The sequence below is a fragment of the Gigantopelta aegis genome, chromosome 13, assembly GCF_016097555.1.
Source record: "Gigantopelta aegis isolate Gae_Host chromosome 13, Gae_host_genome, whole genome shotgun sequence".
NCBI classification, from domain to species: Eukaryota; Metazoa; Mollusca; class Gastropoda; order Neomphalida; family Peltospiridae; genus Gigantopelta; species Gigantopelta aegis.
The window spans coordinates 9960321-10021268 of NC_054711.1; the positions used below are offsets into that span (position 1 = coordinate 9960321).

General features: G+C 37.2%; 1 protein-coding gene across 2 annotated transcripts; it reads left to right on the forward strand.

Moving 5' to 3' along the window:
• The first annotated feature begins 1290 nt into the window (after positions 1-1290).
• On the forward strand, positions 1291-60347 carry LOC121387383. Of its 2 annotated transcripts, XM_041518481.1 has the most exons (17): positions 1291-1389; positions 2657-2857; positions 5527-5691; positions 8199-8273; positions 13444-13560; positions 14299-14493; positions 15407-15571; positions 16226-16294; positions 22694-22876; positions 27727-27846; positions 33630-33749; positions 35593-35787; positions 36914-37078; positions 38220-38321; positions 42508-42621; positions 45042-45126; positions 56867-60347. In XM_041518481.1, the coding sequence occupies exons 1-17, from the start codon at positions 1338-1340 to the stop codon at positions 58896-58898; spliced, it is 4155 nt and encodes a 1384-aa protein (XP_041374415.1). In that variant the 5' UTR covers positions 1291-1337; the 3' UTR covers positions 58899-60347. The 2 variants fall into 2 exon arrangements, with proteins under 2 accessions (XP_041374415.1, XP_041374416.1); XM_041518482.1 differs by lacking the exon at positions 22694-22876.
• Positions 60348-60948: the final 601 nt, after the last annotated feature.

The window sequence follows — 60948 nt, forward strand, 5'->3', positions numbered from 1 at the left end:
TAAAAAAATAAAGTTGGTTAGCGTCCCCCCCCGCCCCTACGAAACACACCCGACCCGAAACTTTTTTTCTTCTTTTTTTTGAAAAATATCATTAAAAAACGATCTTTTCACATTCAAATTTGACGCCGTTCTGCAAGACGTATTACGTAAACGTCCTCGGTCCCAGGTAGACTAGAAGTGGGTCACTTAGCAGGATATCTACTATAGGTGAGGCACCTGGGACCAGGTATTAAAGCAATGATTTACTAAATTGAATGCACTGTAAACATCACTCAAACCCTGTTTCATAGTGATTTGGGGAATGTTTGTAAATCTGTGAGAAGAGTGAAGAAATAAAATCATTTTGAGGAGAAAGCAGTCTTTATTTCATCAATAAAACTCAATGGAAAGTATTAAAAAACAAAAAAACCTCCCTCCCCAAACTTTAAAAAAAAAAGGACGCTAACCAACTTTTTGTTTTATGTGGCCTAATGACTATGTTGTACTTGTTTAATAAACACTGCTGCAAGATTCTGTGTTCATTTATTCTTCTCAAGTAGGCGCTAATATGTGTGTGTGTGTGGGGGGGGGGGGGGGACGCACCACCCTTGTTCCCATCGATCGACGCCCATGACTGTCGGTCTAATGTGTGTGTGTGTGTGTGTGTGTGTGTGTGTGTGTGTGTGTTTTATTTTATTAGATTGTTATTTATTTATTTAGTTGGTAGTAGTAGTAGTATTAATCACCGGCTATTCGATGTCAAACGAGAAGAAGCTCAATGGGCCCACTGACGGGGATTGATCCCAGACCGATCGCGCCTAATGCGAGCGATTTACCACTGGGCTACGTTCCGCCCTTGGTGGTAGTAGTAGTAGTAGTAGTAGCCTAGTAGTCAGGCACTGCGGAGTGGGGTCTGGGGGATCTACCCCCCCCCCCCCCCCCCATAATTCTGAATCAAACATATTAATGTATTGGTAGTAAATCTTAAGGTAGAGATTGCATTTGGAAATAGCATTTGAGGACATCTAAAGTTAGTTGTAAAAAAATTACGGGGCAGCATTATGTGACCCCCGAACTCCCTTGAAACTTTGCTTTGCGCGCTCAATCTGTCTCACACACACACACACACACACACACACACACACACACACCGCCCCCCCCCCCCCCAATGTCTACGTGCTACCGCCGTGTAGTAGTAGTAGTAGTAGTAGCAGCAGCAGCAGCAGCAACAATAATAGCCGTCTTGAAAGGACGTACACGGCTCCAGGTTTAATAGCCCTTATTCATTTCCGGTCATGAAAATTCACGTGACGACGTCGTAACGTAGAAACGTCTATAGTCATGACGTACGAAAGGGAATGGCCTTATTTTTCCTTTTCTTTTCCTTTTGGGTGATTCATTGCGTAACAGGTAAGTTCAGTTAGCTTGTTGGTGGTGTTGTATTAAGAAAAATATTATTGATATAACAAAATTAATTTTAAGCTTTCAGATGCGAAATTCTCAGCGATCTACGACTAAGCACTTCTTTCCGCAAATTTGCGCCAGCTTTTGTTCTTGCAACCATGGTAACTGTAAATAAAAGTAATACAAAGTTAATATGTCTTATTATAATTTTCGCCCGATACGAGTATTTGTTCGAGCAATGCACATATATTGAGCAGGGTGGAGTGGGGGTGCTCGAACACTCCTTGCTCCAATTCAATGGGTCTACCGACTGGGATCGATCCTAGACCGACCGAACATCAGGTGAGCGCTTTACCATTAGGCTGCGCCCCCACCTCCAATAACAGTTTGGCCTTCGTGAAATGGAAAGTGTAAACAATTTTGTTTTTTGTTTTTGTTTTGTTGGAGGGGTTTTAAGTGGGTACTTGAATTTTTTAGTGGGATAAGTCCCCACGATGACCCGATTTTGATCCGCCCTTGTTTTTATTCCAATATTGGATCTGCCATTGAAATATAGTTTCTGGATTAGAATGTAGGCTCAATCTGCTTCTGGTGATCCTAAAACGTTTGTTGTTAAACAAAACAAACAAACAAACAACAATATTACTATTATTACTGTTATTATTATTATTATTATTTTTATTATTATTATTATTATTATCACATAATTTATTACTATTAACAAATCCATGTAATAATATTTATTATTAGTGAATCCGTGTAATAATATTTATTAGTTTTAGCGAATCCATGTAATAATATTATTATTAGCGAATCCATATAATAATATTTATTATTATTAGCGAATCCATATAATAATATTATTATTAGCGAATCCATGTAATAATATTTATTATTAGCAAATCCATGTAATAATATTTATTATTATTAGCAAATCTGTGGAATAATATTTATTATTATTAGCGAATATGTAATAATATTTATTTTTATTAGCGAATTGATGTAATAATATTTATTATTATTAGCGAATCCATGTAATAATATTTATTATTATTAGCGAATGTAATAATATTTATTTTTATTAGCGAATTAATGTATTAATATTTATTATTATTAGCGAATATGTAATAATATTTATTAGTAGTAGTGAATCCATGTAATAATATTTATTGTTATTAGTGAATCCATGTAATAATATTTATTATTATTAGCGAATATGTAATAATATTTATTTTTATTAGCGAATTGATGTAATACTATTTATTATTATTAGCGAATCCATGCAATAGCTTCGAGACATTCCACGACACGTGCAGCCGGCTCGTACTCAACGAATGGCGTGAGTCTTTAGAGGTCCCACTTAATGATGCCTACCTTCCCGTCTACAACTATTACGGAACGCCAGGCTACATGCTGGCTAATAGACCTCCGTCTTGGAAACACTGCGGGACACGCTTTCCCATGTGGGTCAAAGGTAAGGGAAAAAAATCACTAATAATTGTTGTGATGTCATTTAAGGTCATAGGTGTATGGGTTCCCATTTTTGTAGAGGGTCAGGATGTTTATTTCCAAAATTAAATGAAAATGTCCGAATGTGGAGAACAACATTTTTCATATCAGCATTACTGTCAAACAGCTATATATATATATATATATATGTGGTTACAAACATGCAACTCATTCAGGCTAGAATGATGAAAATACATGGTAAAAAGTAGGGCCTCCACGAGTCCAAAATATAGTACTTGAGGGTCAAACTCGATCCGGACTCGAGTACCCGACACTTACACTAGATGATGATCAGACTAAGGAATAAAGTAAAATAGCATTATGCATCTTAATTCCAGCTCTGAACATGGATGCCAAATGATGTTATGTTCAGTGTTGTGAAGGACGGATGGCCAGTTTGAAAAGGGAAACTAGCACATGATCATATAATTATTGTGTAACTTATATCACTGATTATCTACTGCTGAAATTATTGTCCTACATTGTCCGTTGTATTATAGTTATGGTAATTATTATATTCCACCTTCAAGGTTCGCACATGCTTGAAAAGGCCCTAAATTTGAAGGGTTGCCCTAAAAGATCCCTATTTTGATGATCTAGCCCTAAAAAGCCCTATATTTTACAGGCAAGTTCACAAAAGACCTTAAATTGGGCCATATAAGCTCTGAAATCGATAAGACATTTTTCTCCTTCCGGAAACATTAAATAAATTGCCAAAAATACATCGTTATCTACATTCATTTGTTGATCTCTGTGCTCACTCGAACGTTGATGTGTAAACAATGCCAAAATGATACCAACGATTCATTCGTAAAACATCGTAAAACATGTTTCTAAAATACTAATCAACAGTCTTAATCTCAATGCAAACTAAAAAAAACCCCAGAATATTCTAAAATTATCTGAACTGAATCAGACATTTATGCCTGTGTGGATTCTATGTATTTATGTTTATGAATGTTTACAACGGCCCGCTCAAACACAGCTCCCATTATTTTGTCGAGTTTGTAGGTCATTGCAAATGGTGGAAAGCATAGTTTTAGTCCCTAAATTTTACTTATATTGACCCTAAAAGTCCCTAAAAAGCCCCTGAATTTAGGTTTGAAATTTCTGTATGAACCATGTTTGTATGATTACTCGAGTCCTATGAACAGACTCGAGTCTTGCAAGACTCGACCCGTGCCCGAGTACTCGTGGAGACCCTAGTAAAAAGGTCTCATGTTAGCATATTTTTCTCGTATATCTGTATAATTTTTGCCAGAATTTGAGATTTTGCTCCAACACTGTTTCATATATTTCTGTTAACGACTAAAATTACAGAGGATTTACTCTGTCTCATACACTTACTATACAGAAATCATTCCCATTGAAAACATGATAAATTATCAAACATCAAGCCCATGCAGGGAACGTTTTGTTTGAACAGTATCACATCATGATTCACTACACAAGTTACAGAGATTGTTACATAATTTTAGAACATGAAACAGTAGTTGCTAAACAATTTTCAACTGAATAGAAATATCGCTAATCAAGATTTTAAAAACAAAATGTTCCTTGGTTTGATCATGTCACCTGTAACCCTCCCTCTGCACTGTTAGTACTTTTACCTTTTTTATACTTTTAATTCCACCTTATTTCTCCAAATCCCAGTCCTCGTCTCTCCAAACACAACAGGTGCTAAATTGTCTCTTGTGGCTATCTGTGCCATACACCTGCCATTTTCCATCAGCTTAATTTAGCTGTGGGCTTAGTCTGACCACTTCGGGGAGTGTTCAGTCTATGGGCCAACATATCGAAACCATCCCCTTCCCCCCCCCCCCCCCCCCCCCCTCCCCTTAGGGATTTTCGTTCACCATGTTTTTCAGTTAGCCAGGACCCTCAGCTTTCATAATCTGCTTGTTTTCCATAAAATTGATGGTGGGGGTAAGCGCCAGGGCTGTTGCCATGGCAACACAGTGATGAAACATTGGAATTTCAGAAAATGACATATCTATGTAACCAAGCAACTTAAAAACACAAAATAAGTGTCTATATATATATAGTTTTGAAGCTGTCTAGTTGATTGCAATCACGACCTAGGTAATTTAAGGTCAAAGTCATTACACACGATCAAGGTCAATATAAATATGTGCTTAAATATCCAATGTTCCTGAATTACCGGTTAAACATCATCGTTGTCGTTGTCATCAAACATATCTTCTTACATCATCACCATCATCAAACATATCACACATGATCAAGGGCAAACTAATTTTATGACTTCCTTCGGAAAAAGTGTCGGGCCGATTGGGCTATTTTTCATTTTAGCCAGTGCTCCACAACTGGTGTAACAAAGGCTGTGGTATGTAATATCCTGTCTGTGGGATGGTGCATATAAAAGATCCCTTGCTACTAATCAAAAAAGGTAACCCATGAAGTGGCAACTGCGGGTTTCCTCTCTCAATATGTGTGTGGTCCTTAACCATATGTCCGATGGCATATAACCATAAATAAAATGTGTTGAGTGTGTCGTTAAATAAAACATTTCCTTATTTCCTGTAAAATGTCCGGTTTTGAAGGAATTCCTGTTTACCGGGGGTCCAGTCTTGAGAGGTTTCACTGTAGTAATTATAATCAATTATTTGTCAACAGATTTGCCAGCAAGCGGAGCTACAGGAACCAGCCAAGTTTTGACCGCGTGTGTTGTCTCCCCTGGGTCTAATTGTTACTATAGCTACAAGGTCCGAGTTATTTTCTGTAGAGATCTCCAAATCTACAAACTGGAGCGTCCAACCATTGATGCAGCTTACTGTCTGAGTATGTATGCAGGCACAATATTGCAAGTAAAACACTCGCCTGTGCGAATAAAAATCAGTTATGGCAATTAAAATCTACAAAAAAATTGTATTTTTGGTGATTAAAGTGTGAACCAAATTAATTGTTAACAGCTATGATAAATTACTCTCCTACCTTTCATCACCGTTAAGATTGTCTCCACTTTTTGTACAAACATAAATCTTGAAAAAACATTTACATTGACATTAACCATCTGCCATTTTTCTTTTTTTTTCTTTGTCAAATACACTTCAAGAGGGGTGGAAGCCTTCTAAGTATGTGACGTAATTAATCAGATGTTATAATGAGTGTGTTATAGCTTCATGCATGTCATGACGTTGTTAGATTACGACATATTGACCCACCTCTCGTAAAGAGTATTCCGTAAACAAGCAACATGGCAGACAGCAAATCTCAGCGAAGTCAATATCAGTGACATCGTTACAGTCTCGCATGTGGAATCTGTGTCACTGTAATGGGTTTTTTCACGATTTCTGTCTGGACAAAATTTGGGGGAAATGTAATGGTTATTAAAGGTAGGAGAGTAATTTATGGTAGTTGTTAATAATTTGGTTCGAACTTGTTTATTTTTTCACACCTAAGTGGCTGTCATTATGACATAAACCTTATTTTACAATTTATCAGTCAGACAAATACAGTAATTGAAAGTCAAAACACAAATTTGAGTGCTCGCTTGAGGTGCTTGCATCACAGGATCAAACCACCTCAGTTGATCTGTTCAACTAATTGGTGGGTTTTTTGTCGTTCCAACCAGGGCACTACAACTGGTCAAAAGCCATGGTATGTGCTTTCCTGTCTGTGGGAAAGTGAATATGAAAAATCCCTTGCTGCATTAGGAAAAATGTAGCATTTTTCCTTTGATGACTATGTGTCAGAATTACAAAATGTTTGACATCCAATTGCAGATGATTAATTAATCAATGTGCTCTAGTGGTGCCGTTAAACAAAGCAAGCTTCAAAACACAAACTTCCACATTTAGGATGGTAAATTAGGGACATATGTATATTAAAGGCATACTGTCACAGATTTAAGGACCTTATTTCTCTAAAAATTAATAATAAATCAAAATTACATTAATGTTTACAGACCAAATCTAGCTATTGCATCACTTTAACTACACCATGATGGAGTGAAATCCATGTCAACCCTCTCAGCAATGTTAGTTTTTGAATTATGGACCATTGCCATAATTCCATGATTTTTACAAAATATCATTAATAAGTGGAGTATGGTGGTTACGTAGATGGTTGAATAAAGTACATTTAGGGACAAATCAAATATATATATTTTTAAGTAATACTTTGTTAGGCCATGTAATAGGTCAGTGGTCTGTGACAATATGCCTTTAAACACTGAACATTTCTTTCCTACTGTTGACTACATCTTCAAAGTCTTAAGTAAAATAAAAAACTACAGATTTTGGTGTTTAAAATTATTTTATTCAGGTATATTTAATAAATAGTTAAATTGTTAATTATACATGTTCTTGTGAGATGTTAATTTATGTTAATTTATGTTAGTTTTGGACTTTTGAATAGAATTAACAGTTCAGTGACCAAGATTATATGAGTTCTAAGACCTTTATGTCTGTAATAAAGTCAGCTCTTGAAATATTCTTCAGATATTTACAAAAGGCATAAGAGCATTTTCTTGGAATTTCACTTAATGACTAGATCCCACTAGGAGAAACCACTGCCATGTACATCTTAAAGGCATGTTCTGAAGAAGAAAAAAAAATTAGTTAAATAAAAAAATGTTTTGACTGCAAAAATAAATAAATAAATAAATAAATAATAATAATAATAATAAATAGAAATTATATTAATACTTGATATGTTGCCTGGTGATTAACAATCCTGAGTTGGCTATATAGTAATTGTTTTCATTTTCTATAGCCAATTGGCGAGTAAATATAACAGTCCTGCTCTGCACCCTGGCATATGAGCTACTCTCAGCAAACTAAATTAAAATTAACATGATTGTAGCTCCCTTCTTTTTTTCTTTTAAAAAATGTGCCAAAATTCCTTCAAGAAATTGTGCACTACTGTCCATTTGACATTTAGCACAAAACTTGTCCCTGCCCACTACTGATTCCGGTAGGCTGCTGGTGCTTCCTTGCACTTATCAACACGGGCGGACCCCTCTTCTACCCACCCCCACCCTTTTCCTGTCCTGGACGGAGAAGCCCATGACAGCGTGCACTACAGCAGCTTGTTCTGAATGTGCACGTAAAACCCTATGACCTGACCTGACCTGCCCTTGAAAAAGTGATTGAATTTGAGTTGATTTAATGAAAAGATCTTGAAATGTGTTTAAAACACTGAGAAAATGCTTCAGTTTTAGAAAATCATCTTGATAAGTGCTTGAAAATTGAACATTTCTGCTGAAAGATTAACAAATTACCTTCATCAAGTATATATTCTTGTTATTTTATATGTTCATATGCGTGTATAACGGAATTTTGCAGATGTTACAAAAAATCAACAAGCCGATTTTTCGTGCACATGCAAGAAACTTGATGGTATAATTACCTGCAAAAACAGTAAGTACAACAACAATCTATAAAAAAACAAAAAAAAACACAATTACCAGAGTACAGAGCAATCACTAACTATTTTTATCATTTTATTTATCTTCTTTTTTTTTCTTCTTTTTTTTCTTTTTTTTTCTTTTCTTTTTTTCTTATTATTATTTTATGTTATTTTTTATTTATTTATTTATTATTTTATGATTTTTTTTTTTTTTTCATTTTTATTAATTTATTATGATTTTTTTATTAGTTTATTTACTTAAAAAAAAAAAAAAAATTATTTATTTATTTATTTATGTGTTTATATTATTACCTGTACTTTAAAAAAAAAAAAATTGTTCATTTTATTTCATTTAAAAAATGTTTTATTATTATTATATTTATTTTTATTTATTTATTTATTTATTTGTTTTTTATTAGTTTATTTACTTTAAATTTATTCTTATTTTATTTATTTATTTATTTATTTATTTATTATTTATATTACCTGTACTTTAAAAAACAAAAAAAAAACAAAAAAAAAATTGTTCATTTTATTTCATTTAAAAAATGTTTTATTATTATTATTATTATTATTATTATTTATTTTTTTAATTTTAAATTATTATTAGGTCTCATTACACAGATGTCATCTGCTATTGAAATTCATGTTAAATTGCCCACCTTCAAATGAGTAGAATTTTCTTTATTAATTATATTATGCATCACAATTTTAAAGGCCCACTATTTAATTTTTGGATGTAAATTTCAGAATTGTCCGCTTAATTTTTTTCTGTCCCGGGACAAGCCCCTGGCTATCCAGAGACAGGTCCTGGGACGGACATGCTCGAAACTCTAGTGGTATATGAGCATGTAAAAATTATACGCACTCGCACTCAAATGAACGGGTACTAGTAATTGCTATCACTTGTATTTGCTTGCACAAAACAATTTTTGCATGCAGTGACCTAGCTGGGGATTTTCAGGTGGTACGCAGACTTTTTCGGCGATGGAATAAAACACAAGTACATAGAGAATACACACATTTACATCATATATTTTAATAAACAAAACAAAATTAATCTCAGGTGGTATGGAGCTGCGTACCTGCCTATATGGAAGCTAGGCCCCTGGCATGGGTGAAAAACTGCTCGCACCCTGATATCACTAATTTAATAATCCCCTTCCAGTCCAAATGGAAGAAGGTTTTATCTCCATCCTTTGTCTGTATGTCTGTCTGTCTGCCCCACATGTAGTTTTCCAGATGTTATTTCCACAATGCATCAAGATTTTGTGTATAGCCTTATCAAGTACTGTTACAGATCATGTTTAAATTTCATGGTGATATCTCTCCATCCTAACTGGCCATGAGCAATTATTTTAGAAATCATTGATTTCAGTTGCCTTATCCTAACCGCATGAATGCGATATGACATATAAATTTCACTCACATTGGCCGGTTAGGATGGAGCTTTAGCATAGTTGTTATGGCCTTTGAACTTAGTATATCAACATTTATTGCACCTGGTAGCAAACATTGATTGCTTTAGTAGTACTTTTGAGAATGCCTGTTATTATTACTGTTGTAGGTTGAACTTTTACTATTATTATTATTATATATTAAAAAAAATCCTTATCACATTATCATTATTCATCTATCTACCCACCAATCCATTCATCCATCTATCCACCAATCCATTCATCCATCTATCCACCAATCCATTCATCCATCTATCCACCAATCCATTAATCCATCTATCCACCAATCCATTCATCCATCTATCCACCAATCCATCCATCCATTTATCCACCAATCCATCCATTTATCTATCCACCAATCCATTCATCCATCTATCCACCAATCCATTCATCCATCTATCCACCAATCCATCCATTTATCTATCCACCAATCTCATGCCCAGTCTGTATGGGATCGATCCCCGTCAGTGGGCCCATTGGACTATTTTTCGTTCCAGCCAGTGCACCACGACTGGTATATCAAAGGCCATGGTATGTACTACCCTGTCTGTGGGGTGGTGCATATAAAAGATCCCTTGCTACTAATTGAAAAGAGTATGTCTGAGATGCCATATAACTGTAAATAAAATGAGTTGAGTGCGTCGTTAAATAAAATATTTCCTTCCTATCCACCAATCCATCTACCCATCAACCCACCAATCCATCTACCCATCAACCCACCAATCCATTCATCTATCTACCCACCATCCACCCATCCACCAATCCACCACCATCCATCCATCCATCCATCCATCCATCCATCCATCCATCCATCCATCCACCCTCTGTCCATCAATTAACCTATCCAATCATATATCTATCCATTCATAGTTCCATCCACTCATCCATCCATCCATCCATCCACTCATCCGTCCATCTGTCCATTCATCAAGATTATGATACAGAATCTGAAAATATCTGTTTTAAATCATGTTTATAATTTTAGACAAATGCTAAGAAAAATCCCCATATTCAATGTATATAATATAATATATATATATATATATATATATATATATATATACAGAAACATATTACACAATTTGCATTTGCATTGCACCCAACCTTTGATAGAGCAGTTAGTACCACAAGTCCTGTTATTGGTGATAAATGTGAGTGTGTTGTAAAAATAAATTAGTTTCATCTGGGCAAAACATGTATGCAATTTTATTTCATCGAGTACCACTGTATCAAGTCGCCTTGTGCTTGAAACATGTATCGGGTACCTGTAAAAACTAAAAAAGTTCTAAAATTTGATGTGAAACTGGGATAATTGTAGACGCTATGCGTTATCTCTGAAAAGAGTATCTTGACCCCCATTTTGTGCTGCCATCCCACATTTGTTTCTGCCCTGCCCCTGATTATCGCCGCCCTTCCCTAAGTGATTGCCAAACAAAAATAATACAATAAAACATCTTGCTTTCCTCTCAAAGCCCCTGCGCGTGCTGTAACCTCACCGTGGTGCAGGGGTGTAACATTCTCTTTGAGAATGGCCAATACAGCACAAATTGAAGTTTAGAGTAAAATTCGGTGTCCGTAAAATTCTGTGATATTTGTATTTGTATTTTTGGCACAGTTCTTTACACTGTTTTTGTTTAAACCTTGAATTTTTATATTGATGTTGATCATCACTTTATTTATGTGCATTACCATAGTTTGACACCCAATAGCCGATGTATTTTTCGTGCTGGGGTGTCGTTAAACATTCATTCATTCATTCATTCATTCCTCTCAAAGCATATACAGTGTTGTCACACGTCTGATTTTCCAACTAAGAAACGTATGACAATATATACATGTATATTATTTGGTCACAGGTGTCCAAGCCGACAACAGTACCATGACATGTTTTCTTATATATATATATCTATTGTTAGTCGATGTGATTACTGACGAGCAGGCAGCCAGTGTTAAAAAGCTTGATTGAGAAGTAATCCACACTGTGTCCCACACAAACCACATAGCAAACACTCAGTTGAAAGTAAATCATCATAATAAACTAGCATCGACAGAATGTCAAATGCGAGATTCATCTTGATAAAAGGAAGGAAGGAGATGTTTTATTTAACGATGCACTCAACACAGTTTATTTACAGTTATATGGCGTCAGAAATATGGTTAAGGACCACACAGGTATAGTGAGAGGAAATCTGCTGTCGCCCCCTCATGGGCTACTCTTTTCGATTAGCAGCAAGGGATCTTTTATATGCACTATCCCACAGACAGGGTTGTACATATCACAGCCTTTGATATACCAGTCATGGTGCATGGTTGAAACGAGAAATAGCCCAATGGGCCCGCCGACAGGGATCGATCCCAGACTTTATCTTTATAATATTGCACAAAGTAAACTAGCAACACTGTTTGTTTGATGCCTGTAGGTATAACTGTTTTAATGAAATCTATCTGGACCTTTAGAACCTTTCATAATAGCCATTTTTAAAGTGTCCGAAATTAAATGCAGTGTGCAACTTGTTGCAAATATAACCATATGCCAAAATTTTTAATTTCTTTGTTCATTTATTTCTTTAATATATATTTTTATGTATTTTATTTTGTAATAATTAATTCTTTTCTTCTTCTTTTTTCATTTGTAGATTTCTTTTAACTGTTTCATTTATATATTTTAATTTACATTTATGGATGGTATTAAATGATATAAATACTACATACAATAGAAAATTAAATTTCCATTACATTCCTTACAATTTAATGTCATCCCATTGGTCCACTGTTCAAGCATGAGTTTGTTCATTTCTCGATAAAAATAACGTTGACAATGAATTTACATCATATCTGATGATGTCATTTTATATGGGCAAGTTGTCTTATTCAGCGTTATTGTTTATCAACCAAAAATAATTCAAAATAAAGTATGAACTTTCAGTGTTATTATTAGCAAGTATGATTCAAATTTAATTATAAGTATTGTCTGTTATTTCTTATACGTATGAACAAAAAAAATACGCAAACCTATCTGAGAATGGCTTTGCCTATTCACACAGTTTGCGGATGTGTTTTTTTTTGTTCACATCCCGATGAACGTAAAAGAAATAACAGACAATCTTTAAGTAAATAATATGATATTTTTAGGTGATCCAACATTTTGAAATATTGTTAATAGTATATAATTATATATTTTGTGCCTTACCTAGTACAGTAATATTGCATATGGCCATGAAAGTACTTTTTCATCAAACAATCAAATTTAAGAATAATAAATTTGGTCTTAGAAATTGATTCTTCCCCTCCTGTGAAAAAAAAGAGTAGTAAATTAAAAAGAAGCATAGATATACCTACATATATGAGTGTCAAAAATCTCCAGCACTTGATTTCAAAAATATGATTTCCGCATTAAAAATGCCCTACAATTAAATTAGGGCCATGCCTTATCAAAATCCTACCTAGAACACTGACTTCGTTATTTGTAACAATGTCACTAGGTTGTGAAATCATGTTTAATAAATTTATAATATAAAGACCACACGTTGTTGTTGTTGTGCTTTCACTATGCATACTATCGAAACTGTCGATAGTTGAGCAAACAATTGCGATACTTACCAATAGTTGAATTAGCTATCAATGTATTGCTATTGAGGCGCTGACTATCGCAACATATTGTTAGTTCGATGTATTGTTATATCACTAATTAACATGTCACGTGGTCTGTGTGTGTGTTTTGTAGGATTTTTTAATTACTGTGCCAACAATGTGTGTCAAAATGGAGCCACGTGTGTCAATGGATACAGCACCTACTCCTGCAAGTGTCCACGTGGATACACCGGAAAGTACTGCCAAAAAGGTGAGACAATCGAATATCTAACGGTCATAGGTTCATATCGGAGCATGTTTGTGCTTCCTGCTTATTAATGGTCTTATAAATTTACATACTCTCTCTCCTCTTTCTCTCTCTGTCTCTTCTTTCTCGGTGTCTCTCTTTCTCCTCTCTCTCTCTCTCTCTCTCTCTCTGTCTCTTCTTTCTCGCTGTCTCTTTCTCTCTCTCTCTCTCTCTCTCTCTCTCTCTCTCTCTCTCTCTCTCTCTCTCTCTCTCTCTCTCTCTCTCTCTCTCTCTCTCTCTCTCTTCTTTCTCGCTGTCTCTCTCTCTCTCTGTCTCTCTCTCTCTCCCCCCCTCCCCCCCTCTCTCTCTCTCTCTCTCTCTCTCTCTCTCTCTTTCTCTCTCTCTCTCTCTCTCTCTCTCTCTGTCTTTTTCTCCTCCCTCTCTCTATCTCTTTTTCTCCTCCCTCTCTCTCTGTCTCTCTGTGTATGTCTCTCTAACTCGCTCCACATCTCTCTCTCTCTCTCTCTCTCTCTCTCTCTCTCTCTCTCTCTCTCTCTCTCTCTCTCTCTCTCTCTCTCTCTCTCTCTCTCTTTTTCTCTCCTCCCTCTCTCTCTCTGTCTGTCTGTCTCTTTCTGTGTGTCTCGCTCTCTATTTCTGTCTGTCTCTGTCTCTATATCTCTCTGTCTCTGTCTCTGTCTCGCTATGTACGGATTATACATCGATTTCATTAATTACTATAATTGTCTTAAACTACAATGCCAGATCCATGTATGGACTATTCATCATTTTCCAACATCTGCAAGCGGCTTGTTCAGAATCAGCTCCGTTCAGTGGCCATCCCTCTTAGCGACTCTATGATCTCCCCCTGGAAGTATTTTGGATCTGCCGGCTACAGACTGACTGGGAAACCACCTGCACTAGGTCACTGTGGAACAAGGCATCCTGTATGGGTCAGAGGTAATGGATGTTCCAGAGTCAATCAAATGGGGGGGATGGAGGTGGGGGTAAGAATCCATTCTGTGTGGGTCAGAGGTAATGGGTGTTTCACAATTAGTCATATTGGGGTGGGGGGCGGGATAATCCATTCTGTGTGGGTCAGAAGTAATGAGTGTTTCAGAATTAGTCATTTTGGGGTGGGTGTTGATCAATCCATTCTGTGTGGGTCAGAGTTAATTGATGTTTCTGAATTAATCATATGGAGATGAAGGATGGGTGTGACTCAATCCATTCTGTGTGGGTCAGAGGTAATTGAAGTTTCTGAATTAACTGTGTGGGTCAGAATTAATTGATGTTTCTGAATTAATCATATGGGGATGGAGGGTGGGTGGGACAATCCATTCTGTGTGGGTCAGAAGTAATGGATGTTTCTGAATTAATCATATAGGGGTGGAGGGTGGGTGGGACAATCCATTCTGTGTGGGTCAGAAGTAATGGATGTTTCTGGATTAATCATATAGGGGTGGAGGGTGGGTGGGACAATCCATTCTGTGTGGGTCAGAGTTAATTGGTGTTTCTGAATTAATCTTATGAGGGATGAGGGGGACAATATATTCTGTACGAGTGAAAGGTAAGAAACCTGAGACCTTTTTACCGTGTATTTTCATCATTCTACTCGGAAAATAGTTATAACCCATGGGGAAATGCGTAGTGATTCATTTGTAACCCTATGTATCTGTTTGGTAGTAATGCTTATATATAAATAAATATTGTTGTCCAGATTCTAGCCTGTGCCTCTCCACACACACACACACACACACACACACACACACACACACCCCGCCCCAAAAAGGGAGCTCATACACCTATGCTTCCCCCATTTCCCCCAATTCTGAATACATTTTTAAAAATATGTTTTTCTGATTGTCTGCAGATTTACCAGCATCAGGCTTCATCGGACAGAGTTCGGATTACGTGGCGTGCGTCGTCATGGGCCAGTACAAATGTTACAGAACACTGAACGTCACGGTTCACTTCTGTCGAGGCATACAGATCTACAAGCTGGATCAGACAGAAGCCTCTTCAGCCTACTGCCTCGGTACATAGGGATTTATTCAGGGGGTTCTGTGGGTCCAAACATAGGCCCCTTCGCAAAAGAAAGTGGCACTGAAAACAAGATTACAAATTCTGCACTAAAAATTACCAATATATATAGAGGTTATTGCCAGAGTGCTTTTCGGTTTCGTCAGTATCATATATTAGGAATAAAAATTGTATTATGCGAGCCTCTGCTGAGCATAATACATTGTTTTTATTCCTAAAATATGATATTGCTGATACCAAAACACACAAGGGTAATAATCTCTTTATCATATATATAATCTCAAGCTTGATACAACATGTTTTTGTAAACTGTATAAGAAACTTTAATTCCAATCAACCATTATGTGATATTCAAATGACTTAAAAATATGTGACATGGTGTCTTTTTGAGTGGAAATGACATCAAACCTGAATGATGTCATGATGGATATCCTTACATAAAAAGTTTAGTTCACCACTGGTCCAACCAGGGCCGACTATTGGTTTTGTTTCCACTTGCATGTCCATCTGTCTGTACCAAATATTGAGCTGAAATTTTGTGTAGAACTTTATTGTGTTGATTTACACATCATGTTGATGTCAATATAGTAAGTGAATAATGTTGATTGTGTATGGGCTGCTGCTTAATAAATGTTTTATTGTTTTACAGATGTTGTGGACAAAGACATTGATTCATGCGTCTGTGTGGAAAAGAGTGATGGAATGCACTGTAGAGATTGTATGTATGTTAACACTTTTAGTGTTAGGTCTCTTCAGTGGCTGAGTGCCATATAAGGACACTTTGTTTGTTAAATGTAGCAAGTCTAACACCAATATAGTGAGTCTAACACCAATATAACAGGTCCAACACCAATCCAGTGATTCCAACACCAATATAGTGAGTCCAACACCAATATAGTGATTCCAACACCAATATAGCAAGTCTAACACCAATATAGCGAGTCCAATACCAATCCAGCAAGTCCAGCAACACCAATATAGCATGTCCAACACCAATATAGCGAGTCCATCACCAATATGACAAGTCCAACACCAATATAATGAATCCATCACCAATCCAGCAAGTCCAACACTAATATAGCGAGTCCAACACCAATATAGCGAGTCTAACACCAATATAGCGAGTCTAACACCAATATAGCGAGTCCAACACCAATATGACAAGTCCAACACCAATATAATGAATCCATCACCAATCCAGCAAGTCCAACACCAATATAGCGAGTCCATCACCAATATGACAAGTCCAACACCAATATAGCAACTCCATCACCAATATGACAAGTCCAACACCAATATAGCGAGTCCATCACCAATATGACAAGTCCAACACCAATATAATGAATCCATCACCAATCCAGCAAGTCCAACACCAATATAGCGAGTCCATCACCAATATGACAAGTCCAACACCATTATAATGAATCCATCACCAATCCAGCAAGTCCAACACTAATATAGCGAGTCTAACACTAATATAGCGAGTCTAACACCAATATAGCGAGTCTAACACCAATCCAGCAAGTCTTAACACCAATATAGCGAGTCCATCACCAATCCAGCAAGTCTTAACACCAATATAGCTAGTCCATCACTAATCCAGCAAGTCTTAACACCAATATAGCTAGTCCATCACCAATCCAGCAAGTCTTAACACCAATATAGCGAGTCCATCACCAATCCAGCAAGTCTTAACACCAATATAGCGAGTCCATCACCAATCCAGCAAGTCTTGACACCAATATAGCGAGTCCATCACCAATCCAGCAAGTCTTGACACCAATATAGCGAGTCCATCACCAATCCAGCAAGTCTTAACATCAATATAGCGAGTCCATCACCAATCCAGCAAGTCTTAACACCAATATAGCGAGTCCATCACCAATCCAGCAAGTCCTGACACCAATATAGCGAGTCTAACACCAATATAGCGAGTCTAACACCAATATAGCGAGTCCAACACCAATATGACAAGTCCAACACCAATATAATGAATCCATCACCAATCCAGCAAGTCCAACACCAATATAGCGAGTCCATCACCAATATGACAAGTCCAACACCAATATAGCGAGTCCATCACCAATATGACAAGTCCAACACCAATATAATGAATCCATCACCAATCCAGCAAGTCCAACACCAATATAGTGATTCCAACACCAATATAGCAAGTCTAACACCAATATAGCGAGTCCAATACCAATCCAGCAAGTCCAGCAACACCAATATAGCATGTCCAACACCAATATAGCGAGTCCATCACCAATATGACAAGTCCAACACCAATATAATGAATCCATCACCAATCCAGCAAGTCCAACACTAATATAGCGAGTCCAACACCAATATAGCGAGTCTAACACCAATATAGCGAGTCTAACACCAATATAGTGAGTCCAACACCAATATGACAAGTCCAACACCAATATAATGAATCCATCACCAATCCAGCAAGTCCAACACCAATATAGCGAGTCCATCACCAATATGACAAGTCCAACACCAATATAGCAACTCCATCACCAATATGACAAGTCCAACACCAATATAGCGAGTCCATCACCAATATGACAAGTCCAACACCAATATAATGAATCCATCACCAATCCAGCAAGTCCAACACCAATATAGCGAGTCCATCACCAATATGACAAGTCCAACACCATTATAATGAATCCATCACCAATCCAGCAAGTCCAACACTAATATAGCGAGTCTAACACTAATATAGCGAGTCTAACACCAATATAGCGAGTCTAACACCAATCCAGCAAGTCTTAACACCAATATAGCGAGTCCATCACCAATCCAGCAAGTCTTAACACCAATATAGCTAGTCCATCACCAATCCAGCAAGTCTTAACACCAATATAGCTAGTCCATCACCAATCCAGCAAGTCTTAACACCAATATAGCGAGTCCATCACCAATCCAGCAAGTCTTAACACCAATATAGCGAGTCCATCACCAATCCAGCAAGTTTTGACACCAATATAGCGAGTCCATCACCAATCCAGCAAGTCTTGACACCAATATAGCGAGTCCATCACCAATCCAGCAAGTCTTAACATCAATATAGCGAGTCCATCACCAATCCAGCAAGTCTTAACACCAATATAGCGAGTCCATCACCAATCCAGCAAGTCCTGACACCAATATAGCGAGTCTAACACCAATATAGCGAGTCTAACACCAATATAGCGAGTCCAACACCAATATGACAAGTCCAACACCAATATAATGAATCCATCACCAATCCAGCAAGTCCAACACCAATATAGCGAGTCCATCACCAATATGACAAGTCCAACACCAATATAGCGAGTCCATCACCAATATGACAAGTCCAACACCAATATAATGAATCCATCACCAATCCAGCAAGTCCAACACTAATATAGCGAGTCTAACACTAATATAGCGAGTCTAACACCAATATAGCGAGTCTAACACCAATATGACAAGTCCAACACCAATATAATGAATCCATCACCAATCCAGCAAGTCCAACACTAATATAGCGAGTCTAACACTAATATAGCGAGTCTAACACCAATATAGCGAGTCCATCACCAATATGACAAGTCCAACACCAATATAATGAATCCATCACCAATCCAGCAAGTCCAACACTAATATAGCGAGTCTAACACTAATATAGCGAGTCTAACACCAATATAGCGAGTCTAACACCAATATACTGAGTCTAACACCAATCCAGCAAGTCCAACACTAATATACTGAGTCTAACACCAATATACTGAGTCTAACCCCAATCCAGCAAGTCTTAACACCAATATAGCGAGTCCAACACCAATCCAGCAAGTCTTAACACCAATATAGCGAGTCCATCACCAATCCAGCAAGTCTTAACACCAATATAGCGAGTCCATCACCAATCCAGCAAGTCTTGACACCAATATAGCGAGTCCATCACCAATCCAGCAAGTCTTGACACCAATATAGCGAGTCCATCACCAATCCAGCAAGTCTTGACACCAATATAGCGAGTCCATCACCAATCCAGCAAGTCTTGACACCAATATAGCGAGTCCAACACCAATCCAGCAAGTCTTAACACCAATATAGCGAGTCCATCACCAATCCAGCAAGTCTTGACACCAATATAGCGAGTCCATCACCAATCCAGCAAGTCCAACACCAATATTGAGTTTAACACCAATATAGTGACTCCTACACCAATCCAGTGATTTCAACACCAATATAGCGAGTCCAGCACCAATATAGCAAGTCTATATTAAACACCAATATAGCAAGTTCAATACCAATCCAGCAAGTCCAGCAACACCAGTATATAGCGAGTCTAAAACCAACATACAGTCTAACACCAATATAGTGAGTCCAACACCAATATAGCGAGTCCAACACTAACACCAACATAGCAAATCCAACACCAATCCAGCTAGTCAATATAGCGAGTTTAACACCAATATAACAGGTCCAACACCAATCCAGTGATTCCAACACCAATATAGCGAGTCTAACACCAATATAGCGAGTCCAATACCAATCTAGCAAGTCCAGCAACACTAATATATAGTGAGTCCAACACCAATATAGCGAGTCCAACACCAATATAGTGAGTCCAACACCAATATAGTGATTCCAACACCAATATAGCAAGTCTAACACCAATATAGCGAGTCCAATACCAATCCAGCAAGTCCAGCAACACCAATATAGCATGTCCAACACCAATATAGCGAGTCCATCACCAATATGACAAGTCCAACACCAATATAATGAATCCATCACCAATCCAGCAAGTCCAACACCAATATAGCGAGTCTAACACCAATATAGCAAGTCCAACACCAATATAGCGAGTCTAACACCAATATAGCAAGTCCAATACCAATATAGCGAGTCTAACACCAATATAGCAAGTCCAACACCAATATAGCGAGTCTAACACCAATATAGCAAGTCCAACACCAATATAGCGAGTCTAACACCAATATAGCAAGTCCAACACCAATCCAGCAAGTCCAACACCAATATAGTGAGGCCCATACCAATATAGCGAGTCCATCACCAATATAGCGAGTCTAACACCAATATAGTGAGGCCAACACCAACATAACGAGTCCAGCAACACCAATATAGCAAGTCCAACACCAGTTTAGCGAGTCCAATACCAATATAGCGAGTCCAACACCAGTATAGCGAGTCTAACACCAATATAGCGAGTGCATCAACAATCCAGCGAGTCGTTCCATATTTTAATTGTACAACATGGAGCTACTAAATTTTCTTTTAAGCAAGATATTTTAAAGTCGAAGACCCTAATTTCATTTTATATAGGGGTGGGATGTAGCCCAGTCATAAAGCGTTTTTTCCTTGTGTACGGTTGGTCTAGGATCGATCCCCGTCTGTGGGCCCACTGGGCTATTTTTCATTTGAGCCTGTGTACCACGACTGGTGTATCAATTAATGTTGCTCCAGTGTAGATTAGACTGGGTATGAGTTGGGGGAGATATTGTTATGGTATAGCATTAGACTGGGTACGAGCTCGAAAATACTGTTACTTAACTTCACCAGCAAATGACAACTTTCATTGTTTAGCGAAAAATAAAAACGCAGGATTTAAAAACAACAACAACATTATATGGTATCACTGTGGGATACTGGGTTCTTGAAGTCTGGTATCCAAAATTAAATTCTGGTATCCCCTGGATATCGGGATACCGTTAATCTCGAACACTGAAAAGCATGCAATTTTTTGCCACCTGCTATTTTATTATTTTATGGAATAATCTTCAAGAGGGATCAAAGCTTACGAAATAATATGTGATATGAAATCGTCATGTCTGGACTTGAGACAATCAGAATTATATGAAAACAAGGATTTTAGGGCAAGATCTGTGTCAGCAGAAAATTTCGCCAAATTATCTACTGAACTTATTTCGCCAAATTAATATAAAATTTGCCATTTGTTTTTGAAATTTGCAATTAGTGAATTTGGCAAGTGGCTGAGCTAGCCCTGGATTTAAATTTGAAGGCACATGCATGCACCTAGAGACCTGGCAAATGTCTAATTTTACTTTTAATAACGACAGGTATTTTAATATCTTTGTTTCTCTATGTACTGCAACTGGTATATATCAAAGGCTGTGGTATGTGCTATCCTGTATATGGGATGGGGTATATAAAAGATCCCTTACTACTAATGGAAACATGTAGCGTGTTTCCTCTCTGACTGTCAAAGTGACCAAATGTTTGACATCCAATAGCCGATGATTAATAAATCTGTGCTCTAGTGGTATCGTTAAACAAAATAAACTGTTTAGTGTCATAATTCACTTTTGCACCTTGTTGGTCCATGTGTTTTTACTGTACATTAATGCATTTTGCCCTGTTTGATCAGTCAAGCATTGTTAATCCTTGGCCATATTCATTTCAGTGATGCCAGAAAATACTAATTATTACTTTCATTTTAACAAAATAACACATTATCAACTACTTAATAATATCACGTTTTTAATGAAATACAATTATTTGGTTTAAATTTTATTACAGGCATTAAATGGTAGTATTTAAATTTTATTACAGGCATTAAATGGTAGTATTTAAATTTTATTACAGGCATTAAATGGTAGTATTTAAATTTTATTACAGGCATTAAATGGTAGTATTTAAATTTTATTACAGGCATTAAATGGTAGTATTTAAATTTTAAAAAGTACATATAAAAATATATGTTTCCACTGAAACCACCTTAAAATTTTAAATTACATAAAAATATTTAAAATATTCGACGTTTCGTTAGTCTAAAAACCAACATCCTCAGGAGAATAAACAAACAAAGTGCTAGGCATATAAACAGAAAGGTATAAAATAGAGAATGTCAGCAATTTTAAATTAAAGTCTTGCAATTAGAACCAAGTTAATTTTATAATTCAGAATTTTTTCGAATCAATATGAAACATGACAAAACGTTATGAAATGTAACGATAAATGTTCACTTTGCCTTTTTTTTACCGAATACCGTACCGATACCAAATTAAATCACCCCCAAAATACTGATACTGATATCAAACATTGAAATTTCAATACTGTCCAGCTCTACTAGTATATTTAAACTAATTTACAGACAACGATGATGAACAAGAAACCACAATGGACTGGGAACCCAAAACCACCAAAAACTGGGAACCCAAAACCACCAGAAACTGGGAACCCAAAACCACCAGAAACTGGGAACCCAAAACTGAAGGAATCTGGCAACAATGGGAACCAGCAACAAAACAAGAGTCAACCACATCCAGAGTGATAGGTGTTGTTTTTTACTTTGTCCATTAATATGGGGCCATTCAATAGATGCTCTTTTCTACTTTGTCTATATGGGGCCATTCCATAGGTGTTGTTATCTACTTTGTCCATCTATATGGGGCCATTCCATAGGTGATGTTATCTACTGTGTCCATCTATATGGGGCCATTCCATAGGTGTTGTTATCTACTTTGTCCATCTATATGGGGCCATTCCATAGGTGTTGTTATCTACTGTGCCATCTATATGGGGCCATTCCATAGGTGTTGTTATCTACTGTGTCCATCTATATGGGGCCATTCCACAGGTGTTGTTATCTACTGTGTCCATCTATATGGGGCCATTCCACAGGTGTTGTTATCTACTGTGTCCATCTATATGGGGCCATTCCATAGGTGTTGTTATCTACTTTGTCCATCTATATGGGGCCATTCCATAGGTGATGTTATCTACTGTGTCCATCTATATGGGGCCATTCCATAGGTGTTGTTATCTACTTTGTCCATCTATATGGGGCCATTCCATAGGTGTTGTTATCTACTGTGTCCATCTATATGGGGCCATTCCATAGGTGTTGTTATCTACTTTGTCCATCTATATGGGGCCATTCCATAGGTGTTGTTATCTACTGTGTCCATCTATATGGGGCCATTCCATAGGTGTTGTTATCTACTGTGTCCATCTATATGGGGCCATTCCATAGGTGTTGTTATCTACTGTGTCCATCTATATGGGGCCATTCCATAGGTGATGTTATCTACTGTGTCCATCTATATGGGGCCATTCCATAGGTGTTGTTATCTACTTTGTCCATCTATATGGGGCCATTCCATAGGTGTTGTTATCTACTGTGCCATCTATATGGGGCCATTCCATAGGTGTTGTTATCTACTGTGTCCATCTATATGGGGCCATTCCACAGGTGTTGTTATCTACTGTGTCCATCTATATGGGGCCATTCCACAGGTGTTGTTATCTACTGTGTCCATCTATATGGGGCCATTCCATAGGTGTTGTTATCTACTTTGTCCATCTATATGGGGCCATTCCATAGGTGATGTTATCTACTGTGTCCATCTATATGGGGCCATTCCATAGGTGTTGTTATCTACTTTGTCCATCTATATGGGGCCATTCCATAGGTGTTGTTATCTACTGTGTCCATCTATATGGGGCCATTCCATAGGTGTTGTTATCTACTTTGTCCATCTATATGGGCCATTCCATAGGTGATGTTATCTACTGTGTCCATCTATATGGGGGCCATTCCATAGGTGTTGTTATCTACTTTGTCCATCTATATGGGGCCATTCCATAGGTGTTGTTATCTACTGTGCCATCTATATGGGGCCATTCCATAGGTGTTGTTATCTACTGTGTCCATCTATATGGGCCATTCCATAGGTGATGTTATCTACTTTGTCAATCTATATGGGGCCATTCCATAGGTGTTGTTATCTACTGTGTCCATCTATATGGGGCCATTCCATAGGTGTTGTTATCTACTGTGTCCATCTATATGGGGCCATTCCATAGGTGTTGTTATCTACTGTGTCCATCTATATGGGCCATTCCATAGGTGTTGTTATCTACTGTGTCCATCTATTATATGGGGCCATTCCATAGGTGTTGTTATCTACTGTGTCCATCTATATGGGGCCATTCCATAGGTGTTGTTATCTACTTTGTCCATCTATATGGTGCCATTCCATAGGTGTTGTTATCTACTGTGTCCATCTATATGGGGCCATTCCATAGGTGTTGTTATCTACTTTGTCAATCTATATGGGGCCATTCCATAGGTGTTGTTATCTACTGTGTCCATCTATATGGGGCCATTCCATAGGTGTTGTTATCTACTGTGTCCATCTATATGGGCCATTCCATAGGTGTTGTTATCTACTGTGTCCATCTATATGGGGCCATTCCATAGGTGTTGTTATCTACTGTGTCCATCTATATGGGGCCATTCCATAGGTGTTGTTATCTACTGTGTCCATCTATATGGGCCATTCCATAGGTGTTGTTATCTACTTTGTCAATTACTGTGTCCATCTATATGGGCCATTCCATAGGTGTTGTTATCTACTGTGTCCATGTATATGGGGCCATTCCATAGGTGTTGTTATCTACTGTGTCCATCTATATGGGGCCATTCTATAGGTGTTGTTATCTACTGTGTCCATCTATATGGGGCCATTCCATAGGTGTTGTTATCTACTGTGTCCATCTATATGGGGCCATTCCATAGGTGTTGTTATCTACTGTGTCCATCTATATGGGGCCATTCCATAGGTGTTGTTATCTACTGTGTCCATCTATATGGGGCCATTCCATAGGTGTTGTTATCTACTGTGTCCATCTATATGGGCCATTCCATAGGTGTTGTTATCTACTGTGTCCATCTATATGGGGCCATTCCATAGGTGTTGTTATCTACTGTGTCCATCTATATGGGCCATTCCATAGGTGTTGTTATCTACTTTGTCCATCTATATGGGGCCATTCCATAGGTGTTGTTATCTACTGTGTCCATCTATATGGGGCCATTCCATAGGTGTTGTTATCTACTGTGTCCATCTATATGGGCCATTCCATAGGTGTTGTTATCTACTGTGTCCATCTATATGGGGCCATTCCATAGGTGTTGTTATCTACTTTGTCCATCTATATGGGGCCATTCCATAGGTGTTGTTATCTACTGTGCCATCTATATGGGGCCATTCCATAGGTGTTGTTATCTACTGTGTCCATCTATATGGGCCATTCCATAGGTGTTGTTATCTACTTTGTCGGCAAGCCTCGCCCCAGGATAGAAATTTCCACCACATCGGGTATACTTAATGACATAATGCATGATCGATCTAGGATCGATCCCTGTCGGTGAGCCCATTGGGTTATTTCTCATTCCAGGCCAGTGCTCCACAACTGGTGTAACAAAGGCCGTGGTAAGTACTATCCTTTCTGTGGGATGGTGCATATAAAAGATCCCTTGCTGCTAATCAAAAAGAGTAGCCCATGAAGTGGCGACAGCGGGTTTCCTCTCTCAGTATCTGTGTGGTCCTTAACCATATGTCCGACGCCATATATCTGTAAATAAAATGTGTTAAGTGTCGTTAAATAAAACATTCCTTCATTCCTTCTGTCCCACATGACCACATATGATGGAAGAAGAAGAAGGAAATGTTTTATTGTTCGATTAGTAGTAAGGAATCTTTTATATGCACTATCCCGATAGCACATACCACGACCTTTGATATACAAGTCATTGTGCACTGGCAGGAACAAGAAATAGCCCAATGGGCCCACCAGACCGACAGTGCATACGGTGAGCGCTTTACCACTGGGCTACGTCCTGTCCCTGAGAACTATAGAAACGCTAATGTACCATTACCCCCAAAAATAATAATAATAATAAGCATTACAGTTTGAAAAATAGTGCATTGATCCATAGACTTGACAATTGTGAATATTGTGACCCACGATTAATTGTTGCACTTCTATAAGTTAGGGAAGCAATTAAAGGGTTTGAATTCCCGAGTTTGCTGCAATTTTTAAGATGTTATCGACTAGCAGATACTTTTTAACGATTGTAATTGCATATGAAATGTAATTTTCTGCATAAAATATTAGTGGCTGTATATTAAATGTGTTTTTGATCGTTGTAATATTTGTGGTGGTGTTAGGTTAAATTTTATTTTATTTCCTAAAAAAAATTATTTGAAGACAAAATTCAGTTTGGGCTTTTTACAAATATTAAGATGACCAGAAACACATTGAATATACAGACACTTATATTCTAAACAAGAAAATATATTTAATATGAAAGTTTAATCATAGAAATATTTTATTAGTTGGAAACATCTTACGATGCAGCAAACTCAGGAATGTCCCTTTAATATGTCTATTAAATTTTTCTTATGAGTTCTGTAACAGGTTTTGTGGTCAAGCTTTAATCCTAACAGGGCAGAACACAGCCCAGTGGTAAAGCCTGATGCGCAGTCGATCGTGCATCGATCGCCATCAGTGGGCTCATAGGGCTATTTCTCGTTCTTGGCAATGCACCACGACCGGTATATCAAATGCCATGGTATGTGCTATCCTGTCTGTGGGATGGTGCATATAAAAGATCCCTTGCTGCTAATGGACACATTTTAGCGTGTTTCCTCTCTAAGACTATACCTGTATTACTAATGACTAAATTACTGAATGTTTGACATCCAATAGGCTACGATTCATAAATCAGTGTGCTCTATATAGTGGGATTTATCCCCGTTGGTGGGCCCATTGGGCTATTTCTCGCTCCAACCAGTACACCACGACTGGTACATCAAAGGTCGTGGTATGTGTTATCCTGTCTATGGGATGGTGCATATAAAAGCTAGATCCCTTGCTGCTAATCAAAAAGAGTAGCCCATGAAGTGGCGACAGCAAGTTTCCTCCCTCAATATCTGTGTGGTCCTTAACCATATGTCTGATGCCATATAACCGTAAATAAAATGTGCTGAATGTGTTGTTAAATCAACCACTTCCTTCCTTCTGTATAGTGGTGTCATTAAAGCAAACAAACTTTAATTTATCACTAACAAGGCCACTTTTGTATTGTTTAGATTATTAATTCCCATACATCCGAAGTATTTTTCATCATCCTGATCTTTCTAATACCGCAAAAATTCATTTAAACAAAATCTAAGACTGTGTCAGAATTATTGAATGTTTGACATCCAGTAGCCGATGATTAATAAATCATTGTGTTTTAGCGATGTTGTTAAACAAACCAAACTTGTAACTTAATTTAAGCCTATGTGTTCAGGTGTCTGTGCCTTCATTTATACAGTGTGTGTTATTTTTCAGTTGAAGACTCCTGCATCAGTAATCCCTGTTTCAATGGTGGCACGTGTATAGCTGATATGGCCAGGTATACCTGCAGATGTCCAGCACATTACTTTGGAAAACGATGTGAAAGGAAAATAGGTGAGTGTACAGAAAGAAAGAAAGAAAGAAATGTTTTATTTAATTACGCACTCAACACATTTTATTTACGGTTATATGCATCAGACATATGATTAAGGACCACACAGAATTTGAGAGGAAACCAGCTGTCGCCACTACATGGGCTACTCTTTTCGATTAGCAGCAAGGATCTTTTATTTGCGCTTCCCACAGACAGGATAGCACAAACCATAGCCTTTGTTGAACCAGTTATGGATTACTGGTCGGTGCAAGTGGTTTACACCTATCCATTGAGCCTTGCGGAGCACTCACTCGGAGTTTGGAGTCGGTATCTGGATTAAAAATCTCATGCCTCGACTGGGATCCGAACCCAGTACCTACCAGCCTGTAGACCGATGGCCTAACCACGACGCCACCGAGGCCGGTGTGAATGTACAGCTACAGGCCTGGAAATAGGAAGAAAAATGTAGCTTGTTGTTGTTATACGCCCGTCTGTTATGGGTCATATTATAGTGTGGCATATTGTCCGCCTGTCCGTCCATCTGTTAACCTTTTCTTGTCCGGACCATATATCTTGCATACAGGATCATCAAACCTCACAAGGATGATATTAGATGTAGTTCCTATTACTCCATCTGCCCCACTATTTAAAATGGATGACAATGGAAACACGAATCCACTATCACAAATGTTTACAAATTTATAAATGTCTATACAATGAAGCCCCAAACTATCTTTCAAACTTATTAATATATGTTGGAGAAAACAGTCCCTACAACCTTCGAAATGTAGAGGATAGAAATCTATTAATTCCAAAACCTAAAATGTCTTTATTTAAACATGCTTTCAGTTACTCTGGACCAGTACTTTGGAATAAATTGCCTAAAGCTATCCGATCATCGCCAAATACTGCTGTTTTTAAATATAGACTCAAGAAATATTTTCTAAAATAATATCATTTGGACATATGTTTATTGCCATATATGTATTTTCTATTTGTTCATAAATGTATGCATTGTAATTCTGTATTGGTTGTACCTGAGGGCCTCAGGGAAGATTAGCTTTTGCTAACTGTGTTACCCTCACTAAATAAAGAATTTATTATTATTATTATTATTACATGTGGGAACAACTTGGGATGACAGTGTGTTGCGTACTACTTAGATCACTGTGACCTACTTTTCACGGTCTACTGCACATACCAGTAAATCCTTGTCCAGATCATATCTTGCTTACAAGACCATCAAACCACATGTAGGAACAACTTGGGATGGTGGTTGGTCCAAAACAAACTGTTCGTCCATCCCATTGCAAACATTTCATATAATTAGAATTGAATCATACCCGTTACAAAACTGTTGACTACTAATTTTAGGGAGTGCGCTGAATTGACAAATACTGTATAAAAAATCAATATAGGTCGACCACAAAATGTTTTGGTTAACAGCCCTCATGCCTGAGCACCTTCTTGTGTTGTTATTATACAAGTGGCACCATACCACTTGCACAGTTATCAGATAGTACTACATATAACAAGTTACTTCAAACCAGTGGGTTATTTAAATACTACAGAAGTCAACCTACGTGTAATCATCAAAGAAAGATTTCAAAAACCATATCAGAATTTTTTAGTATTTTTTTAATGAAGGACTATTTCCTAAACTGGAAAACCGGACTATATTAAGCTACTACAACAAGTAACGACAAATGGTTGTGTGTTGCCTTAAATGTAACAGGCCAAAAGTAATATGGACTGTTAATTAAAAATATGACCTGCTATAAATAAGACAGTACGAGGAGAGTGGATGGTTTGGGACAGTGTGTAAATCATTAGGATCTCTGATAGAACATTAGAAAATTAAAATATAGCAGAATCACCAGCTCTTCCTCGGCTGAATAGAAGACAAGACATCCTCTGCAATTAAGAAAATGACCATGGCAAAACAATTGCCACGGAAAAATAGTGTCCACAGTATTTTCCAAAGTAATTTTGCCGTTAACATGTTTGCATCTTTGGATTTAAAGGTATATTGTCACAGACCACTGACCTATTAAATAGCCTAACAAAGTATTACCTAAAACTATATAAATTTGATTTGTCCCTAAATGTACTTTATTCAACCATCTACGTAGACACCATACTCCTCTTATTAATGATATTTTGTCAAAATAATTGAATTATGGCAATGGTCTGTAATTGAAAAAACTAATATTGTCAACAGGGTTGACATGGATTTCACTCCATTGTGATTCAGTTAAGGTCATGCGATAGCTAGATTTGATTTCCAATTATTAATGTAATGTTCATTTATTATCCATTTTTAGAGAAATAAGGTTCTTAAATCTGACATGCTAGTTCAGTCTTTAGCTTTTAATTATATTACATCAAAGTGTGAATATATTTAATGCGATGTGGAAATTTAAATAATTTTCTTTAATAACGGCATAATTGCTGTTAGGAAATCTGTCACCAAGACCGAATGCCCCAAGTAAATGGGTAAAGGTTGTTTTGTTTTGTTTCATTGGATTAGGTAGCATATTTTGTCAATATAATGTCAAAGAACATTTCATTAAACTAGATATCCATATGATCTCATCACCAGGCTGACCATAACACTTGAAGCTACTTGTAGGAGTGTATATGATGAATAAAACACCCGTAACGCACCATAGCCATGGTTCAACAATGTATAAGCTGTCACCCCCTTGCAAACCAGTGGTCCCTGCAATGCACGTGCTATGAACAGTCAACAGTGCAATTACTCACTTTAATGCTAGATCGAGTTCAGCCAGACCAAGCAGAAAAATATCCGCTAAACTGGTTTAAGCAATTCACGGTAAACCAAATGGTCACGTCAGGAACCAATCAAATAGTTTGTGAACATTAGTGAAAGGCTTGCTGGTTGAACATTGGATTGGGAATGTACATATATTTCCGATCATGCCCGATGTATGGAGCTGAGATTCAGATACTTTAGTAATAAACTGTGTAGTTATACTGTTTTAATATTTACTTTTAATCTGTTTTCAGTTCACAAAGTATATTTTATTTTTTACAATAAAGAAAATAATACATCTTGAAACAAAAATCCAATATAGTCCACGGCAAAATAAATGCTGCAGAGAATGAAAACCTCTACGGCAATCTCCACAGCAATTACAGGGGTTGCGAAATAATTGTACATACATCTGTCTCCTGAAGTAATCTTAGCAGGCCACAATTTCGATCCCTGCAATTGTGATTCATTTATCATCTATCAAGGGGAGGGATGTAGCCCAATGGTAAAGCGTCTCTGATGCGTGGTTGGTCTGGGATTGATCCTTGTTGGTGGGCTCATGGAGCTATTAATTTCTCACTCGAGTCAGTGCACCACAACAGGTATATCAAAGGCTGTGGTGGTATGTGCTATCCTGTCTGTGGGATAGTGTATAAAAAAGATCCCTTACTACTATTGGAAAAATGTAGTGGGTTTCCTCTCTATATAAGACTATATGTCAAACTTACTTCCCTTATTTAGTAATTAAGTTTCCCCAGTAAAGTGGCGTGCGTAATACTAAACTTTCTCTGGCTATATATGCCTCTGAAGTTCACTGGGATAGATGGTACAAATTGCTAATTTTACCTGTAATACCCAGTCAGTATCAATTTCCTTTACTTATACATGAAAACAAACCCAAATTGTAGAATATTTACATCAATTTCATCATGTAAACAGTACGATCAATTATAGTTGACGTTTTCCACGACAGTCGATTACAGAATGTTATAATCGATCATTGCATTGGTAGTGCCCAACTAATCTTTGGGGTTGTTTTTTTATATCGATCATAAGTTTGTTTTGTTTACCGTAATGACACCACTAGGGTACATTTATTAATGAATCATTGGCTAGTGGATGTCAAAATAGCACCCCCTTTAGGCCATTCTTAAATTGGTTTTGCACCAAATTCGACACTTAAGAACTAGTGATCCTTCATCAGGATGGTCTAAAGAGCATTTCCACAAAGTTTCATTGATGTACTCAAAATGTGATTTAAATGTGAAAGTAGCACCCCCTTTAGGCCATTCATAAATGGATTTTACACCCAATTCGTCACTTAAGAATGGCACATCTGTAATCACAGTGCCAAAATTAAACTTTTGGCACAAGTTTGATCGATGTAATTTAATCTGATTTTGGGGGGTACTTTAAGCAGTGCCCCCTACTTAATGCACTAATTGGAAAACTTAAGAATGGCACATCTGTAATCACAGTGCCAAAATTAAACTTTTGGCACAAGTTTGATCGATGTAATTTAATCTGATTTTGGGGGGTACTTTAAGCAGTGCCCCCTACTTAATGCACTAATTGGAAAACTTAAGAATGGCACATCTGTAATCACAGTGCCAAAATTAAACTTTTGGCACAAGTTTGATCGATGTAATTTAATCTGATTTTGGGGGGTACTTTAAGCAGCGCCCCCTACTTAATGCACTAATTGGAAAACTTAAGAATGGCACATCTGTAATCACAGTGCCAAAATTAAACTTTTGGCACAAGTTTGATCGATGTAATTTAATCTGATTTTGGGGGTACTTTAAGCAGCGCCCCCTACTTAATGCACTAATTGGAAAACTTAAGAATGGCACATCTGTAATCACAGTGCCAAAATTAAACTTTTGGCACAAGTTTGATCGATGTAATTTAATCTGATTTTGGGGGTACTTTAAGCAGTGCCCCCTACTTAATGCACTAATTGGAAAACTTAAGAATGGCACATCTGTAATCACAGTGCCAAAATTAAACTTTTGGCACAAGTTTGATCGATGTAATTTAATCTGATTTTGGGGGGCACTTTAAGCAGCGCCCCCTACTTAATGCACTAATTGGAAAACTTAAGAATGGCACATCTGTAATCACAGTGCCAAAATTAAACTTTTGGCACAAGTTTGATCGATGTAATTTAATCTGATTTTGGGGGGTACTTTAAGCAGCGCCCCCTACTTAATGCACTAATTGGAAAACTTAAGAATGGCACATCTGTAATCACAGTGCCAAAATTAAACTTTTGGCACAAGTTTGATCGATGTAATTTAATCTGATTTTGGGGGGTACTTTAAGCAGCGCCCCCTACTTAATGCACTAATTGGAAAACTTAAGAATGGCACATCTGTAATCACAGTGCCAAAATTAAACTTTTGGCACAAGTTTGATCGATGTAATTTAATCTGATTTTGGGGGGTACTTTAAGCAGCGCCCCCTACTTAATGCACTAATTGGAAAACTTAAGAATGGTCCCCATCCCACTAACTAAAGGAAGGAAATGGTTTATTTAACGACGCACTCAACACATTTTATTTACGGTTATATGGCGTCGGACATATGGTTAAGGACCACACAGATATTGAGAGGAAACCCGCTGTCGCCACTACATGGGCTACTCTTTTTGATTAGCAGCAAGGGATCTTTTATATGCACCATCCCACAGACAGGATAGCACATACCACAGCCTTTGGTATACCAGTCGTGGTGCACTGCATGGCTGGAACGAGAAATAGCCCAATGGGCCCCACTAACTAAAGAGTTTAGCTCTCAAACCTTTTGTACCTTTTGTAATACAAATCTCTGTTATCTCCCTCATTAATTGGGCAATTCTGACTTGTGTATATGCTGTTTCAGCCTGTTGTGTCCAGTCCTTAGTCAGAACATGATCACCTGTTCATGCTGAGTTAGCTGGAAATAACCATCAGTTAGTATGGGAGATCTGTAGAGAATCAGTTTATTGTAGGCGAAACATTTAATTCTTCTGAATTCTTGTTTCAGCTGTTTACCCCTGTCTCAGCAACCCGTGTCAGAATGGCGGCACGTGCTCAGTCAGTGGTGACTCCTTTACCTGTCAGTGTACGAGTGAAAATGTCGGAAATCGTTGTCAGTACAAAAAAGGTGAGTTAGTCTACTGCATGGGGAATGGGATGTAACTAGTGGTGGGAAATCTCCTCGGATCAGCTGTTTTCCTCTCATGGAACATTGCATTTCCTTGCATTTTAATCATCCTTTCATCCAAAATGTGTCAGATGGCACAGATTTTAACCTAGGATTTCAAGAATTTCCAGGATTTCCTCTTTTTTACAGTTCACCAATTCCCACCCCTGAACGTAGCCCAGTGGTAAAGTGTTTGCCTGATGTGAAGTCAGTCTAGGATTATTGTTTATCAGTGAGCCCATTGGGCTATTTCTCATTCCAGCCAGTGCTTCACAACTGGTGTAACAAAGGCTGTGGTAGGTACTGTCCTGTCTGTGGGATGCTGCATATATACAAGATCCTTTGCTGTTAATTAATTCATGGAATTTCTTGTTTTGCTGTTGTTATTTTCTCAAACGTGTGGAGACCATTGCGTGGCAGCAGTGGCTGTCCTCTCATTCATACTTATATATTCACAAATATTTATTCACCAAAATTGTTTGTAGGTGAGATACTGTAAATAAAAAAATATTAGTGGTCTTAAAATTTTGTGAAATCCAAAATAAGTGACATATATCAGCGACATAGAACTTTATCGAGGTCATCATATATCGGGAACCAGAGCCGGTTTATCCTAGTAGCACATGTAGCATGTGCTACAGGCACCGTGCTTCAGGTGGCCCTGCGGTGATGTGTACATTTGTTTTGCCCAGGTAATTTTTCACCTCTTCCCGAGGGGGTTACAAAATACATATCCTGAGAAGGGGCCCCCGGCTGTTATTTGTGCTACAGGCCCCGCGGATCCTTAAACCGGCTCTGTCAGAAACTAAAACAAAATAATACGCTGAAGTTGTAGAATCAGCTGCAATAATGTTTTTGACGAATCTTGATGTTAAGCAGCTTACAGACAACTTAATTTTAATAATGTGCGTGCTAATGTAACTGACTATTGTTATTTGTTATCCTTTTGATTTAATCAATAGCATGTAATCACTGTTGCGAGTTCAGTTATAATAATCACAGACAAAACAATCACACAAACGGTGTTTGGAACAGTCCGTTGTATGTCTCTTCAGAGTGCGATTTTGGTTTAAAAAATGTAATGTCATAAGGACTCCCTGTTTGCAAATTTTTAGAGCCCGCCACCAACCCAGCGAGCCCTGTTGTGCACCTCCAGTAGAACAGAAGATACACTAGTTAAATGTTTTGCATGAAATCATGGAAAAGATCGCTATTCAAGACTGTGTGGTTTCCCAGGATTTTAAGATATATGTTGACTGTAATTTGTACAAATAATTTTACAAGCCAAATAGCTCGTATGCTAGATAAGCTAGAGAAAAAAGAAAGAAATGTTTTATTTAACGACATACTCAACACATTTTATTTACAGTTATATGGCATCAGACATATGGTTAAGGACCACACAGATTTTGAGAGGAAACCCGCTGTTGCCACTTCATGGGCTACTCTTTCCGATTAACAGCAAGGGATCTTTTATTTGCACTTCCCACAGGCAGGATAGCACAAACCATGGCCTTTGTTGAACCAATTATGGATCACTGGTCGGTGCAAGTGGTTTACACCTACCCACTGAGCCTTGCGGAGCACTCACTCAGGGTTTGGAGTCGGTATCTGGATTAAAAATCCCATGCCTCAACTGTACTAAGCTAGGGAGTCCTATGTGATTTTTGCAAGCCTTAGGCTCTCGGACTCCTCAAAATTGCACAATGTCTCTTTAAATTTAGCGTGATGAAATATTAGCATCTTATATGGTCTCGCTAACATTTTCTTATTTATAGTATTTAATTATTTTTATTTTTTTTAGGACCATGTTCCAACTATGTGTCCTTCTCAAATGTGTGCAAGAGACTAGCTCGGAGCAAGTATCGGTTGTCCGAGGTTGCCATTAGCGACCACAACATTCCGTTGGAGTATTTCGGAGCTGTAGGGTATAAACTGCTTGGATCTTCACCTTTATCGACTGATCGGTGTGGAACGCTGTACCCAGTGTGGATTGAAGGTAAGTCAAATACAGTGAAACCCCTCTAAACCGGACACCCAGGGTACCAAGTAAAATGTCTGGTTTATAAGGGTTATCTGGTTTACAGAGGTTAAGTTCTGTACTGATTTTTAAAAAAGGACCGTGTAAAATGTCCGGTTTTGGGGGAATTCCGGTTTACAGAGGGTCCTGTTTTGAGAAATTTCATTGTACAAGCTACAGATCTTCAGAGCTATCTTATCGCTACGATATCGTAAAAACCATTGTAGGCCATGATGTCACTACAATACATAGGGACCAGGGCCCGTGCTTATAAAACTCTAATGTAATTTCTTTCCAAAAAAATGTAGTCAGAAAGCAGCTCGGCTAGCCAGCAGAAAACACCTCAGAATAGCCCTAGAAGGGGTCAATTTTTCAAAAATATTTGGGGGGAGGACCGCGATGGGCTTCGCGCTTGCGGTGTCGGGCTTTGCCAGACACCTCGACCCCCGACCCCGACCCCCCCCCCCCTACAAAATTTCCTGCGCACGCCTCTGTAGTGTCTCAAACTCTATTAGAGTCTCGAGTCTAGACTCTTTTTGTAAGCACCAGACCTGAGCTCACACTAGAATATGTAAAATGCATTTAGTGGTATTACAAACACCAGGATAATATGAAACACTTCGGATGTACGGAAATGGATAATACATAAACAATAAAATGTAAGTACTGTCTGATTTCAATTATTAAAAGCTGCCTTGTTAGTGATAAATTAAAGTTTGTTTTGTTTAATGACACCACTAGAGCACATTAATTAATCATTGGCTATCGGATGTCAAACATTTGGTCATTCTGACACATACTCATCAGAGGAAACCTGCTACATTTTCTTAATGCAGCAAAGGATCTTTTATATGCACTTTCTCACAGACAGCAAAGCATATACATGTACCATGGCCTTCGACCAGTTGTGGTGCACTGGTTGTAACAAGAAAAAATCTAATCGGTTGAATGGATCTACCAAGGTGGTTCGATTCTGTTATGCCCGCTGTTTATAGTGATAAATATGCCATAGTGTTTAGAAACTAGGATCCGTCACTTTAAACTATGCTGAGGTGTGTATATAATTGACCAGCTATTCCTTTCCTTTTTGTTATCTCATCTACAGATTTGCCAGAGCAGGGGGCCAGTGGGCAAAGCATCGATGTTACGGCCTGTGTCGTCGGCCAAACGGGCGATTGTACTATGACCATGAAGGTGACAGTTCATTTTTGTCCAGAACTGCAAGTCTATCAACTGGAGTCAACATTGGACGATTCGGCTTATTGCTTAGGTATGTTTACATATCACGACCATGTCGCGACCTCGCAGCTAAAAAAAAGAGTAATATTTGTTTTAATTAACGACACCACTAGAGCACATTGATTTTTTTATCTTATCATCGGCTATTGGATGTCAAACATATGGTCATTCTAACACTGTTTTTAGAGAAAACCTGCTGTCGCCACATAGGCTATTCTTTTACAACAGGCAGCAAGGGATCTTTTATTTGCGCTTCCCACAGGCAGGATAGCACAAACCATGGCCTTTGTTGAACCAGTTATGGATCACTGGTCGGTGCAAGTGGTTTACACCTACTCATTGAGCCTTACGGTGCATTCACTCAAGGTTTGGAGTCGGTATCTGGATTAAAAATCCCATGCTTCAACTGGGATCTGAACCCAGTACCTACCAGCCTGTAGACCGATGGCCTAACCACGACGCCACTGAGGCCGTTACCTCGCAGCTAAAAAGACCACTAACAACACTTTTCACACACTTTATTTATATTCAATCTTTTAATAAAATTCCCATATTGCCATCCACCCGACATCTATTATACTGTACTGTTACTACTTTCACACACACATGCACAACACTCTATATAAAATATACACTAGCACTGCACCATTTCAATCCCAAGGCGGCGGAATGTATAATCTTGTGGTAATGTGCAGCCAGTCTAGGATCAAGCTCTGTCGCTGGGCCCATTGGGCTATTTCTCTTTCTAGCTAGTGTGCCACAACTGGTATATCAAAGGCTATAGTATGTGCTATTCTGTCTGTGAGATGGTGCATGTAAAAGATCCCTTGCTACCAATGGAAAAATGTAACTGGTCTCCTCTTTAAGACTATATATGCCAAAATTACCAAATGTTTGACATTCAATAGCCGATGATTAATAACTCAATGAATGGCGGATCCAGAAAATCCAATGACATGAGGTGGAATGCCAAGGGAACTTTGGGAGAGGTTTGGAGGGGATCGTAAAAAAAAATGAAAATTAATATATAATAAAATTATAACTATCGCAAAATTTAGGGGGCCCCCCCTAGATCCACCTCTGTCAATAGCTGATAATTAATAACTCAATGTGCTCTGGTGGTGTAGTTAAGCAAAATAAAACTTTAACTTTCTCTCTGTCTTGTTTTACAGCTCCTGATAACAACGCCTGTCTGAACTCGAGCACCTGTACAGGTAACGTGATTACCTGTCGTTGTTTGGAAGAAGATGAAGGGCAAATACACTGTAACGATAGTAAGTATAAATATAAAGACATTTGTTTTTACAGGCTTCGTAGTGGTCATTCAATTCCTTGCAAGTCTTTGAATTGTAATAAAAATCTTTAAAATCTCACAAATCGTAGCCAAAGCAATGATGTTATCTTTTACAGCTGCATGCATTTGATATTTTCAGTTACAAGGTTTAACCTGCCATGATACATGTAAAAAGAAAAAAACTATTTGTTGCCATGGATAGCAATGTAAGCGAACTGATTTGGTATTTTTATCACATTCTCTTGTCTATGACCGCTGTGTAAAAGTCTCTGAAAGTCTTTGAAAATGGTTGGTAAAAGTCTTTGAATTTGTTTGGTCTTTAACACTGTGAACCCTGTGGGAAAGTGCATATAAAAGATCCCTTGCTGCATTAGGAAAAATGTAGCGGGTTTCCTCTGATGACTACATTGTATGTGTCAGAGTTACCATAACCCATGGGTATATTAAATTACTTTCCCATCTATAGACACCCAGCATACAAAAACATGCACATAACATGTGTGCTGTTTCAGCCAGTGCACCACGACTGGTAAATCAAAGGCTATGGTATGTTATCCTGTCTGTGGGATGGTGCATATAAAAGATCCCTTTCTGTATTACAATAAATGTTGTGGGTTTTCTCTGATGACTACATGTCAGAATTACCAAACTCTTCACATTCAGTAGTCGATGATTAATTAATCAATGTGCTCTAGTGGTGTTGTTAAACAAAACAAACTTTAACTTTGTTTCAAGGTTTTCCACTGATTATCAAAACAAATTACTTGTTTTCTGTGCAAAATGTATGATATGGTTTTGGCTGATAGTTTGCAAATGTTTTCAATATAGGGCTATCTTTGTAGACCATTGTGCAGCCCTAATCCTAAGACCAATGTTAGTACACACCAACAATTAAAATTTCTGGATTTTTCTAACCCACTTTCGTCTCTGAACATAAAAATTTAACATTCAAATAGTGGATTAGGTAAGATTATTATTTTGATATGTATCTTGTAACTTAGGGTTGGATGTAGCCTAGTGGTAAAGCTCTCGCATAATGTGTGGTTCGTCTGGGATCGATTCCCATCTGTGGGTCCATTGGGCTATTTTTGGCTCTAGCCTGTGCACCACGACTGGTATATGAAAGACTGTGGTATTTGCTGTTCAGTCTGTGGTGCATATATACAGGGACTCTTGCTACTAATGACAAAATGCAGCATGTTTCCTTTCTAAGACTATATGTCAAAATTACTGAATGTTTAACAACCAAAAAAGTTTGTTTTATTTAACGCCGCCGCTAGAGCACATTGATTTTTTTATCTTATCATCGGCTATTGGACGTCAAACATATGGTCATTCTGACACTGTTTTTAGAGGAAACCCGCTGTCGCCACATAGGCTACTCTTTTTACGACAGGCAGCAAGGGATCTTTTATTTGCGCTTCCCACAGGCAGGATAGCACAAACCATGGCCTTTGTTGAACCAGTTATGGATCACTGGTCGGTGCAAGTGGTTTACACCTACCCATTGAGCCTTGCGGAGCACTCACTCAGGGTTTGGAGTCGGTATCTGGATTAAAAATCCCATGCCTCAACTGGGATCCGAACCCAGTACCTACCAGCCTGTAGACCGATGGCCTGCCACAACGCCACCGAGGCCGGGTTTAACAACCAATAGCCGATGTTTAATAAATCAGTTTGCTCTAGAAGTATCATTAAACATAATACAGACTTTAACTTGTAATTTAGTATAGTCAGTTTGTGTCCATAGGACACCAATGAATTGACATATAACTATATAAACTAAATAATGTTAAAACTCGTATATCAGCATTTTATTAGTCCTTTACCAGTCCAACCGGAAGGGACTATAGGTTTCATCTCCATCCTTCTATCTGTCTGTCTGTCTGTCTGTCTGTCTCTTATTTTTCGTGCTTATATCCAATTAAGGTTCAAGCACGCTATCCTGGGCACACACCTCAGCTATCAGGGCTGTCTGTCCAGGACAGTGGGTTAGTTGTTAGTTGTCAGTGGTTAGTGAGAGAAAAGAGGGTGTAATGGTCTTACACCTGCCCATTGAGTCGTTAAATGTCGCTCTGGGTAGGAGCCGGTACCAGCTATAGGCTGCGATCCCTGCACCTACAAGCCTTATGTCCGATGACTTAACCACGACACCACTGAGACGTTAAACGTCGCTCTGGGTAGGAGCCGGTACCAGCTATAGGCTGCGATCCCTGCACCTACAAGCCTTATGTCCCGACCAGCTGACCCTTAACCTTATGTCCGACACCACTGAGTCATTAAACGAGACGTTAAACGTCGCTCTGGGTAGGAGCCGGTACCAGCTATAGGCTGCGATCCCTGCACCTACAAGCCTTATGTCCGATGACTTAACCATGACACCACTGAGTCGTTAAACTTCGCTCTGGGTAGGAGCCGGCACCAGCTATAGGCTGCGATCCCTGCACCTACAAGCCTTATGTCCGATGACTTAACCACGACACCACTGAGGCTGGTTGTAGCCAATTAAATCAGAGAGAGAGAGAGAGAGTACCTTTAACATGCCCATATACCTCTATGGTTTCAGGCATGACTGTCCTGGGCCCTGTTTCTGGATAGCCAGTGGCGTGGCTCCGGACAGTAATACTACGGAACAATTTTGACACATTATTTTTAGGAATGGGGATAGGGAATTAATAATTATTAAATTAAGACGCGTAGATCTAGATAAAAATTTTGGTTTAAAACCAAACTAATTTCCTAAAAAAGAAATTAATATAAAATTTAAATTTACTTTAATTAAATTTATTTTAGTCGCATTTTAGAGCGGGCATTTCTAAAAATAAATATAATATTTAAAAAAGAATTTTAGCCCTACGGGGTAAAAGGTGGAACAGTTAGCACACACTAAATTTTTATTTTTATTACATAAAAGGATAAAAACATGATAAAAATAATAACATATTAAAAACCAGCACGCTTTTTAAAAATATTTATCAATTTTAAATTATTTTAAAAAAGAACCAACACCAAAAGTAAAAAAACCCACCAATATATACAACTCAAGCCAAGTAGCGGGAGGAAGTTTTACTGCCAGATAAATCTCCCCCCACATCCCAAGCCGACCTCACATTCACACCCTTTCATACAACATACAACACCACACTAAAAATTCAAATTAAAATAAGATATACAATTATATAAATATATAAATTTTGTAAATTGTTAAAAATTTATTTAAAATAAGGGTTAAACTCACCCATCTCCAATTCAATTAATTCATATAATTTTAGTTAAGTGGCTTAGCTTGGCTTAATAACTGATTTAACATGTCCATACACCACTAGGGTTTTGAACACGTCTATCCCGAGTCCAGCCTCTGATAGGATCGGGGGGTCTGACTCGGGACAGGGATAACCTAACAAATAGGGTCAGTTTTGAAATTTTGAATATTAATGTGAAACGTATAAAAAAGGGGAAAATTGGGGTTAATAATTTTTGGCTGCGCCCTTAAAGAAAAATATTAACATTCCTTCAATTAAATCAAATTGGACTTTCATGGGAATTTATATAAGGGCCATAACTCTGTCAGAAATGGAATTTATTCATGTATGTCAGTTATGACCCTTGAATTGAAATTTCTTGGGAGTGTTGGAGGACATGAATATCTTTATAGTATTATTAGCAATACTCTCAGAAAGCTTGTTAAGCGCTAAAGCTATACCAACTTTAGTAACATGTTTAACAAAAGATTTCTATGCGAGTAAAAACATTTCTTAGCACATTACCATTAAATTATATATAATATATTAAATCACATTTTAAATACATGGGTGAAGACAAAATGCTAGAACAGCCAATTGCTAATATACATGTAGTACACAGAGACTATAGGGAGAATTGTTTGTGCTTTAACTTGGCTGTTCCATCAATTGCTGTTATGCCTGTGTTTAAAAAAAAAAAAAAAAAGATTTAATCTTTGTAATTTGAAGGTAATTTATAAAGAAACTTTCATGTACACTGGAAATTTGTTTTACCCAAAAATTTTCTTTAAGTTGGTATGGATTTAAAACTTAATACATTTTGAGTTGCCATGGATTTAAAACTTAATACTTTTTGAGTTGGTATGGATTTATGAACTTGATGCTAATGGCTAAAGTCTATGTGGGGTGTTTTAATTGTTTCAGTTGTCAACTTCTGTGCCAATCATCAATGTAAGAACTATGCTGCATGTGTCAATGCTGTGGAGACGTATGTCTGCAAGTGCACAGAAGGTTACTATGGTGAATACTGTGAAAATGGTGAGTAATTGGCCAATACTATGAATATCACCAACATATTTCATTGCAGGAGCTGAATTTTGTTGGGGGGTGGGTGGGAGGTGCATGGCAAGTGTTACCTTCAGTTTAATAACAGAAATAAAGGTACCAAGGCAAGCTGGAGGGGCATCAAGGCAAATGTTTCCTTCAGAAGAGGGCCACGAAGACAATTTGCTTTCTATCAAGTTTCCTCAAAACAAATAATAACAACCCTCGTGCATTGGGTGCTAGCCTATGCAGGTTATTGGCTACAGGGTGTATACTACCAAATCAAATCCCATAGACGACAATAGTAACATATGCGGCTAAAACTGCTACCTGCAACGTATCAACCGACATAAACGCCACGGATATAAATACTACCACCCCTTACACTTAAAGTGAATTAGAAACAAATAGGGGTCAAGCTGCTCGTTTCTGAGATAACGGGTAGCATCTATGACTACCCTAGTTTTGCACAAAATTCGAGTACTTTTTTTTTACAGGTACCCCATACATGTTTCAAGCACAAGGCTACTTGACACATTGGTACTAGATGAAATAAAATTGCATATTTCTTTTACCCAGATGAAACTATTATTTTTTACAACCAACACACTCACATTTATAACCAATCACAGGACTTGTGATGTTCACTTCTCTATCAAAAGTTCGGTGCACCTCGGAACTTTGACCCAGCCGGAAGTTATTTGGTTTAGTACTACCTACAGATGCCTTTTTATCATATTACCAATGATGATTTTACTGTTTGTTACATATATATGGGTGGGACGTATCTCAGTGATACAGCAGTCAGTGGGATCCATCCCCGTCTGTGGGCCGATATATATATGTATGAGGGTGGGATGAAATGTTTTGAGCCTAACTATGATGGAGTTCTGCTAGAGCGATGAAACTTGGTAGGCAAATCATTCAGCTCTTCTGATGACTAACTAGCTTTTTTGTTTCATGTTCACAACATCCTTTGGTGATTGCAGCAGGACTTTGAAGGTCAGAGGTATCAACTTTTCGTGAAAATGGAGAAAACTGAGTACCGGGCCATCATCAAGTATTTGAATTTGAAAGGGTTAACTCCCACACACATCCATGCCAATATGGTCGGTACATTAGGAGATAGTGCTCCCTCATTTGCCACTGTGAAAAGGTGGGAAGCAGAATTCAAGAGGGGGAGAAAAAGCGTTGAAGATGAACCAAGGTCTGGCAGGCCTTCAATTGCCTCCATACAAGAAAACATTGATCATGTGCACCATTTGGTGATGGATGATAGACAATTGACTATTCACTCCATAGCTACTGCCATTGGTATCTCCCATGAGTGAGTCGAGAACATTCTAATCAAAGAACTTGGAATGTCAAAGGTTTCTGCTCGATAGGTACCACGCCTTTTGAACCCTGATCAAAAGTGCACCAGACTGATCATGTCTATCGAAAACTTGGCGCTTTTTGAAGCAGATCCGGCTGATTTCATTGAATGTTATTTGACTGAGGATGAGTGTTGGGTCCATCACTTCGAACCAGAGACCATACAGTGGAAACACCCAGCGTCACCTCCTCCAAAGAAGGCAAAGGTTATTTCATCTGCTGAAAACGTGATGGGCTCAGTTTTCTGGGATGCCAAGGGGGTTGTGTTTATGGACTACCTTCCAAAGGGCCAGACCATCAATGGGAAGTACTATGCCAACTTGCTAAGGCAGCTGTGTGAAGCTATCAAGAAGAAACGACCAGCGAAGTTGACAAAAGGTGTCTTGTTCCACCAGGACAACGCCCCTTCTTATAAGTCTGTCACTGCAATGACTACTGTCCATAACTGTGGCTTTGGCCTCATTCAGCATCTGCCATACTCTCCTGATTTGGCACCCTCTTCCCAAAATGAAGAATTAAACACTTAGCTGGCAAGCATTTTCATGCTGATGATGAGGTCAAAACCACCATTTAAGACTCCTTTGAGGAGCAAGAGTAAACCTTTTACAAAGCAGGGATCCAGGCGCTGCAGCACCACTGGCAGAAATGTGTGAACTGCCAAGGGGCTACATTGAAAAATAACTAGTAAACAAACTCATTCTAAAAGTGTGGCATAGTTAGGCTCAAAACTTTTATCCAACCCTCATATATATGACCTCACATTTAATAACTGGCCCTTCCAGTTGCCCCATCCAGATGTTGGCATCTTTCAACACCTTTTAAGTTAATGGGTTGTTTTTTTTTTTATTTATCTATTTATTTATTTATTTATTAAGTTAATGTTGTTTTATTTATTTATTTATCTATTTATTTATCTATTTATCTATTTATTTATTTATCTATTTATTTATTCTTTTCATTTCATTTCATTTTTTTTTTTTTTTTTTTTTTTTTCAGTTCAGTTTATTTTATTATTATTAATTTTTGTTGTTTTTTGCCAGAGGAAACATCCTATTCTTCAATCCTAGGAGCTATCCTGGCAATATGTTTAATCCTTCTTGTCATCACTGTCTGCTTGATATTTGGGTAAGCAACTTTGTTAATGTACATTCAAAGAAATGTATCAGAACACAGGGTAAAACTGTAACACAAGTATTTTCTTGGTCTAACAGGTCTTTAACAATTAACAGAAAAATAACTATAATTAAATCTCAAATTGTTTGTCTCTTCACCCACTTATTCATTGCTCTTCACAATCTGGATAAAAGTCAGGGCTAGCTCTGGCACTCGCCAAATTCACCAATTACAAATTTCAAGAACAATTTGCGAATTTTGTTTTAATTTGGCAAAATAATTTGATGAAATAATTGATATTTTTATTAGGAAATAACTGGGTTAATGCAGTTTTTGAGGTTTGATAGATAGTTCAGCGAAATAATTTGATGAAATAATTGATATTTTGTTAGGAAATAACTGGGTTAATGCAGTTTTTGAGGTTTGATAGATAGTTTAGCGAAATAATTTGATGAAATAATTGATATTTTGTTAGGAAATAACTGGGTTAATGCAGTTTTTGAGGTTTGATAGATAGTTTAGCGAAATAATTTGATGAAATAATTGATATTTTGTTAGGAAATAACTGGGTTAATGCAGTTTTTGAAGTTTGATAGATAGTTTAGCGAAATAATTTGATGAAATAATTGATATTTTGTTAGGAAATAACTGGGTTAATGCAGTTTTTGAGGTTTGATAGATAGTTTAGCGAAATAATTTGATGAAATAATTGATATTTTGTTAGGAAATAACTGGGTTAATGCAGTTTTTGAGGTTTGACAGATAATTTGGCGAAATTGTCTGCTAATCCAGAGCTAGCCCTGAAACTTTGTTCAAGAAATTAAATACACTACTTTATAAATTTATCTGGAATCGTAAGAGGGACAGAATTAAGTGGACAATGTTAATTAATGATTATACAAATGGCGGGCTCAAAATGACAGACCGATATCTTTTGTAAATATATGAAAGTAACATGGATACAACGACTATTAATTTCTTTCAGATGGATTGAAACTGAAAATAATTTGATGAAATAATTGATATTTTGTTAGGAAATAACAGATGGATTGTGGCAAAAACTAACAGAAATATTATTGTTAGAATTTGGGGGTAAAAATGTATTTACATTCCAAAAAGATCAATTAGTTAAAGTTTCAAAATGCATTCCAAATTTCTTTTGGAGAGATGTCTTATCTGATTTCGCATTGGCAAAAACAACTGGATTTCAGAACAAAACACAAGTTATTCAAACATTACTGTTAAATTTTATCCCTACCATATCAATCAGACTATTTCTTAATTGGTCTACAAACAAAGGCATAAAAATTATAAAAGTTATACTTTCCCCAAACTTTAAAATTTAATTTAAATGGTAATTATTTAGATTTTTTTCTTCTAATTTTCATTATTATTTATAATACTTACCTAGTACTAGCACACCAACTATGCTATACAACCTGAGTCATCTCCCCCACTGCAGAATTGTCTTCATTTATTCATATTTGTTTTTAATTATTATTAATTTTGTATTATTATTATTACTTTTTTTCTATTGGTTTATTTTACTTCCTTCTATTATTTCTACTTCCTTTTTGTGGTAACATGTTTATTACTATCATAACATATTATGTGTATTCTTATCTAGTGTGTATCCTATAACATTAATGGAAGGTGGTGATACCAGAACCCCTGTTTATTACCGTCATAACATATTATGTGTATTCTTATCTAGTGTGTTTCCTATAACATTAATGGAAGGTGGTGATACCAGAACCCCTGTTTATTACCGTCATAACATATTATGTGTATTCTTATCTAGTGTGTATCCTATAACATTAATGTAAGGTGGTGATACCAGGGCCCCTGTTTATTACCGTCATAGCATATTATGTGTATTCTTATCTAGTGTGTATCCTATAACATTAATGGAAGGTGGTGATACCAGGGCCCCTGTTTATTACCGTCATAGCATATTATGTGTATTCTTATCTAGTGTGTTTCCTATAACATTAATGGAAGGTGGTGATACCAGGGCCCCTGTTTATTACCGTCATACCATATTATGTGTATTCTTATCTAGTGTGTTTCCTATAACATTAATGGAAGGTGGTGATACCAGGGCCCCTGTTTATTACCGTCATAGCATATTATGTGTATTCTTATCTAGTGTGTATCCTATAACATTAATGGAAGGTGGTGATACCAGGGCCCCTGTTTATTACCGTCATAACATATTATGTGTATTCTTATCTAGTGTGTTTCCTATAACATTAATGGAAGGTGGTGATACCAGGGCCCCTGTTTATTACCATCATAACATATTATGTGTATTCTTATCTAGTGTGTATCCTATAACATTAATGTAAGGTGGTGATACCAGGGCCCCTGTTTATTACCATCATAACATATTATGTGTATTCTTATCTAGTGTGTATCCTATAACATTAATGGAAGGTGGTGATACCAGGGCCCCTGTTTATTACTATCATAACATATTATGTGTATTCTTATCTAGTGTGTATCCTATAACATTAATGGAAGGTGGTGATACCAGGGCCCCTGTTTATTACCGTCATAACATATTATGTGTATTCTTATCTAGTGTGTATCCTATAACATTAATGGAAGGTGGTGATACCAGGGCCCCTGTTTATTACCATCATAACATATTGTGTGTATTCTTATCTAGTGTGTATCCTATAACATTAATGGAAGGTGGTGATACCAGGGCCCCTGTTTATTACCGTCATAACACATTATGTGTATTCTTATCTAGTGTGTATCCTATAACATTAATGTAAGGTGGTGATACCAGAACCCCTGTTTATTACCATCATAACATATTATGTGTATTCTTATCTAGTGTGTATCCTATAACATTAATGTAAGGTGGTGATACCAGGGCCCCTGTTTATTACCGTCATAACATATTATGTGTATTCTTATCTAATGTGTATCCTATAACATTAATTTAAGGTGGTGATACCAGAACCCCTGTTTATTACCATCATAACATATTATGTGTATTCTTATCTAATGTGTATCCTATAACATTAATGGAAGGTGGTGATACCAGGGCCCCTGTTTATTACTGTCATAACATATTATGTGTATTCTTATCTAGTGTGTATCCTATAACATCTATAACATTAATGGAAGGTGGTGATACCAGGGCCCCTGTTTATTACCGTCATAACATATTATGTGTATTCTTATCTAGTGTGTTTCCTATAACATTAATGGAAGGTGGTGATACCAGGGCCCCTGTTTATTACCATCATAACATATTATGTGTATTCTTATCTAGTGTGTATCCTATTACATTAATGTAAGGTGGTGATACCAGAACCCCTGTTTATTACTATCATAACATAGTATGTGTATTCTTATCTAGTGTGTATCCTATAACATTAATGGAAGGTGGTGATACCAGGGCCCCTGTTTATTACCGTCATAGCATATTATGTGTATTCTTATCTAGTGTGTATCCTATAACATTAATGGAAGGTGGTGATACCAGGGCCCCTGTTTATTACTATCATAACATATTATGTGTATTCTTATCTAGTGTGTTTCCTATAACATTAATGGAAGGTGGTGATACCAGGGCCCCTGTTTATTACCATCATAACATATTATGTGTATTCTTATCTAGTGTGTTTCCTATAACATTAATGGAAGGTGGTGATACCAGGGCCCCTGTTTATTACCATCATAACATATTATGTGTATTCTTATCTAGTGTGTATCCTATAACATTAATGTAAGGTGGTGATACCAGAACCCGTGTTTATTACCATCATAACATATGTGTATTCTTATCTAGTGTGTTTCCTATAACATTAATGGAAGGTGGTGATACCAGGGCCCCTGTTTATTACCGTCATAACATATTGTGTGTATTCTTATCTAGTGTGTATCCTATAACATTAATGGAAGGTGGTGATACCAGGGCCCCTGTTTATTACCATCATAACATATTATGTGTATTCTTATCTAGTGTGTATCCTATAACATTAATGTAAGGTGGTGATACCAGAACCCCTGTTTATTACCGTCATAACATATTATGTGTATTCTTATCTAGTGTGTATCCTATAACATTAATGGAAGGTGGTGATACCAGGGCCCCTGTTTATTACCGTCATAACATATTATGTGTATTCTTATCTAGTGTGTTTCCTATAACATCTATAACATTAATGGAAGGTGGTGATACCAGGGCCCCTGTTTATTACTATCATAACATATTATGTGTATTCTTATCTAGTGTGTATCCTATAACATTAATGTAAGGTGGTGATACCAGGGCCCCTGTTTATTACCGTCATAGCATATTATGTGTATTCTTATCTAGTGTGTATCCTATAACATTAATGGAAGGTGGTGATACCAGGGCCCCTGTTTATTACCGTCATAGCATATTATGTGTATTCTTATCTAGTGTGTATCCTATAACATTAATGTAAGGTGGTGATACCAGGGCCCCTGTTTATTACCGTCATAACATATTATGTGTATTCTTATCTAGTGTGTATCCTATAACATTAATGTAAGGTGGTGATACCAGGGCCCCTGTTTATTACCGTCATAACATATTATGTGTATTCTTATCTAGTGTGTATCCTATAACATTAATGTAAGGTGGTGATACCAGAACCCCTGTTTATTACCATCATAACATATTGTGTGTATTCTTATCTAGTGTGTATCCTATAACATTAATGTAAGGTGGTGATACCAGGGCCCCTGTTTATTACCGTCATAACATATTATGTGTATTCTTATCTAGTGTGTATCCTATAACATTAATGTAAGGTGGTGATACCAGAACCCCTGTTTATTACCGTCATAACATATTATGTGTATTCTTATCTAGTGTGTATCCTATAACATTAATGTAAGGTGGTGATACCAGGGCCCCTGTTTATTACCGTCATAACATATTATGTGTATTCTTATCTAGTGTGTATCCTATAACATTAATGGAAGGTGGTGATACCAGGGCCCCTGTTTATTACCGTCATAACATATTATGTGTATTCTTATCTAGTGTGTATCCTATAACATTAATGGAAGGTGGTGATACCAGAACCCCTGTTTATTACCGTCATAACATATTATGTGTATTCTTATCTAGTGTGTATCCTATAACATTAATGGAAGGTGGTGATACCAGGGCCCCTGTTTATTACCGTCATAACATATTATGTGTATTCTTATCTAGTGTGTATCCTATAACATTAATGGAAGGTGGTGATACCAGGGCCCCTGTTTATTACCGTCATAACATATTATGTGTATTCTTATCTAGTGTGTATCCTATAACATTAATGGAAGGTGGTGATACCAGGGCCCCTGTTTATTACCGTCATAACATATTATGTGTATTCTTATCTAGTGTGTATCCTATAACATTAATGGAAGGTGGTGATACCAGGGCCCCTGTTTATTACCGTCATAACATATTATGTGTATTCTTATCTAGTGTGTATCCTATAACATTAATGGAAGGTGGTGATACCAGGGCCCCTGTTTATTACCGTCATAACATATTATGTGTATTCTTATCTAGTGTGTATCCTATAACATTAATGGAAGGTGGTGATACCAGGGCCCCTGTTTATTACCGTCATAACATATTATGTGTATTCTTATCTAGTGTGTATCCTATAACATTAATGGAAGGTGGTGATACCAGGGCCCCTGTTTATTACCGTCATAACATATTATGTGTATTCTTATCTAGTGTGTATCCTATAACATTAATGGAAGGTGGTGATACCAGGGCCCCTGTTTATTACCGTCATAACATATTATGTGTATTCTTATCTAGTGTGTATCCTATAACATTAATGGAAGGTGGTGATACCAGGGCCCCTGTTTATTACCGTCATAGCATATTATGTGTATTCTTATCTAGTGTGTATCCTATAACATTAATGGAAGGTGGTGATACCAGGGCCCCTGTTTATTACCGTCATAACATATTATGTGTATTCTTATCTAGTGTGTATCCTATAACATTAATGGAAGGTGGTGATACCAGGGCCCCTGTTTATTACCGTCATAGCATATTATGTGTATTCTTATCTAGTGTGTATCCTATAACATTAATGGAAGGTGGTGATACCAGGGCCCCTGTTTATTACCGTCATAGCATATTATGTGTATTCTTATCTAGTGTGTATCCTATAACATTAATGGAAGGTGGTGATACCAGGGCCCCTGTTTATTACCGTCATAGCATATTATGTGTATTCTTATCTAGTGTGTATCCTATAACATTAATGGAAGGTGGTGATACCAGGGCCCCTGTTTATTACCGTCATAGCATATTATGTGTATTCTTATCTAGTGTGTATCCTATAACATTAATGGAAGGTGGTGATACCAGGGCCCCTGTTTATTACCGTCATAACATATTATGTGTATTCTTATCTAGTGTGTATCCTATAACATTAATGGAAGGTGGTGATACCAGGGCCCCTGTTTATTACCGTCATAGCATATTATGTGTATTCTTATCTAGTGTGTATCCTATAACATTAATGTAAGGTGGTGATACCAGGGCCCCTGTTTATTACCGTCATAACATATTATGTGTATTCTTATCTAGTGTGTATCCTATAACATTAATGGAAGGTGGTGATACCAGGGCCCCTGTTTATTACCGTCATAACATATTATGTGTATTCTTATCTAGTGTGTATCCTATAACATTAATGGAAGGTGGTGATACCAGGGCCCCTGTTTATTACCGTCATAGCATATTATGTGTATTCTTATCTAGTGTGTATCCTATAACATTAATGGAAGGTGGTGATACCAGGGCCCCTGTTTATTACCGTCATAGCATATTATGTGTATTCTTATCTAGTGTGTATCCTATAACATTAATGGAAGGTGGTGATACCAGGGCCCCTGTTTATTACCGTCATAGCATATTATGTGTATTCTTATCTAGTGTGTATCCTATAACATTAATGGAAGGTGGTGATACCAGGGCCCCTGTTTATTACCGTCATAGCATATTATGTGTATTCTTATCTAGTGTGTATCCTATAACATTAATGGAAGGTGGTGATACCAGGGCCCCTGTTTATTACCGTCATAACATATTATGTGTATTCTTATCTAGTGTGTATCCTATAACATTAATGGAAGGTGGTGATACCAGGGCCCCTGTTTATTACCGTCATAGCATATTATGTGTATTCTTATCTAGTGTGTATCCTATAACATTAATGTAAGGTGGTGATACCAGGGCCCCTGTTTATTACCGTCATAACATATTATGTGTATTCTTATCTAGTGTGTATCCTATAACATTAATGTAAGGTGGTGATACCAGGGCCCCTGTTTATTACCGTCATAACATATTATGTGTATTCTTATCTAGTGTGTATCCTATAACATTAATGTAAGGTGGTGATACCAGGGCCCCTGTTTATTACCGTCATAACATATTATGTGTATTCTTATCTAGTGTGTATCCTATAACATTAATGTAAGGTGGTGATACCAGGGCCCCTGTTTATTACCGTCATAACATATTATGTGTATTCTTATCTAGTGTGTATCCTATAACATTAATGGAAGGTGGTGATACCAGGGCCCCTGTTTATTACCATCATAACATATTATGTGTATTCTTATCTAGTGTGTATCCTATAACATTAATGTAAGGTGGTGATACCAGAACCCCTGTTTATTACCATCATAACATATTATGTGTATTCTTATCTAGTGTGTATCCTATAACATTAATGGAAGGTGGTGATACCAGGGCCCCTGTTTATTACCGTCATAACATATTATGTGTATTCTTATCTAGTGTGTATCCTATAACATTAATGGAAGGTGGTGATACCAGAACCCCTGTTTATTACCATCATAACATATTATGTGTATTCTTATCTAGTGTGTTTCCTATAACATTAATGGAAGGTGGTGATACCAGGGCCCCTGTTTATTACCATCATAGCATATTATGTGTATTCTTATCTAGTGTGTTTCCTATAACATTAACGTAAGGTGGTGATACCAGAACCCCTGTTTATTACCATCATAACATATTGTGTGTATTCTTATCTAGTGTGTATCCTGTAACATTATCCTATAACATTAATGTAAGGTGGTGATACCAGAACCCCTGTTTATTACCATCATAACATATTATGTGTATTCTTATCTAATGTGTATCCTATAACATTAATGGAAGGTGGTGATACCAGGGCCCCTGTTTATTACCGTCATAACATATTATGTGTATTCTTATCTAGTGTGTATCCTATAACATTAATGGAAGGTGGTGATACCAGGGCCCCTGTTTATTACCATCATAACATATTATGTGTATTCTTATCTAGTGTGTTTCCTATAACATTAATGTAAGGTGGTGATACCAGAACCCCTGTTTATTACCATCATAACATATTGTGTGTATTCTTATCTAGTGTGTATCCTATAACATTAATGGAAGGTGGTGATACCAGGGCCCCTGTTTATTACCATCATAACATATTGTGTGTATTCTTATCTAGTGTGTATCCTATAACATTAATGGAAGGTGGTGATACCAGGGCCCCTGTTTATTACCGTCATAGCATATTATGTGTATTCTTATCTAGTGTGTATCCTATAACATTAATGGAAGGTGGTGATACCAGGGCCCCTGTTTATTACCATCATAGCATATTATGTGTATTCTTATCTAATGTGTATCCTATAACATTAATGGAAGGTGGTGATACCAGGGCCCCTGTTTATTACCATCATAACATATTATGTGTATTCTTATCTAGTGTGTATCCTATAACATTAATGGAAGGTGGTGATACCAGGGCCCCTGTTTATTACCGTCATAGCATATTATGTGTATTCTTATCTAGTGTGTATCCTATAACATTAATGTAAGAAGGTGATACCAGGGCCCCCAACACTAGCATTACCAAATTTCTTTTCAGGGGATAATTGACTGACAAAAACAAAACAAACTGTAACACAATTTCTGTCTTCAGATTAATTAATATTCAAAAAGACAAGAAGAAGAAAAACTATGAGAATTATTATGGAATTGTAACATAGTTTTGTTCTGTCATTAAGAGAGATTGAAAGACTTGTAAAAGAAAAAGTATGTGAACAGAGGATCATTATTAAAATTGTACCACAATTTTTGTTTTTAAATTAATAGCTTTAAAGAGACTTATAGAAAAGTATCAGAACATGGAGTCAGTATTATAAAATTGTGACACAATGTTCGTTTTTAGATTGAGATCCAAAGCGACCTGAAAAAACGTATGAGAACACATGGTCCTTGTTAAAATTGTAACACAATTTTAGTTTTCACATTAATAGATCTCATTCAAAGATACTTGAAGAAGAAAAACAAAGTATGATAATAAAGGATCATTATTAAGATTGTAACACTATTTTATCTTTTAGATTAAGAGAGATTCAGAGAGACTCGCAGAAGAAATGTATGAGAACACAGGATCATACATTATTAAGATTGTAACACTATTTTATCTTTTAGATTAAGAGAGATTCAGAGAGACTCGCAGAAGAAATGTATGAGAACACAGGATCATACATTATTAAGATTGTAACACTATTTTATCTTTTAGATTAAGAGAGATTCAGAGAGACTCGCAGAAGAAATGTATGAGAACACAGGATCATACATTATTAAAATTGTAACACTATTTTTGTTTTCAGATTTCATTTTAAAAGAGACTTGTAGAAGACTATGAGAACATAGGCTAATTGTTAAAATTGTGACACACTTTTTGTTTTCAGAATAATAGAGCTCATTCAAATAGACTTGAAGAAGCAAAGCTAGTATGAGAAGACCGGGTCATTCTTAAAATTGTAACTAAAATTTTGCTTTTAAATTATTAATAGAGATTGAAAGAGCTTTGAAGAAAATTGAGAACACAGAGGATCATTGATAAAATTGTAACAGTTTTTGTTTCCAGATTGAGAGAGATTCAAAGAGACTCAAAGCATAAGAAGACAGGATCATTCATAAAAAATTTGTTTTCAAATTAATAGAGATTCAAGGATACTCGAAGAAGAAAAAGTATAAGAACACAGCATCATTGTTAAAATTGAAACACCATTTTTGTTTTCAGATTAATAGAAATTCAAAGAGACTCAGAAGAAGAAAACGTATGAGAACACGGGATCATTGTTAACATTTCAACATAGTTTTTGTTTTCAGATTAATAGAGATTCAAAGAAACTCAAAAGAAACAACTTACGAGAACACAGGATCGTTAAAAAAATTGTAACACAGTTTTTGTTTTCAAATTAAAGGGACATTCCTGACTTTGCTGCATTGTAAGATGTTTCCGACTAATAAAATATTTCTACGATTAAACTTACATATTTATCAAATATATTTTCTTGTTTAGAATATCAATGTCTGTATATTGAATGTTTTTCTGGGTGTCTTAATATTTGTAAGAAGCCCAAACTAGATTTTGTTTTCGTATAATCTCGTATGTACAACAAATTTGTTTTTTTTAGGAAATAAAATGAAATTAACCTAGTACAAATATTAAAACGATCAGAAACATGTTTAATATACAGCCACTAATATTTTATGCAGAAAAATATATTTGATATGTAATTACAATCGTTATAAAACTCTGTGTTAGTCGATAACATCTTTAAAATTGCAGCAAACTTAGGAATGTCCCTTTAATAGCAACTTAAGAGAGCAAAGGATCGTTCAGAAAATTGTAACACAGTTTTTTTCAAATTAATAGATTCAAAATGACTTATAGAAGAAAAGGTATGAGAAAGAATGTTTTGTTTAACAACAACACTAGAGCACATTGATTTATCAATCATCGGCTATTAGATGCCTAACATTGAGGGGAAACCTGCAACATTTTTCCTTTAGTAGCAAGGGATCTTTTATATGCACCATCCCATAGACAGTATAGCACATACCATGGCCTTTGATATACCAGTCGTGGTGCACTAGCTGGCTAGAACGAGAAATAGCCCAATGGGCCCACCAACAGGGATCGATCCCAAACTGACCACACATCAAGCGAGTGCTTTACCACTGGGCTGCATCCCGCCCCTAAAGACATGGTCATTGTTAAAATTATACCACATTTTTTGTTTTCAGATTAACAGATTCAAAGAGATTTGAAGCAAAATAAAACACGGTAAAATTGTGACAGTTTTGGTTGATTTAGTTCAGTCAGTTGAGTGATCACCTGAGGTGCTTGCATCACAGGATCAAATTTGACCTTTTTTTTCTCGTTCCAGCCAATGCACCACAACTGATCAAAGGCTGTGGTGTGTGCTGTGGTATGTCCTGTCTGTGGAAAAGTGCACATAAAAGGTAACTTGCTACTAATTGAAAAATGTAGCAGGTTTCCTTTCTAAAACTAAATTACCAAATGTATGACATCCAATAGACGATGATCCATTAATCAATGTGCTCTAGTGGTGTCATCAAACAAAACAAACTTTAGCAAAGTATGAGAGGACATGGCCGTTGTTAAAATTATAACACTTTTTATTCAGATTAACAAAGATTCAAAGAGACTTGAAGAAAAGCATGATAAAACAGGACAACATTGTGACATATTTTGTTTTCAGATTAACAAAGATTAAAAGACAAAAAGCATGATAACACAGAATAAAATTGTGACATTTGTTTTGTTTTTAGATTAACAAAGATTCAAAGAGACTTGAAGAAAAACATGATAACACAGAATACAATTTTGACATATTTTGTTTTCAGATTGATAGAGCTCATCGAGATTAACTCAAAGAAGCAGCATGCGAGAACACAGGATGTTGGAGCACAAAGCGACCAGCCATTCTTGATTGAGAAGGGCCAGTCTACGAGATGGCGGATAATCAATCAGATTTTCAAACTGCATGTCAACAGACTGTCAAATCTGGGGCAGCAAGCTAAAGATTGGTTTACCAATCTGTTTGATGAACAAGTCTCGAAGAAAGATGGGTACTCGTCTGAGAAATCCGAAATCACGTACCATGCTGGTGCCACTGATGGTAGTGATGCTGAGGACAATGATGATGATGATGGTGATGATGATAATGATGATGATGATGAAGGTGATGATGACAATAGTGATGATGATGATAACAATGATCAAGAGTCATCAGAATCTGAATCTTTAGAGAGTGCCATCAATGTGTCTTCAGAAGATAGTGTGAAAGAAGCTGCGAAAAAGGCACGTATGCAAGAGTGGGGAGTGTACAGGAATTTGATGGGAGGTGTGGCAAAGATAAAACGGACTGGCAGTGATCTTACTCCATACAAGTGTGATCATTTGAGAGTGCCAATGCCCATTGAGTACAGACAATTGATGGGAGAATCGCCAGAATCTTTGTCATGTTTCAGGAGTACAAAACCACAGGCTGATTTGAATGCTCTGCACGGTGATGGAGATCTTCAGGGTATAGATGCTTTCAAGACTGATGTGGTTACTATAGATGCTCTCAAGACTGATGCAGTTACTACAGATTCTCTCAAGAGTGATGGAGTTACTAAAGATTCTCTCAAGACTGATGGAATTACAGATGCATCACCAAAGAGTAAAGCTGATGATACTGTTCCATTAGTCAAACATGTGAAGAAGCGCCAGAAATATCCCTGGTGTCCCAGCTGCGGTTCTAAGACCCACTCTTCATCCGAATGTACAGTTGTGTCACAAACACTAGCCGTTCCAGATGCATCACCAACACTGGCCGATCCAGATGCATCGCCAGAACCAAATATTCACAGTCAAGTAACGGATTCGGTAAACTACACAGCAATGGCAGTAGCGGTACCCAGGAGAAGAGATGGTGATGAGTTTCCTATCGGTACGACTGAGATGGTGAAAGAACCAGGACTGCAATTTTCTTACTCCATACCAATGGCAGGCTGGTCTGATGAAATGTTGCCCAAGGGTAGAACCGATAACTCCATCCCAGTAAACAGAGGTGAAGGGAACTATCAGTCTTTGTCCGTAACTTCTATTGGTAATGGTGAGCAAAGTAATGTGCCCAGATATCTGAGTCATGAGCCACGTTCTGTTTCCGAGAGTGTGCTACAAGCAGCTGCAGTCGGATTTGCACCATCAGACAACAGTTTAGTTCCACAACCAAAGAAACACGAGAACGTGCCCTTCACTTCTTGGTGTGCCTGGTGTGGATCCACCAAACACCTTTCTGCCAACTGTAGTTTCAATGAATCTTTGAAAGTGGACACACTGTCGAAGGAAAATGTACAGAAAGTTGACATGAAAGATGAATTGGCAGCCAGATCGCCTTCGGCCCCTGAAGTCTTGACCATCACATCCTTAACTGCTTTTCCAGAAGACAATCTGGAATCTGCAAATTCGAAGAGCTGTCCAAATTATGGTCCAGTGGAAAACGAACTGGGCCAGATGCAAGGACAAAATCCATTGGAAGGTCCTTTCACTGAGGTGTCTTCAGTGGAACGTCCTGTCTTCCAGAGTTTTAGTGATACTGCTTTGGTACAGACAGGTGAGATAGCTGATGATGAAAGAGAAGATGCGTTACCCAGGCCAACACAAGGTAACACCAATGAATTGATCCCAATACATCAGAGAAGTAAGAAGAAGAACCAGAAATCTCCCTGGTGTCCATGGTGTGGCTGCAGTGGCCACTCTTCCTCGGGATGCAGTTCCAATGGCTCAGTGCCTAGGTTTGAACCACAAACTGTTCAGGAGACACAGCAAGCAAATATGGATGTGCAGGAGACACCACAGAATGACGAGAAATACCCTACGAACACATAGCATACAGGCCATCATCTTTTGTCTCAGTGTGATCCACCCTTCCCATTAGTAATATCTTTGTCAGTGCTTAGTGTAACATGGGGTGAGTGTGATAGATCCACCCTTCCCACTAGTAATACCTTTGTCAGTGCTTAGTTTAATATGGGGCGAGTGTGATAGATCCACCCTTCCCATTAGTAATATCTTTGTCAGTGCTTAGTTTAACATGGGGTGATTGTGATAGATCCACCCTTCCCACTAGTAATACCTTTGTCAGTGCTTAGTTTAATATGGGGCGAGTGTGATAGATCCACCCTCCCCATTAGTAATACCTTTGTCAGTGCTTAGTTTAATATGGGGTGAGTGTGATAGATCCACCCTTCCTACTAATAATATGTTTGTCAGTGGTCAGTCTAACATGGCGTGGTATGTTGGTTTTTTGTCTTTTTAAATCTACAATCAAGAGGAACATAATCATGTACTCAAATGTACTCTTTATGTGGTTATTCATTTTGCAGTCTGTGTGTGTGTGTGTGTGTGTTTGGTCATGTAAGAGTCGGTCAATTACAGCCAAACATTGTGTTTAGGTCATAATTTATTATGCCTTGTGTTTGGTGACGAGTAGAGTATGACTGCAGCCCTCATAGTACCCACAGTTAAATACAAAAATGTGCACTTACCATTATTACTATGGTGGTTTCCACTTCACAGTCGTCACCTACAAATACATTAATATGTCCCTTTGCAAATCCCATCAGTGTATGATATATGAATTTTAATTATTAATATTACTTTTTAAGAGTATTAAATCATGGATGAGGTAAACAGATCTTGGGTCATTCCAGAATAAATATAATATATACATTTTTAATATATATTTAAAATTATCAATATCTTGTGAACATTTTAGGCCTGAATATACTGGAAAAACCACAAACGAAACGCACATATTTTAGTATATACATGTACATGTGTAGATATATATTTTTATGATAGAATTAATTTGGTAAATAGATTATCAAAATGAGCACAAGGTTGTACATGCCATGTTCATGCTGTCACTAAGGATGCAGTTTATCTATAGGTTTATTTCGATTATTGAGAAAAGTGTCTTATGAATAAGAGTAAAAAAATGTCCTACATTTCTAATAGGCCAAATAAAACAATATGTGCGAATCTGGTTACATGTGGAAAGCTATAGGGTAAGTAGTTAGAATATAACTTTTTTAAATTGGTTTTTATTCCTAAAATATGTCAAACTGGTCTTGGCAAAGAACAATAAAATAACATTTTAAACAAATGCGTCCTTTCACCGTTTTTAAGATCGGTAGTTGGAAAAAAATTTAGGGTCAGCGAAAATAGGGGAAGGGGAATTAGTGTCTGTTTGGGTAACCAGAACCAGACATATGTTTTTTATTTGGCCTTATAACTGAAGTTTTCAAATAATAGCAATAAAATATTTTAAAGTCATAAAGATGTTCGTTTTATTGACTTAAAAAACCAAAAACCAAGTGGGAGTCCAAAGAGAAAGTACTTGGATGCCAACCTACCACCCCAAATTAAAAAAGTAACCCCCACCCCACTCCCCACTCATGAGATTATTACATATGAGGGTTGGGGTGTAGTCCAGTGGTAAAGCACTCGCTTGATGCACGGTCTGTTTGGGATCGATCACTTTCGATGTGCCCATTGGTTTATTTCTCATTTCAGGCAGTGCATCACAACTGGTATATCAAATGCTATGGTATGTGTTATCCTGTCAGGGATATGATGCATATAAAAGATCCCTTGCTACTAATAGAACTATATAGTGGGTTTCCTCTCTAAGACTATAATTCAAAATTACAAAATGCTTGACATCCAATAGCCAATGATTAATAAATCAATGTGCTCTAGTGGTGTCGTTAAACAAAACAAACTTTATATATTTATTGCAATTGAATGTGGTGGGTTTTATTACTCCCCTATCGGTCCAGCCGGAAGGGACTATAGGTTTTGTCTCTGTCCATCTATCCGTGTGTTTGTCTGTTTTCAGTGTGTCAAGACTCCAGATATGGAGCTGAAATTGTGT

What these genes read in the sequence shown, in the direction of transcription:
- LOC121387383 (XM_041518481.1), top strand. Translation starts at nt 1,338, where the DNA reads ATGGCCTTATTTTTCCTTTTCTTTTCCTTTTGGGTGATTCATTGCGTA. An exon ending in TATAATTACCTGCAAAAACA is followed by an intron (nt 8,274 to 13,443) that starts GTAAGTACAACA and finishes TGTGTTTTGTAG; the next exon opens with GATTTTTTAATTACTGTGCC. An exon ending in TGGTGAATACTGTGAAAATG is followed by an intron (nt 42,622 to 45,041) that starts GTGAGTAATTGG and finishes GTTTTTTGCCAG; the next exon opens with AGGAAACATCCTATTCTTCA.